Below are 71,474 nucleotides of genomic sequence, written 5' to 3' on the forward strand. Positions count from 1 at the left end.
ACTCATATGATAGGTAAGATATACAAAACCTTGCAGAAAGCCTATCCAATTGACAATCTCTTAGAACAAATAAACTATTGAAACCAAGAACTGAGATTGGCACAAGATGGAGTGTTGGAACCTAAATTACAGTTAACAAAAATGTATGCTTAATCCAGTATAAACTAATGTATAGAATGTATTATACAAGAGACAAAATTCAAACATCGTAGAGTCATGTCTTAAGTGTAAAACGAACACTTGACTCAATAATGAATGCATAGCCGCTGGAAGGAAGGGTGCTGAGGGTGCTGCAGCATCCCATGATAAATAACAATTAAAGAATACATGTTTAATGTAAAATGTAGAATAAAATAAACTCACTAAATTAGTGCATTAGGCCTTTATTACTCCTGTATGAGCAGAGGGCACTCCTTCCCGCAGCTATGCCCCATCAGATTCTCTTTGCTCTCACTTTGTCAGGCTGGGGCAAAGTGGAAAACTGTGGCCCTTCTGTCAGGGAAGAGCAACAGCGCCCTCCTCTGGCTCTCATCAGTCTTATCGTGACTTACTTTATGACTTTGAACTGTTTGTCTCTTATACTTCGCCGTAGAAAAGACGTGTAAACACAGAAGATTACAAAACTGTTCCAGAATTCCACCAGTTCAACTCTTTGAGGGTCGGGGATCTCGTTCTCGCTACATTTTCTTTTGTTGATTAGCCTAACATGGTTGTTGGAGGCGCATGACACAGAACCTTCCCTTGCTAGAAAAGCTTGAAATCTAGTTCAGACTGCTAAAAAGACAGACGTCAGGCGTTGATCACATTCACTTGACAGGAGCTTGTCGTCTAACGTTAGCGGGTAATGATTTATCAGATTAGATGGCTTTTGATTGACAAAATGTTTCACGTTTTTTTGTTTTCATGATAGCTAGCTAGCTACCGAAACCCCAGGGGTAAAGTACACACAACTAGCTAACTAATTGGCTTGCTTGCTATTCAAGCAGGGGATTTAGATGTTATTACCTGATAACTAATACGTTACTCTCGTTGCAAACCTAGCTAGCTAGTTACAGTAATGGTATTGCTTGCCTTTGACTTTATGCATAATTCATGTAAAGAGCTATGCTAGCTAAATAGTTAGCTGTTGTTGAGATTCTCAACTGTTGCTTCCTTGAATTGAGCTATTTAGCTAGCTATTGGTAATTCATTCTTAGCATTTAACCTTTGCCAGTTAGATTGCTACTTGTGGTGTGAACAGATCCTTGTAGAGATATCTCAGATGGATGTATTTTCTTGTCTTCTTTGCAGGCATGGAGAAAGCCAATCAAGATGCCTTTGACAGAGCCAGGCTGCAGGTGATTAAAGACGGCTATGAGAAGGCCTTTGAGTGCATCAACAGGGGCCTGACCGAGGATGAAGCTGGCCACAAGGCCCAGGCCCTGGCCCAGTACACACAGGGACGCCAGCACCTCCTCAGGGCCATCAGTGTGCCCTCACAGGGGCATGAGTGTGTGGGGTGCTCCTGGGAGTCAGCCCGCCAGATGCAGCACAAGATGCAGGAGACTCTGAACAACATCACCACTCGATTGGCGGTCCTAGAGACCAGCCCAGACCCTGAGTTCCCACCGCCTCTAGATGCCTCTAATGGAGTCCCAGGGACAGCCTCTAACTCAAACCTCTACCCCAAACTGGAGAAGGAGAAACCAGAGCGGCCGTCTCCACCCAAGCTGCTGATGACTAACCGCCAAGGTGGAGCTGTGGGAGGCAGTCTGTTTCCCTCCTTGCCTCTTTCTCCCACTAGGCAGTCTGTGGTGCCTGGTGAGCTGCCCCCTGCCTACTCTTCCCAGGCAGCTGACGGCCACCTGACTATCTCCTACGGGACAGAGTCTGGAGAAATGTCGCTGGTGGGAGAGGAGTTCTACAGCCACATGTCCCCCTCTCCCCCCTCTCCTCATAGCCTGGGGGAGGATGGAGAGGAACTCTTCTTCCTGCCTCATGGGGTACAGATATTCTTTGTCACACCTGACGGCCAGGTCAGCGCTCCCTCCTACCCAGGGTACCTGCGGATGGTCAAGTTCACCAGCCAGCAGTCAGAGAGAGTGCCCAACCGGCCCCCAGCCTTCCTGCAGGTAAGAGGGATGTGGGGGGATGGGGTGATGAATTCTAGCCACTGTCTACTGTGGGTGTTGCCATTTACAGTGCCCTCAATATAGTTTCAACACTTATTGTATCTCAGCATTTCAGTGTATGATGAAATCACAGGGTTCTTGGTATCTGTTTCTTTGATCTTTCTCTGTATCCTTTGTGCACTCTAACACGATTTTATCATAAGTGATTTGCTCTGCCTCTGCTCATAAACTCCCTCTCATACAGAGGTGTTTGTGTGTGTGGTTGGTGTTTAGAATAGGATTGGGCTCGTGTATATGTGGGATAGGCTAACTAATGATCTGTGTCCTACATCATGTGATTAGTGACTCAGTGGCCCTAATCCCAGGCAGGAGTTCTCTATGATGTCATGGTGGGAAACCCCAGTGGCCACTCTGTCAGGTTTACAGATACCTGTGTCACAACTAGTTACAGCAAAGAGACAGACAGGGTGTTGAATCTTCCCTGTGTTTTCCTGTATGTAGGAATGTAGGCCTAGTTGAGCCAGATTATAGGGGGACGGTTTCCCTCTTTGGTTTCCCCGTCCCTGTGGTGTCATGACAAGACAGCAGCAGCATAGAGCCAGAGGTCTGTCTGCTGCCTGCCACATGGACAGAATATTACACCAGCACCACTAGTCTTTGAACAGAGCCTGAGATAGATAACACAATCACACAGACACACACAAACACCCCACGCTGTGTGTCTGAAGTGAGTAGGACAGTGGAGAAGGTTGTCCCCTCCTCAGTAATACTGTCCCCATGCTTTCCGCACCTCAGCACTGGACCGACTCAGACTAAAGGACTAATGTGACTGAATGGCCCGTTGATGCACTGTAGAATTACATGGCAGAACGTTTATGTCAGACCGTAGTATTTAGCACACATGCACCTGAAGTGTGTAAACATGTACTGAGACTGGTGATAAGATAAGGAAATGGAAATATACAACTCTTATTAATGTTTCACCAAGGCCTGAATGTAATCAACAGCTGCATGGCTATGTGGGAGTGTCAGAGATAGTGGGAGTGTCAGAGATAGTAACAGCCCACTTGATGTGTTTGTCTTCACAGTGAGTTAACAGTACTGTATCATGGAGGTGGGGTGGTTTGGGGTCGACTTGTCATTGTGGAATATCCCAGTAAGCCTGGTCTGGGGAGGGGGGTTAGGTTAGTCGTTCCTTATAAACTCCCTGTACTGTCTTGTGTGATTGGCTGTACTGTTGATGTATTCCAGGTGTGTGATTGGCTGTACTGTTGATGTGTTCCAGGTGTGTGATTGGCTGTACTGTTGATGTGTTCCAGGTGTGTGATTGGCTGTACTGTTGATGTGTTCCAGGTGTGTGATTGGCTGTACTGTTGATGTATTCCAGGTGTGTGATTGGCTGTACTGTTGATGCGTTCCAGGTGTGTGATTGGCTGTACTGTTGCTGTGTTCCAGGTGTGTGATGGGTTATACTGTTGATGTATTCCAGGTGTGTGATTGGCTATACTGTTGATGTATTCCAGGTGTGTGATTGGCTGTACTGTTGATGTATTCCAGGTGTGTGATTGGCTGTACTGTTGATGTGTTCCAGGTGTGTGATGGGTTATACTGTTGATGTGTTCCAGGTGTGTGATAGGTTATACTGTTGATGAATTCCAGGTGTGTGATGGGTTATACTGTTGATGTGTTCCAGGTGTGTGATTGGCTGTACTGTTGATGTGTTCCAGGTGTGTGATTGGCTGTACTGTTGATGTATTCCAGGTGTGTGATGGGTTATACTGTTGATGTGTTCCAGGTGTGTGATTGGCTGTACTGTTGATGTGTTCCAGGTGTGTGATTGGCTGTACTGTTGATGTATTCCAGGTGTGTGATGGGTTATACTGTTGATGTATTCCAGGTGTGTGATTGGCTGTACTGTTGATGTGTTCCAGGTGTGTGATGGGTTAGACTGTTGATGTATTCCAGGTGTTTGATTGGCTGTACTGTTGATGTGTTCCAGGTGTGTGATGGGTTATACTGTTGATGTATTCCAGGTGTGTGATTGGCTGTACCCACTGATGGCCACTGACTCCCCCGTCCTGCTGTGTAACACAGGGGTGTTCATGTTCCCCGACATGATGGCGTCCGCCCCGGGGTCCTACGTGGGCGTTGTGCTGTCCTCTGAACTGCCTATAGAAGACAGACAGCTGTTCCAGGACCTGCTGTCCCAGATGACAGACCTCAGGGTGCAGGTGAGCTGCTGAGGCTGTGTCTCAAATGGCGCTCTATTCCCTATATAGTGCACTACATTTGACCATGGCCCGTAGGGTCCTGCTCTCTGCCTGGCTCATATTAAGGTGTCTGGTGATCCAAGGAATAGTAATATAATATTAGTAATAGAATTATAAATCTGTCTCTCTGCCTGATGCATTTTTGCTGATTTCAGGTGTATTTGAGTCATTGTCACACCACACCATGACACGTTACCTTGTGCAGAAGGTTATATGGACTTTGGATGAAAAGAATGAAAGGGTTGCCTACATCCATTCTTAATCAGCAGTTCAGATTCAGAAACAGCGACAGTTTGACGTCATTCCCAAGCGTTGTTCTGTGTTTTCTTATTTCCCAGCCAATGATCCCAGTGGAATGTAAGATTCAAATTAGGGATTTATCCCAAAACGGACCTTTTGAACAGAGCCTGGTCAAAATAGTGGACAGCATACGGAATAGTGGTCCATTTCGGACAGCCTAGATTTAATGCAGTAGTAGATTAACATGAGCTATTCTGCTCTCTCTAGCCTCAATAACGATTCAGTCTGATTGGTCAATATTTGATTGGTCCATATTTGATTGGTCCATGATGTTACTAATGATGTAAATGCTGCTCTATTCTGGTGTGAAAATTACTGCTTGCTGCTGTAAGGCACTCTACTTCGCCTGTGGGTCTTGGGCCTTCTCAATGTCTAGGGCAGATACTGAGGGTATAGGGCAGACACTGTGGGTCGAGGAAGACATTTCCATGTTTCTCAAATGGCACCCTATTCCCTACACAGCACACTACTTTTAACCAGAGCTCTATGGGACCTGGTCCCAAGTAGTGCACGATGTAGGATATTGGGTGCCATTTGGGATACATACACTAAAGGCTCTACTGCACTGCTTGCTCCCTGAATACGCCTGGCCTCAGCAGTTAGGGAATTTAGAACGTCAGGCAGATGAAGAGCATTAATGTGTGCTAATGCTCTTATCTGGCTAGAACACAACACGGCCTCAGTAGTCACTACAGTAATGGAGTCAGACGGGGGTTCTGTCTCCGAGCAACAGTATTCAGCCAGGTTTTAACTGAGGGCATGTTGTTGATAAACTACCTCTCACATGGACAGCTGCTTCTGGGATGGAATGCAATAAACAAGTAGGCGTTTCATGATCACATATTGAATATATGTACATTTAGGAGGTTGTGTCTTGTTGAGAATAGCAATGATGGTGTTAGAACAATGCCCCTCTGTCTGTTTTCCTCAAGCAAGGAGACATCTGAAATGTCTGGTGACCATTTCTTTGTTTGGAGAAGAATGAGACGTTGTGATCAGGATGGGTATAGAGGGAGAAGAGGCACCCTAGGGTAGCAGGAGGCTACTACTAAGAGGTTACTATGATGTGACTAGGAGAGTTAGGATAAGGCACTTGAAGTTACCATGAGGCAGGGTCTGCTAGGCTCCAGCTAGGCTATCCAGTCCTGTATTTGTTGTAAGAGGACCATGACAATGAAGCAGAGTTAATCAAACTTCTATGTTCTTCTGCCAATGCTGTACATGTACACCACCAGGTGTCATAAAACCGCTGTTTCAAAGCACCATATTAATACAAGTCCTGCTGCTGCTGCAGGCTCCAAATGAGGCAGCAGACAGCATCAACCTGAGCCAGAAGGTGTCCATCGCTCCCCTCGAGGAAGAGGAGGCCGCAGCAGCAGAGGAGGAGGAGAAGAACCTGCCAGAGTGGAGCGAGAAAGTGGCCAGCGGCATCCTCACAGGTCAGACCCAGGGCCCTAACCCCAACAACGCTAACCTTAACCAATGGCATCCTAACCCGAGGCTGTAGGGGTTAAGGTTAGGGAATGTATGCTGTGTTTCACTCACACCTACTGTGTTTTTTCCCATCCAGGGGCATCGTGGCTGAGCTGGGGCCTGGTGAAGGGGGCTGAGTTCACTGGCATAGCCATCCAGAAGGGGGCGTCCAAACTGCGGGAGCACATCACCCCAGAGGACAAGCCAGCCCACGTCAGCCCCTCTGTCTCCAAGGGATTGCATGTAGCCAAACAGGCCACCGGGGGCGCTGTCCGCGTCAGCCAGTTCCTTGGTAAGAAGCAGCTGAGTGTCTGATTGGTTCTGGTGTTGGAAGGAGTTGACTGTCTGATTGGTTCTGGTGTTGGAAGGAGTTGACTGTCTGATTTGTTCTGGTGTTGGAAGGAGTTGACTGTCTGATTTGTTCTGGTGTTGGAAGGAGTTGACTGTCTGATTCGTTCTGGTGTTGGAAGGAGTTGACTGTCTGATTGGTTCTGGTGTTGGAAGGAGTTGACTGTCTGATTGGTTCTGGTGTTGGAAGGAGTTGACTGTCTGATTGGTTCTGGTGTTGGAAGGAGTTGACTGCCTGATTGGTTCTGGTGTTGGAAGGAGTTGACTGTCTGATTCGTTCTGGTGTTGGAAGGAGTTGACTGTCTGATTGGTTCTGGTGTTGGAAGGAGTTGACTGTCTGATTGGTTCTGGTGTTGGAAGGAGTTGACTGTCTGATTGGTTCTGGTGTTGGAAGGAGTTGACTGTCTGATTGGTTCTGGTGTTGGAAGGAGTTGACTGCCTGATTGGTTCTGGTGTTGGAAGGAGTTGACTGTCTGATTCGTTCTGGTGTTGGAAGGAGTTGACTCTCTGATTCGTTCTGGTGTTGGAAGGAGTTGACTGTCTGATTCGTTCTGGTGTTGGAAGGAGTTGACTGTCTGATTCGTTCTGGTGTTGGAAGGAGTTGACTGTCTGATTGGTTGTGGATGGGTGTGTTGTGTTAGTAGTTGATGATTTGTATGGTGGTGTGTGTTGTGTTATGACGGATGTGTGTTGTGTTATGAGTGGTGTATGTTATGACTGGTTGTGTTATGATGGGATGTGTTTTGTGCTATGATGGTGTGTGTGTGTGTTGTGTTTGTAGTGGACTGTGTGTGGTGGTGTGTATTATGTTATGACGGGGTTCGTGTTGTGTTACGACTGGGTGTGTTTGTAGTGGACGGTGTGTGTATGGTGGCAGGGTGTGTGGGTAGAGAGCTAGCTCCCCACGTGAAGAAACATGGAGGCAAGTTGGTCCCGGAGTCCATGAAGAAAGACAAAGATGGACGATCCAACATTGATGGAGCCATGGTGGTGGCTGCTAGCGGAGTTCAAGGTACACGTGGTCACTGTTGTGGTTGTTATAGTCACTAGACTACTCATTGTATAGGACAAGACAGAACAACACAAACGTTGGCCGTGCGCAGTAGATCACCTGCTGGCTGTCAACGAACAGTGGAGATTCAGGGGAAATGAATAGATAATGGCGGCCGATGTTTTATGGCCAGAGGCTGTAGGACGGTACTCATGGCCGTCGTTCCTATTGGTCTGTCTTGTCCTGTAAGGATGGTTCACATGGATGATGTGCCCCCTATTCTACCAAGTGCCTAGTCATTGTTGTGGTTCCTGTCATCCTACCTGAAGGCTTCGCTACCATGTGGACTGGCTTGGAAGTAGCAGCAAAGAACATCACCGTCTCTGTTGCCTCCGAAACCGTCAACACTGTCAAGCATAAGTAAGTCTTTCTCTGTACACTTCAACCAACGTGTTGTCTGTGCTCTTCTCATTCAACATGTCTGCGTCTCAAATGGCACTCGATGAGCCAATGGGTCCTGGTCAAAAGTAGTGCACTAAATAGGGAATGGGGTGCCATTTGAGACGCATCCATGTCAAAATAAGTAAAGATGTTGTATTGTCACATACACCGGATAGGTGAAGTGAAATGTGTTATTTTATAAGGTCAGACATAGTAGTGCGGTGCTCATGGAGCAAATTAGGGTTAAGTGCCTTGTTCAAGGGCACATGGACAGATTTTTCACCTTGTCTGCTTGGGTAATCGGACCAGGGACCTTTCAGTTACTGACCCAACGCTCTAACCGCTAGGCTACCAGCCGAATGTGTTCTGTGCTCAGCTCATTCACCATGTCTGATTGGCAGTACTACTTGTTTGACTCTACATTTACTCCTGTCCACCTAGCTTGGATGTGTATGTCTGTTCTTTTGCTTTCTGGACCAGGTTTTGCTAGGCCAGGTTTTGCTAGGCCAGGTTTTGCTAGGCCAGGTTTTGCTAGGCCAGGTTTTGCTAGACCAGGTTTTGCTAGTAGACCAGGTTTTGCTAGGCCAGGTTTTGCTAGTAGACCAGGTTTTGCTAGACCAGGTTTTGCAAGTAGACCAGGTTTTGCTAGGCCAGGTTTTGCTAGACCAGGTTTTTGCGGTGTATCTTGCAAACACTCACTTGTGTTTTATAAGCAAAAACAAGCAAGCACTTACTGTACATTTCCCTCTTCCACTTATTTTTCAGATTTAGGGGTCTACAAAACATCTTAGACCCTCCTAATGACAAGAAGACATGTATTTAAAGCCAGCCTTTAATGAACCCTCCTTAATAACGAGCAGCATGGCCAAGGCTTAGCCTCTGTTTCTAGGTGGTCTGAATGTAAAGCTGCTAGATTCACCTGTACTCTCTCAACAGGCTACTCTTCTATCCTACTGGGCTCCCGTAATTCAACATGTGGCTGACACTGATTTCTCTGGTGTCTAACTAACCAACTCTTTTTCCTGACTTTATTGAAAACAATATAACTATTCCTAATACATAATCATAGTATGATGCACTTATTGAATTGATGTGTATTATCTGTAGAAATAAGTGCAGTCACCAGCCCAACAATATAATCAGTTGTATATTTATAGATTTATGAATAGTCAGACAACTTGAATAATTCTGTTGAATTCATGATCTGCATGGGTGGGAGCTTTAATGCTAGTTGCATGTTGCTGTCCTTGCTGTTCCCTGTAATTGCCCCCCTTCCTGCAGCCCTCCCCCTCTCAACAGTTGGTTGTGTGTGATTATAAGGTATGGGGCTGCAGCCGGCCAGGCCACAGACCATGCTGTGAACTCAGCCATTAACATGGGCGTCACCGCCTTCAACATTGACAACCTGGGCATCAAAGCTGCGGTGAAGAAGACTGGCAAACAGACGGCTGTGGCCATCCTGGAGGACTACCAGCTACGGGACCCTAATACTAACCAGAAACAAGTAGAGAAACGGGAAAAATAGGCTCCATCCGGGAACAAGTCTACGTCCCAAATGGCACCCTACTCCATATTGTCACTACTTTTGACCAGACAAAATATAGAGAATAGGGTGCAATTTGGGACAGTCAACACCTAACCCCATGACACTTACCCGCAGTCCACTGGTGTAGATATGAGAGGTCTGGATAGGTGTAAGCAAATTGGCAACTTCTACCTGCATAGTCTGTCAAAGGGAAAGGCTGAGGTACTACCATATTGATTAAGCATATCCTATTCTTTCAGATCTACCCAAGTGCCTAGAGTAGAGGCTAGGCTTGCTTCCAAAATGGCACCCTATTCCTGATTTATAGTGCACTACAAAGGGAATTGGGTGCCATTTGGGATGCACACCATGTCCTCTTCCTCTCTTTCCTTTAGAGCTTTAATTACAACACGATTTGTATTCTTCTATAAAGAAATCTATCTATACATAAATGCTTTAGTTGACTAATAGCCTCTAGAAATGTTACCAGGGTTTGATACAACTGTTAAGCACTTTAATCTTCATAATGAACAGTATAATGACATTATAATAATGTCAAATATTATAGTAACTAAGCTGGACGTTGTGTGTAGGTAGGCTGATGTATAATCGCTAAGTTATTTGTGTTCAATGTTGGTGAGAAGAGGACACCGGAATTTAAAAAGTCACGTAGGTGATATGAATATAAACTGAAAGCAGGATTCTTGCTTAAATTTCAGATGGAACTGTTTGTTTCAAGACTACTGCTGTTGACCTATTGTAGTAACAGTAGTATTACTGCAGTAGTACTGTTCACAGTTAATGTATCTAGAAGTAAAGGTGTAACTGAGGTAGAGTTGCACAATTCTGGTAACTGTCCCAAAATCCCCAGGTTTTCCAGAAATTCTGGTTTTAGGAATCTGGATGTTCTGCTTATTCCCACCTAGTCTCTTTCCCCACCCGTAATCTGAGGCCAGCATTGGGTTCTGGGTTTCAAGATGAATTCACTCCTGATTCCTGGAAGTTCCAACCAGGATTTCTGGAAAACCTGGGAATTTTGCAAAAGTTGCTAGAAATGTGCAACCCTTATCTGAAAGTCAAGGTGTATGAGGGGGAAGAAACCCAGCAGCATGCTAACTATGTGCTATAAGAATACATGTTTGGGTTCCTTTTAATCAATGAAATAATGTTCATGTGTGAAACAAGACGAAACCCAAGCATGCACAGGAATAGTTATATAGCCGTTGAGGGTACTATATCAGATGGAACAGGGTTCTCTTAAGGTATACTCTTGTCATATGACTTTGTAATGCAGACGAAAGAGTCAATCCAAACGTAGAAGCAGTGGAGGTTTGAACTGGTCTGAGAATGGTCCTTGGCTTGCTTAGTATGCCTTAATAACCAGTTACTACAGGCTGTATGCTACTGTAACCATAGGCCAAAGCAGCCACCTTACAGATAGCAAGCCCACGCTACTGTATTGTCCTGTGGTCCAGTTCATTATCTTTGAGAATCTATAACCTATCCTTTCAACTTGGTATCTGATTATTACTTTTTAAAGCTGTGATATTCATTTTCTATGAAAGGACAAACTATTTTTTTTTTCATGTGATGTAAAGAGAATCATATTCAATGTCATTAACATTTGGACAATTGTTTTTAACTATGACATCTGAAACAAATAATTATGGGAAAATGACAGATATAAATACATGAACAGTTTCGGCACAATTTGAGTGTGTTATGATTAGTGTCGTCGTATATGTGTTATGTTGTCAACATACTGTATTTAACTTGGGCTGATGTTTATTCAATGTGAATTGTCTTCAGTAATATTTCCCCTTCAGGGTTAAGTGAAGGCAAACTGTCTTTTTGTGTGAACTTGAAATCTCATGCAGGCATTAAATACACATCAGCATTCTCACAAAGTGGTTGTGATTTTCCGAATAATGGCTCTGTGCTTCTGTGGCCCTATGTGAACAAAGAGTCACATGGTCTGATGATTTAACCAAATATCTGATATGTAATAAAAAGCTATAGACGAATGTGTTGTATATCATCGGTTTGGATAGAGCATGTCATCTGTCTGTCTGGGCATTTCTACTTCATAGTAGATCCGACTTAGTCTGGGTACCAGTCTCTGTGTCAATCCTCTCCTACTCTCTATCTTGACAAATGACACGGAATGCAAGGAATGGAACAGACTGGCAACCAGGCCAGACTCGGCTATCCCATTAGATGAAATATGGGCCAAAGGTATTTGGTTTAAGCATAATATATCATATTCAGAAATGCATTTGTGTTTACCTAGCATAAAGGAGAATTTTAATGTAGATGCCACTCAAATTACCTGGAAATCAAGTTAGTGAAATAGGATCATTTTCAAGCGTTTTGCAGCACGTTTTCCAAGCGATTTATCCTGAATGCAAAGGAGCTCATTCACATTTGAATTAGTTGATTCACATTCAATCAAAATGTACTTTGAATTATTTATGCATAATGGTGATGATTAGACTATTACTATTATTATTATTAGGCTGTATTACTCCTCAATCACATAATGTCATATCACTGTATTAGAATTGTTTGAGGTTCAAGGCCTACCTCTATATTATGTTCATGATTTACATATTTGAGTTGCATGTTTTATACATTTGTAATCAAGACAGAGATGGCTAGCTACAGTGAGTTGGAGCGCTGAAAGATACCCTGTATCTTTCAGGTTCTTGATAAAGAGCAGAGTGAATTTCCTTCTGCTCAAAATGAAACCATAGGCTACACATCACACACCAGTGGTCCACCACTTATGACTGAAAAGGTTGAGAGGGTCCATAGATGCTATAATCTCATATTTGAGCTTAACAAAGTCAAGTCAAAATTCATTCTTGAAATGAGACTGTGTTGGATATTATTTTTGTTCACAGAATTTAAAGGCCCAGTGCAGTCAAAAACTGGATTCTTCCTTTGTTTTATATGTATCTCCACAGGGTTGGAATAATGTGAAATTGTGAAAATTATTACAATAATGCCCTTTTATTGTAAGAGCTGTTTGAAAAGACTACCTGAAATTTCAGCATGTTTTGGTGGGATGTAGTTTCATTCTGCCTGGCAGGCATCCTTTTTATCCATACCAAACCTGGCACAAAACTACGCCCACGAGTAACCTACAGTGGAGAGAACAAGTATTTGATACACTGACAATTTTGCAAGTTTTCCTACTTACAAAGCATGTAGAGGTCTGTCATTTTTATCATGGGTACACTTCAACTGTGAGAGACGGAATCTAAAACAAAAATACATAAAATCACATTGTATGATTTTTAAGTAATTAATTTGCATTTTATTGCATGACATAAGTATTTGATCACCTACCAACCAGAAAGAATTCTGGCTCTCACAGACCTGTTCGTTTTTCTTTAAGAAGCCTTCCTGTTCTCCACTCATTACCTGTATTAACTGCACCTGTTTGAACTCGTTACCTGTATAAACGACACCTGTCCACACACTCAATCAAACAGACTCCAACCTCTCCACAATGGCCAAGACCAGAGAGCTGTGTAAGGACATCAGGGGTCAAATTGTAGACCTGCACAAGGATGGGATGGGCTACAGGACAATAGGCAAGCAGCTTGCTGAGAAAGCAACAACTGTTGGTGCAATTATTAGAAAATGGAAGAAGTTCAAGATGACGGTCAATCACCCTCGGTCTGGGGCTCCATGCAAGATCTCACCTCGTGGGGCATCAATGATCATGAGGAAGGTGAGGGATCAGCCCAGAACTACACGGCAGGACCTGGTCAATGACCTGAAAGGAACTGGGACCACAGTCTCAAAGAAAACCATTAGTAACACACTATGCCGTCATGGATTAAAATCCTGCAGCGCACGCAATGTCCCCCTGCTCAAGCCAGCACATGTCCAGGCCCGTCTGAAGTTTGCCAATGACCATATGGATGATCCAGAGGAGGAATGGGAGAAGGTCATGTGGTCTGATGAGACAAAAATAGAGCTTTTTGGTCTAAACTCCACTCGCCGTGTTTGGAGGAAGAAGAAGGATGAGTACAACCCCAAGAACACCATCCCAACCGTGAAGCATGGAGGTGGAAACATAATTCTTTGGGGATGCTTTTCTGCAAAGGGTACAGGACGACTGCACCGTATTGAGGGGAGGATGGATGGGGCCATGTATCGCAAGATCTTGGCCAACAACCTCCTTCCCTCAGTAAGAGCATTGAAGATGGGTCATGGCTGGGTCTTCCAGCATGACAACGACCCGAAACACACAGCCAGGGCAACTAAGGAGTGGCTCCGTAAGAAGCATCTCAAGGTCCTGGAGTGGCCTAGCCAGTTTCCAGACCTGAACCCAATAGAAAATCTTTGGAGGGAGCTGAAAGTCCGTATTCCCCAGCGACAGCCCCGAAACCTGAAGAATCTGGAGAAGGTCTGTATGGAGGAGTGGGCCAAAATCCCTGCTGCAGTATGTGCAAACCTGGTCAAGAACTACAGGAAACGTATGATCTCTGTAATTGCAAACAAAGGTTTCTGTACCAAATATTAAGTTCTGCTTTTCTGATGTATCAAATACTTATGTCATGCAATAAAATGCAAATGAATTACTTAAAAATCATGCAATGTGATTTTCTGGATTTTTGTTTTAGATTCCGTCTCTCACAGTTGAAGTGTACATATGATAAAAATTACAGACCTCTACATGCTTTGTAAGTAGGAAAACCTGCAAAATCGGCAGTGTATCAAATACTTGTTCTCCCCACTGTATATACCCAGCCATTACAGAAAGGAAGACAAAGAGGGAGGCCCAACTCGGTGAAAAATCTCTGTCGGCTCTCTGTCTTGAGACATCTTAAGGCTTATAAATGAAGACATCTTGAGACGTCATAAGACGTCTTAGAAAATGAAGACTCGTTTAAGACAGTCTATGAACACCTCTTGGAAATGCAATGTCTTGAGACAGCCGTCTTAAAACATCTCGAGACATTTGATCATTTATTGTTGTTTCCATGTTTTATTAGTTATTTATCCTTAAGAGTCTATTGACCCACCCGTGCGTCAATCAAATTAACATAATACAAAAATAACATAAAAAATCTGTCAGTTTAAACTAAATATATCTGCAAATTTGAAAGGGCTGCGTCTCAATCCACCGCATCCTCCTATGTCGGCCTTCCGCATCTGCGGTGGAAGGTGGCCGAGCTACAGCGGTGTTTGTCAGACCATGAGACATCCTAAAAAAATCTGTCTTTTCACGAAACCATCTGTAGTGTCCGAACAGTTTGGCCTACAAACAGTTTGTCCTGTGACCACTCTATTGAAAGATGAGACTCTTAGAAACACGAGGATGTTCTCTGCTTTGCTCAACGTCCCCCACTAGTGTCATGGGACTCGTCTGAAGGTAACCCATACAAATGAATTGAGGTATGGAGGTGGTTTTGTGCCAACAAAAATAAGGGATTAAACCTTATTCCTCCAACGTTAGATAACATTACATCTCTCTGTCTCCCTACACCACTACCCCCTTAGACATGACATCTCTCTGTCTCCCTACACCACTACCCCCTTAGACATGACATCTCTCTGTCTCCCTACACCACTACCCCCTTAGACATGACATCTCTCTGTCTCCCTACACCACTACCCCCTTAGACATGACATCTCTCTGTCTCCCTACACCACTACCCCCTTAGACATGACATCTCTCTGTCTCCCTACACCACTACCCCCTTAGACATGACATCTCTCTGTCTCCCTACACCACTACCCCCTTAGACATGACATCTCTCTGTCTCCCTACACCACTACCCCCTTAGACATGACATCTCTCTGTCTCCCTACACCACTACCCCCTTAAACATGACATCTCTCTGTCTCCCTACACCACTACCCCCTTAGACATGACATCTCTCTGTCTCCCTACACCACTACCCCCTTAGACATGACATCTCTCTGTCTCCCTACACCACTACCCCCTTAGACATGACATCTCTCTGTCTCCCTACACCACTACCCCCTTAGACATGACATCTCTCTGTCTCCCTACACCACTACCCCCTTAGACATGACATCTCTCTGTCTCCCTACACCACTACCCCCTTAGACATGACATCTCTCTGTCTCCATACACCACTACCTCCTGAGTTAGACATTACAGCTCTCTGTCTCCATACACCACTACCCCCTTAGACATGACATCTCTCTGTCTCCCTACACCACTACCCCCTTAGACATGACATCTCTCTGTCTCCCTACACCACTTCCTCCTGAGTTAGACATTACAGCTCTCTGTCTCCCTACACCACTACCCCCTGAGTTAGACATTACAGCTCTCTGTCGCCCTACATCACTACCCCCTAAGTTAGACATTACAGCTCTCTGTCTCCCTACACCCCTACCTCCTGAGTTAGACAACATTACAGCTCTGTCTCCCTTCACCAGTACTGAGTTAGACAACATTACATCTCTCTACCTACACAACTACCTCCAGAGTTAGACATTACAGCTCTCTGTCTCCCTACACAACTACCCCCTGAGTTAGACAACATAACAGCTCTCTGTCGCCCTACACCAGTCCTGAGTTAGACAACCATTAGGTCACCACTGTATTTTCCATCTGTCTGCCCAATCATCAATAATTGTACTGTACATAACCTGAGGGTGTTGTTAATGATCTGACAATCAGCTCTATTAATTCTCGCTCTCTCTCTCTCCACTCTCCACTTTCCTCTCTCTCTCTCTCTCTCTCTCTATATATAGATATATACACTGCTCAAAAAAATAAAGGGAACACTAAAATAACACATCCTAGATCTGAATGAATGAAATATTCTTATTAAATAATTTTTTCTTTACATAGTTGCATGTGCTGACAACACAATCACACAAAAATTATCAATGGAAATCAAATTTATCAACCCATGGAGGTCTGGATTTGGAGTCACACTCAAAATTCAAGTGGTGAACCACACTACAGGCTGATCCAACTTTAATGTAATGTCCTTAAAACAAGTCAAAATGAGGCTCAGTAGTGTGTGTGGCCTCCACGTGCCTGTATGACCTCCCTACAATGCCTGGGCATGCTCCTGATGAGGTGGCGGATGGTCTCCTGAGGGATCTCCTCCCAGACCTGGACTAAAGCATCCGCCAACTCCTGGACAGTCTGTGGTGCAACGTGGCATTGGTGGATGGAGCGAGACATGATGTCCCAGATGTGCTCAATTGGATTCAGGTCTGGGGAACGGGCGGGCCAGTCCATAGCATCAATGCCTTCCTCTTGCAGGACCTGCTGACACACTCCAGCCACATGAGGTCTAGCATTGTCTTGCATTAGGAGGAACCCAGGGCCAACCACACCAGCATATGGTCTCACAAGGGGTCTGAGGATTTCATCTCGGTACCTAATGGCAGTCAGGCTACCTCTGGCGAGCACATGGAGGGCTGTGCGGCCCCCCAAAGAAATGCCACCCCACACCATGACTGACCCACTGCCAAACCGGTCATGCTGGAGGATGTTGCAGGCAACCGAACGCTCTCCACGGCGTCTCCAGACTCTGTCACGTCTGTCACGTGCTCAGTGTGAACCTGCTTTCATCTGTGAAGAGCACAGGGTGCCAGTGGCGAATTTGCCAATCTTGGTGTTCTCTGGCAAATGCCAAACGTCCTGCATGGTGTTGGGCTGTAAGCACAACCCCCACCTGTGGACGTCGGGCACTCATACCACCCTCATGGAGTCTGTTTCTGACCATTTGAGCAGACACATGCACATTTGTGGCCTGCTGGATGTCATTTTGCAGGGCTCTGGCAGTGCTCCTCCTGCTCCTCCTTGCACAAAGGCGGAGGTAGCGGTCCTGCTGCTGGGTTGTTGCCCTCCTATGGCCTCCTCCACGTCTCCTGATGTACTGGCCTGTCTCCTGGTAGCGCCTCCATGCTCTGGACACTACGCTGACAGACACAGCAAACCTTCTTGCCACATCTCGCATTGATGTTCCATCCTGGATGAGCTGCACTACCTGAGCCACTTGTGTGGGTAGTAGACTCCGTCTCATGCTACCACTAGAGTGAAAGCACCGCCATCATTCATAAGTGACCAAAACATCAGCCAGGAAGCATAGGAACTGAGAAGTGGTCTGTGGTCCCCACCTGCAGAACCACTCCTTTATTGGGGGTGTCTTGCTAAATGCCTATAATTTCCACCTGTTGTCTATTCCATTTGCACAACAGCATGTGAAATGTATTGTCAATCAGTGTTGCTTCCTAAGTGGACATTTTGATTTCACAGAAGTGTGATTGACTTGGAGTTACATTGTGTTGTTTAAGTGTTCCCTTTATTTTTTTGAGCAGTGTATATATACTGTGGAACTACTCATGGCTGCAAACTTCTTGGATTGTCAACTCAAAGAAATATAGCTACTAAAACTATTTTTTTTAAATATTTGTTTTGACTATTTAACTTGTTTGCCATGTTGCTTCAGATATAAAACAAATCCGTGAACGATGAGTACTTTGTCAGTGTAACCGTATTTGTCGTCGGAAGATGAGGAATCATCTGACCAAAGAGCAGCGTGGTAAGTGTTCATGCTTACTTTATTTAAACTGAACACTAATAACAAAGGGAATCACCGAAACAGTCCTGTAAGGTGCAAAACACTAAACAGAAATTAACTACCCACAAAAACCATGTGGGAAAAGGCTACCTAAGTATGGTTCCCAATCAGGGACAGCTGTCTATCATTGTCTCTGATTGGGAACCATATTGTCATAGAGACAATGATAGACAGCTGTCCCTGATTGAGAACCATACCCGGCCAAAAACAAAGAAATACAAAAACATAGAAAAAGGAACACCCAAATCACACCTTGACCAAACCAAAAATAGAGACATAAAAAGCTCTAAGGTCAGGGTGTGACAGTCAGTATGCTATGAAGCCTTTGTTTATTTATATATACAGTAGAAGTCAGAAGTTTACACAAAATTAGGCTGGAGTCATTAAAACTCCTTTTTCAACCACTCCACACATTTCTTCTTAACAAACGATAGTTTTGGCATGTTGGTTAGAACATCTACTTTGTGCATGACACAAGTCATTTTTCCAACAATTGTTTGATTATTTCACTTATAATTCACTGTATCACAATTTCAGTGGGTCAGAAGTTTACATACACTAAGTTGACTGTGCCTTTAAACAGCTTGGAAAATTCCAGAAAATGATGTAATGTCTTTAGAAGCTTCTGATAGGCTAATTGACATAATTTGAGTCAATTGGAGGTGTACCTGTGGATGTATTTCAAGGCCTGCCTTCAGTCTCAGTGCCTCTTTGCTTGACATCACGGGAAAATCAAAAGAAATCAGTCAAGACCTCCACATGTAAACCTCCACAAGTCTGGTTAATCCTTGAGAGCAATTTCCAAATGCTTGAAGGTACCACATTCATCTGTACAAACAATAGTACGCAAGTATAAACACCATGGGACCACGCAGCCCTCATACTGCTCAGGAAGGAGACACATGCTGTCTCCTAGAGATGAACGTACTTTGGTGCGAAAAGTTAAAATCGATCCCAGAACAACAGCAAAGGACCTTGTGAAGATGCTGGATGAAACCAGTACAAAAGTATCTATATCCACAGTAAAACGAGTCCTATATCGACATAACCTGAAAGGCCGCTCAGCAAGGAAGAAGCCACTGCTCCAAACCCGCCATAAAAAAGCCAGACTACGGTTTGCAACTGCACATGGGGACAAAGATCATACTTTTTGGAGAAATGTCCTCCGGTCTGATGAAACAAAAATATAACATTTTGGCCAAAATGACCATTGTTATGTTTGGAGGAAAAAGGGGGAGGCTTGCAAGCCGAAGAACACCATCACAACCGTGAAGCACGGGGGTGGCAGCATCATGTTGTGGGGATGCTTTGCTGCGGAGGGACTGGTGCACTTCACAAAATAGATGGCTACATGAGGTAGGACAATTATGTGGATATATGGAAGCAACATCTCAAGACATCAATCAGGAAGTTAAAGCTTTGTCGCAAATGGGTCTTCCAAATGGACAATGACCCCAAGCATACTTCCAAAGTTGTGGCAAAATGGCTTAAGGACAACAAAGTCAAGGTATTGGAGTGGCCATCACAAAGCCCTGACCTCAATCCCATAGAAAATTTGTGGGCAGAACTGAAAAAGCATGTGCGAGCAAGAAGGCCTAGAAACCTGACTCAGTTACACCAGCTCTGTCAGGAGGAATGGACCAAAATTCACCCAACTTATTGTGGGAAGCTTGTGGAAGGCTACCTGACACGTTTGACCCAAGTTAAACAATTTAAAGGCAATGCTACCAAATACTAATTGAGTGTATGTAAACTTCTGACCCACTGGGAATGTGATGAAAGAAGTGAAAGCTGAAATAAATCATTCTCTCCACTATTTTTCTGACATTTAACATTCTTAAAATAAAGTGGTGATCCTAACTGACCTAAAACAGGGAATTTTTACTAGGATTGAATGTCAGGAATTGTGAAACTGAGTTTAAATGTATTTGGCTGAGGTGTATGTACACTTCCGACTTCAACTGTATATTTGTGTGTGTGTACTGCTTAATCATTATTAGGTTGTTACAGACATGTTTGGGTTTGGTCATCCTGTGTTTGTGTATGCAGTATAGTACACTACTGCAGACAGCGCTAGACATCCTCCTCAGCACCAGCATACAGATAGATGCCCATGCTGTCTCATGACTGCTTACCAAATGGCAAACTATTCCCTATGGCACTAATTTAGTCTATCTGCCTTATTGAACAAGCATGTTGCTGAAAAGTCTCGTGTCTGTCATTGCAGTTTAGTGCACTGACAGACTAGTAGAGTAATGACCGCCTGCGCCACGCCCCTTGTCTCAGCGCATCTAGAGGGCTGGAGAGAATACGAGAGAGAAGGGAGCGTGATAGCGAGGTGAGATGCTTGGTGCTTCCCTTGGAAGACCTGCATGTCAATGAGTGACGGCCAAATGGAAATCACTGCTAGAGACAGAAACCAGCTGCAGCTCGTGCTGCTCACACTTGCTCAATCAAAGAGCAACAAAGGGGTGGATGCTTCTTCTGCCGCTCAGGCGGGCCATCATACTACACATATCAGCACTGACACAGCCTATTGGAAAGCTGATACATGCAATTGCTAAACACTGCCACGGTTGACTGCATCCGACTTCAATTAAAGGTAAGTAGTTATTTGCCCAAAACATGTTTTAAAATCCCATAATGTGTTGTTCCGTCTCATTTAACAACAGCTGGGGTTATGTTGTCAGAAATTAATATGATCAAAACAAACGTTACGTTTGATTAGAATCACGGTGCTAATTGGGTGGTGGACGAAACTAAAGAGCATGACATGTGTGAGCGTGCTATGGCCCCCAATCAGATTTCTATGTGCCTCAGAAAGAGCTAATTTTCAGTATGTGACAAACTGCCCACAAGCAGGAGAATTCTATCTGGCTAGACAGCAGCGCCGTCCGTTCAGCACCACGGAGTTCAATCTGACTACTACCACCGCTATAGACTACCTAGCTAGCTGCTAGGAGATCCGAACCTGCGGCGCTGTTCATTCAGCACCACTGAATGTCGGACCCGACCTCATAGTTCATGCCAAAATCCAATTGATTCTACTCTCTCCAGTCTCTCCAGTAGGCCTATATGACATTCAACTAAAACTAAAGGATGACTTATTTATTCTGCAAAGGAAAATAAGTTGCTTGAGGTTTAAATGTTCTCATTCATAATGTTCCCCTCCCTGATTTGTCTCTTTCTGTGTAACATCACTACAGTCATGGAGCTGGAGCACTTTGACGAGCGGGAGAAAGCCCAGAGAAACACCCGCATAGGCTCCAGGAACAACGGGCTGCAGAGCCCCACTCGCAGCGCCCACTGTAGTCTGTACAGGACCCGGACACTGCAGTCTCTAGCCTCGGAGAAGAAGGCCAAAAAGGTCCGCTTTTATCGCAATGGAGACCGCTACTTCAAAGGGATTGTCTACGCTATTTCCCAGGACAGGTTCCGGTCTATAGAAGCCCTTTTGGCTGATCTGACCCGCTCCCTGTCAGATAATGTGAATATGCCCCAGGGGGTCCGGACCATCTACTCTATCGACGGGACCAAGAGAATATCCGGCATGGAGCAGCTGGAGGAAGGTAAGCTAACCCTTAACCAGAACCCGACCCTAAAGGTTGGGATGAGACAGTATTGATCAGCTAACCCTAAGGGATGGGACAGTATTGAGCAGCTAACCCTAAGGGTTGGGGTGAGACAGTATTGAGCAGCTAACCCTAAGGGTTGGGGTGAGACAGTATTGAGCAGCTAACCCTAAGGGTTGGGGTGAGACAGTATTGAGCAGCTAACCCTAAGGGATGGGACAGTATTGAGCAGCTAACCCTAAGGGATGGGATGAGACAGTATATAGCAGCTAACCCTAAGGGTTGGGGTGAGACAGTATTTAGCAGCTAACCCTAAGGGATGGGGTGAGACAGTATTTAGCAGCTAACCCTAAGGGTTGGGGTGAGACAGTATTGAGCAGCTAACCCTAAGGGTTGGGGTGAGACAGTATTGAGCAGCTAACCCTAAGGGTTGTGGTGAGACAGTATTGAGCAGCTAACCCTAAGGGATGGGACAGTATTGAGCAGCTAACCCTAAGGGATGGGATGAGACAGTATTTAGCAGCTAACCCTAAGGGATGGGGTGAGACAGTATTTAGCAGCTAACCCTAAGGGTTGGGGTGAGACCGTATTTAGCAGCTAACCCTAAGGGTTGGGGTGAGGCAGTATTTAGCAGCTAACCCTAAGGGTTGGGGTGAGACAGTATTTAGCAGCTAACCATAAGGGATGGGATGGGGCAGTATTTAGCAGCTAACCCTAAGGGATGGGACAGTATTGAGCAGCTAAGCCTAAGGGATGGGATGGGACAGTATTGAGCAGGTAACCCTAAGGGTTGGGATGGGACAGTATTGAGCAGCTAACCCCAAGGGATGGGATGGGACAGTATTGAGCAGGTAACCCTAAGGGATGGGACAATATTGAGCAGCTAACCCTAAGGGTTGGGATGGGACAGTATTGAGCAGCTAACCCTAAGGGATGGGATGGGACAGTATTGAGCAGCTAACCCTAAGGGATAGGATGGGACAATATTGAGCAGCTAACCCTAAGGGAGGGGACAGTATTGAGCAGCTAACCCTAAGGGTTGGGATGAGACAGTATTGAGCAGCTAACCCTAAGAGATGGGATTGAGACAGTATTTAGCAGCTAACCCTAAGGGATGGGACAGTATTGAGCAGCTAACCCTAAGGGATGGGATGAGACAGTATTTAGCAGCTAACCCTAAGGGTTGGGGTGAGACAGTATTGAGCAGCTAACCCTATGGGTTGGGATGAGACTGTATTGAGCAGCTAAGCCTAAGGGATGGGATGAGACCGTATTGAGCAGCTAACCCCAAGGGATGGGATGGGACAGTATTGAGCAGATAACCCTACGGGATGGGATGGGACAATATTGAGCAGCTAACCCTAAGGGATGGGACAGTATTGAGCAGCTAACCCTAAGGGATAGGATGAGACCGTATTGAGCAGCTAACCCCAAGTGATGGGATGGGACAGTATTGAGCAGCTAACCCTAAGGGATAGGATGGGACAGTATTGGGCAGCTAACCCTAAGGGATGGCACAATATTGAGCAGATAACCCTAAGGGATGGGACAATATTGAGCAGCTAACCCTAAGGGATGGGACAGTATTGAGCAGCTAACCCTAAGGGAGGGGACAGTATTGAGCAGCTAAACCTAAGGGTTGGGATGAGACAGTATTGAGCAGCTTACCCTAAGAGATGGGATGAGAAAGTATTGAGCAGCTAACCCTGAGGGATGGGATAATATAGTATTTAGCAGCTAACCCTAAGGGTTGGGATGAGACAGTATTTAGCAGCTAACCCTAAGGGATGGGACAGTATTGAGCAGCTTAGCCTACGGGATGGGATGAGACCGTATTGAGCAGCTAACGATAAGGGATGCGATGAGACAGTATTGAGCAGCTAACCCTAAGGGATGGGACAGTATTGAGCTGCTAACCCTAACTGAGGGGACAGTATTGAGCAGCTAACCCTAAGTGTTGGGGTGAGACAGTATTGAGCAGCTAACCCTAAGGGTTGGGATGAGACAGTATTTAGCAGCTAACCTTAAGGGATGGGATGAGACAGTATTTAGCAGTTAACCCTAAGGGATGGGACAGTATTGAGCAGCTAAGCCTAAGGGATGGGATGAGACAGTATTGAGCAGCTAACCCTAAGGGTTGGGGTGAGACAGTATTGAGCAGCTAACCATAAGGGATGGGATGGGGCAGTATTTAGCAGCTAACCCTAAGGGTTGGGGTGAGACAGTATTGAGAAGCTAACCCTAAGGGTTGGGGTGAGACAGTATTGAGCAGCTAACCCTAAGGGATGGGACAGTATTGAGCAGCTAACCCTAAGGGATGGGATGAGACAGTATATAGCAGCTAACCCTAAGGGTTGGGGTGAGACAGTATTTAGCAGCTAACCCTAAGGGATGGGGTGAGACAGTATTTAGCAGCTAACCCTAAGGGTTGGGGTGAGACCATATTTAGCAGCTAACCATAAGGGATGGGATGGGGCAGTATTTAGCAGCTAACCCTAAGGGATGGGACAGTATTGAGCAGCTAAGCCTAAGGGATGGGATGGGACAGTATTGAGCAGGTAACCCTAAGGGTTGGGATGGGACAGTATTGAGCAGCTAACCCCAAGGGATGGGATGGGACAGTATTGAGCAGGTAACCCTAATGGATTGGACAGTATTGAGCTGCTAACCCTAACTGAGGGGACAGTATTGAGCAGCTAACCCTAAGTGTTGGGGTGAGACAGTATTGAGCAGCTAACCCTAAGGGTTGGGATGAGACAGTATTTAGCAGCTAACCTTAAGGGATGGGATGAGACAGTATTTAGCAGTTAACCCTAAGGGATGGGACAGTATTGAGCAGCTAAGCCTAAGGGATGGGATGAGACAGTATTGAGCAGCTAACCCTAAGGGTTGGGGTAAGACAGTATTTAGCAGCTAACCATAAGGGATGGGATGGGGCAGTATTTAGCAACTAACCCTAAGGGATGGGACAGTATTGAGCAGCTAACCCTAAGGGTTGGGGTGAGACAGTATTGAGCAGCTAACCCTAAGGGTTGGGGTGAGACAGTATTGAGCAGCTAACCCTAAGGGATGGGACAGTATTGAGCAGCTAACCCTAAGGGATGGGATGAGACAGTATATAGGAGCTAACCCTAAGGGTTGGGGTGAGACAGTATTTAGCAGCTAACCCTAAGGGATGGGGTGAGACAGTATTTAGCAGCTAACCCTAAGGGTTGGGGTGAGACCGTATTTAGCAGCTAACCATAAGGGATGGGATGGGGCAGTATTTAGCAGCTAACCCTAAGGGATGGGACAGTATTGAGCAGCTAAGCCTAAGGGATGGGATGGGACAGTATTGAGCAGGTAACCCTAAGGGTTGGGATGGGACAGTATTGAGCAGCTAACCCCAAGGGATGGGATGGGACAGTATTGAGCAGGTTACCCTAATGGATTGGACAGTATTGAGCTGCTAACCCTAACTGAGGGGACAGTATTGAGCAGCTAACCCTAAGTGTTGGGGTGAGACAGTATTGAGCAGCTAACCCTAAGGGTTGGGATGAGACAGTATTTAGCAGCTAACCTTAAGGGATGGGATGAGACAGTATTTAGCAGTTAACCCTAAGGGATGGGACAGTATTGAGCAGCTAAGCCTAAGGGATGGGATGAGACAGTATTGAGCAGCTAACCCTAAGGGTTGGGGTAAGACAGTATTTAGCAGCTAACCATAAGGGATGGGATGGGGCAGTATTTAGCAGCTAACCCTAAGGGATGGGACAGTATTGAGCAGCTAACCCTAAGGGTTGGGGTGAGACAGTATTGAGCAGCTAACCCTAAGGGATGGGACAGTATTGAGCAGCTAACCCTAAGGGATGGGATGAGACAGTATATAGCAGCTAACCCTAAGGGTTGGGGTGAGACAGTATTTAGCAGCTAACCCTAAGGGATGGGGTGAGACAGTATTTAGCAGCTAACCCTAAGGGTTGGGGTGAGACCGTATTTAGCAGCTAACCATAAGGGATGGGATGGGGCAGTATTTAGCAGCTAACCCTAAGGGATGGGACAGTATTGAGCAGGTAACCCTAAGGGTTGGGATGGGACAGTATTGAGCAGCTAACCCCAAGGGATGGGATGGGACAGTATTGAGCAGGTAACCCTAAGGGATGGGACAATATTGAGCAGCTAACCCTAAGGGAGGGGACAGTATTGAGCAGGTAACCCTAAGGGTTGGGATGGGACAGTATTGAGCAGCTAACCCTAAGGGATGGGATGGGACAGTATTGAGCAGCTAACCCTAAGGGATAGGATGGGACAATATTGAGCAGCTAACCCTAAGGGAGGGGACAGTATTGAGCAGCTAACCCTAAGGTTTGGGATGAGACAGTATTGAGCAGCTAACCCTAAGAGATGGGATGAGACAGTATTTGGCAGCTAACCCTAAGGGTTGGATTGAGACAGTATTTAGCAGCTAACCCTAAGGGATGGGACAGTATTGAGCAGCTAACCCTATGGGTTGGAATTAGACTGTATTGAGCAGCTAAGCCTAAGGGATGGGATGAGACCATATTGAGCAGCTAACCCGAAGGGATGGGATGGGACAATATTGAGCAGCTAACCCTAAGGGATGGGACAGTATTGAGCAGCTAACCCTAAGGGATAGGATGAGACCGTATTGAGCAGCTAACCCCAAGTGATGGGATGGGACAGTATTGAGCAGCTAACCCTAAGGGATAGGATGGGACAGTATTGGGCAGCTAACCCTAAGGGATGGGACAGTTTTGAGCAGCTAACCCTAAGGGATAGGATGGGACAGTATTGGGCAGCTAACCCTAAGGGATGGCACAATATTGAGCAGATAACCCTAAGGGATGGGACAATATTGAGCAGCTAACCCTAAGGGATGGGACAGTATTGAGCAGCTAACCCTAAGGGAGGGGACAGTATTGAGCAGCTAAACCTAAGGGTTGGGATGAGACAGTATTGAGCAGCTTACCCTAAGAGATGGGATGAGAAAGTATTGAGCAGCTAACCCTGAGGGATGGGATAATATAGTATTTAGCAGCTAACCCTAAGGGTTGGGATGAGACAGTATTTAGCAGCTAACCCTAAGGGATGGGACAGTATTGAGCAGCTTAGCCTAAGGGATGGGATGAGACCGTATTGAGCAGCTAACGATAAGGGATGCGATGAGACAGTATTGAGCAGCTAACCCTAAGGGATGGGACAGTATTGAGCTGCTAACCCTAACTGAGGGGACAGTATTGAGCAGCTAACCCTAAGTGTTGGGGTGAGACAGTATTGAGCAGCTAACCCTAAGGGTTGGGATGAGACAGTATTTAGCAGCTAACCTTAAGGGATGGGATGAGACAGTATTTAGCAGTTAACCCTAAGGGATGGGACAGTATTGAGCAGCTAAGCCTAAGGGATGGGATGAGACAGTATTGAGCAGCTAACCCTAAGGGATGAGACGGTATTGAGCAGCTAACCCTAACGGAGGGGACAGTATTGAGCAGCGAACCCTAAGGGTTGGGATGAGACAGTATTTAGCAGCTAACCCAAAGTGTTGGGATGAGTCAGTATTTAGCAGCTAACCCTAAGGGAGGGGACAGTATTGAGCAGCTAACCCTAAGGGTTGGGATGAGACAGCATTGAGCAGCTAACCCTGAGGGATGGGATGAGACAGTATTGAGCAGCTAAACCTAAGGGATAGGATGAGACAGTATTGAGCAGCTAACCCTAAGGGTTGGGATGAGACATTATTGAGCAGCTAACCCTGAGGGATGGGATGAGACAGTATTTAGCAGCTAACCCTAAGGGTTGGGATGAGACAGTATTTAGCAGCTAACCCTAAGGGTTGGGGTGAGACAGTATTTGGCAGCTAACCCTAAGGGTTGGATTGAGACAGTATTTAGCAGCTAACCCTAAGGGATGAGACAGTATTGAGCAGCTAACCCTAAGGGATGGGGTGAGACCGTATTTAGCAGCTAGCCCTAAGGGTTGGATTGAGACAGTATTGAGCAGCTAACCCTAAGGGTTGGGGTGAGACAGTATTGAGCAGCTAACCCTAAGGGTTGGGTTGAGACTGTATTGAGCAGCTAAGCCTAAGGGATGGGATGAGACCGTATTGAGCAGCTAACCCCAAGGGATGGGATGGGACAGTATTGAGCAGGTAACCCTAAGGGATGGGATGGGACAATATTGAGCAGCTAACCCTAAGGGATGGGACAGTATTGAGCAGCTAACCCTAAGAGATGGGATGAGACCGTATTGAGCAGCTAACCCCAAGTGATGGGATGGGACAGTATTGAGCAGCTAACCCTAAGGGATGGGATGGGATGGGACAGTATTGAGCAGCTAACCCTAAGGGATAGGATGGGACAGTATTGAGCAGCTAACCCTAAGGGATAGGATGGGACAGTATTGGGCAGCTAACCCTAAGGGATAGGATGGGACAGTATTGGGCAGCTAACCCTAAGGGATGGCACAATATTGAGCAGATAACCCTAAGGGATGGGACAATATTGAGCAGCTAACCCTAAGGGATGGGACAGTATTGAGCAGCTAACCCTAAGGGAGTAGACAGTATTGAGCAGTTAAACCTAAGGGTTGGGATGAGACAGTATTGAGCAGCTTACCCTAAGAGATGGGATGAGAAAGTATTGAGCAGCTAACCCTAAGGGTTGGGATGAGACAGCATTGAGCAGCTAACCCTGAGGGATGGGATAATATAGTATTTAGCAGCTAACCCTAAGGGTTGGGATGAGACAGTATTTAGCAGCTAACCCTAAGGGATGGGACAGTATTGAGCAGCTTAGCCTACGGGATGGGATGAGACCGTATTGAGCAGCTAACGATAAGGGATGGGATGAGACAGTATTGAGCAGCTAACCCTAAGGGATGGGACAGTATTGAGCTGCTAACCCTAACTGAGGGGACAGTATTGAGCAGCTAACCCTAAGTGTTGGGGTGAGACAGTATTGAGCAGCTAAGCCTAAGGGATGGGATGAGACAGTATTGAGCAGCTAACCCTAAGGGATGAGACAGTATTGAGCAGCTAACCCTAAGGGATGGGACAGTATTGAGCAGCTAACCCTAAGGGTTGGGATGAGACAGTATTTAGCAGCTAACCCAAAGTGTTGGGATGAGTCAGTATTTAGCAGCTAAACCTAAGGGATGGGATGAGACAGTATTGAGCAGCTAACCCTAAGGGTTGGGATGAGACAGTATTGAGCAGCTAACCCTAAGGGTTGGGATGAGACAGCATTGAGCAGCTAACCCTGAGGGATGGGATGAGACAGTATTGAGCAGCTAAACCTAAGGGATGGGATGAGACAGTATTGAGCAGCTAACCCTAAGGGTTGGGATGAGACAGTATTGAGCAGCTAACCCTAAGGGATGGGATGAGACAGTATTGAGCAGCTAAACCTAAGGGATGGGATGAGACAGTATTGAGCAGCTAACCCTAAGGGTTGGGATGAGACATTATTGAGCAGCTAACCCTGAGGGATGGGATGAGACAGTATTTAGCAGCTAACCCTAAGGGTTGGGATGAGACAGTATTGAGCAGCTAACCCTAAGGGTTGGGATGAGACAGTATTTAGCAGCTAACCCTAAGGGATGGGATGAGACAGTATTTAGCAGCTAACCCTAAGGGATGGGACAGTATTGAGCAGCTAACCCTAAGGGTTGGGATGAGACAGTATTTAGCATCTAAGCCTAAGGGATGGGATGAGACAGTATTGAGCAGCTAACCATAAGGGATGGGATGGGACACTTTTGTGCAGCTAACTCTAAGGGAATGGACAGTATTGAGCAGCTAATCCTAAGGGATGGGACAGTATTGAGTAGCTAATCCTAAGGGATGGGACAGTATTGAGCAGCTAACCCTAAGGGTTGGGACAGTAGAAGTCTGAGAACAAATTAAGTTGTGCCTTTTTCTAGGTTTCCCACTGTACAATGAGTGACCTGCTCCAGTTGGCCTATATAGTAGGCATATAGTATATTTCCAATATGTCTGTAAACTCTATAATCTAAATGTCAATAGCTTTGTCATTATGTGGTGCATTGAGTGATGTGACTCTATGGTTACTGTGACCATGTAGGCCTATCTCTGTGTGTTGCCTATCTGCAGGAGAGAGCTATGTGTGTGGCTCCATAGAGTCATACAAGAAGCTGGACTACACTAAGAATGTCAACCCCAGCTGGTCAGTTGGGGTGAAGACAGCTGTGGCTGCCTCTGCACGTGGCCCCCCATCCCTGGGCAGTGCCAAGGCTGGGGCCCCGGAGACCAGGGAGAGTAAGGACTTCATTCGGCCCAAACTGGTCACCATAATCCGCAGCGGGGTGAAGCCTCGTAAGGCCATCCGCATCCTCCTCAACAAGAAGACTGCCCACTCCTTTGAACAGGTTCTCTCTGACATTACAGACGCCATCAAGCTGGACTCTGGGGTTGTCAAGAGACTGTACACCGTGGACGGGAAGCTGGTGGGTTATGAATTACGGTTATACTAGTGAATTTACTGCCTGGTTCTCAGGCTTAGCTTCCCCCACAGACTCAGAGGGATGGGCTATAAGGCAATTAGAGTTAGAAGTAGGTTTCTGGGACTCAGTCTGCTGTCTTATCATCCTTTATTAACCCAGTCATTAGGCGTTTCAGGAGCACAGTTTCACTGAGACATTTTCACAATGAATGACCTTTCAATATTTTTGAGGTATAGCCTTTATGACCAGATGACTATATGGTTTAAATCCCATGAACACAGACCTTTAACACAGAGTCCTGAATACAGGATTACTGGAGAGAGTAAAAAGGAGAAGTGATTCAGAGAGGCAAGTAGAGTTGGGAATCATGATGTTTAGTTGCGGTATGCCTATTAATAGTCCGTCTCTCCTCTTTTATATTGGTTCTATCAAAGAAACTCTGATGTAGTTTTTCTTTTTTCTCTCCTGGACGGTTTCTATGGTGATCTGGTTGCTAAGGAACAGCCTCTGCGGCAGAGTGGTGCAGTGGGAATGTTGTCTGTGTGTGGCTCAGTGTTTAAGAACAGTGTTTATGTCAGTGCTATCGAGGAAGGCTAGAGAATGGTGTAAGGTACTCGTATGGCCCAGACATGACCGGAGATAGTAGCTGTATATTCCATCATCAATATCATGCAGATGAAATGCATTCAGGGATTCATCTGTAATGTCTGTCTCATTAATAATGATGGTAGAATTAGAAAGTATTGACAAGAGTTCTCCAGTCACACACTTCAGGTACAATATCATTGTTTCTCCAGTTGATGATTTATGAGGCTTAATATGCTCTCTGTGCTACTAAGTGAGACTAATGGATTTCAGGGTTGGGCCATACAGTAAAGTTCTATACAGTGGGTATCAGGGTTGGGCTACAAAGTACAGTTCAATATAGATGGTATCAGGGTTGGACCATACTGTACACTTCTATACAGTGGGTATCAGGGTTGGGCTAAAAAGTATAGTTCTATACAGTTGGTATCAGGGTTGGGCTATAGAGAATAGTTCTATACAGTGGGTATCAGGGTTGGGCTATACAGTCCAGTTCTGTACAGTGGGTATCAGGGTTGGGCTATACAGTACAGTTCTATCCAGTGGGTAACAGGGAAGGGCTATACAGTATAGTTGTATACAGGTGGTATCAGGGTTGGGCTATACAGTCAGATCTAGAAATTGAGTTACAGGGTTGGGCTATAGAGTACAGTTCTACACAGTTGGTATCAGGGTTGAACCATACAGTACAGTTCTATACAGTAAGTAACAGGTTTGGGCTATACAGTCCAGTTCTGTACAGTGGGTATCAGGGTTGGGCTATAGAGTACAGTTCTACACAGTTGGTATCAGGGTTGAACCATACAGTACAGTTCTATACAGTAAGTAACAGGTTTGGGATGAGCAGCTATTTTATCAGTGGGTAAAATTGTTGTGCTATTCTGTACAGTTATATACAGTTGGTAACAGGGTTGGACCATACAGTACAGTTCTATACAGTGGGTATCAGGGTTGGGCTATACAGTGCACTTCAAGACAGTGGGTGACAGAGTTGGGCTACAGAGTACAGTTCTATATAGTGGGTTTCAGGGTTGGACCATACAGTGCACTTCAAGACAGTGGGTGACAGAGTTGGGCTATAGAGTACAGTTATATACAGTGGGTATCAGGGTTGGACCGTACTGTACAGTTCTATACAGTAAGTAACAGGTTTGGGCTATAAAGTACAGTTCTTTACAGTGTGTAACTAGGTTGGGTTATAGAGTACAGTTCTTTACAGTGTGTAACTAGGTTGGGTTATAGAGTACAGTTCTATACAGTGGGTATCAGGGTTGGACCATACAGTACACTTCTATATAGTGTTTATCAGAGTTGGTCTATAATGTACAGTTCTATACTGATTTAATTAGCCATTCGCAGTTTCCCTGTACTGTCCGTGTGTACTTAGACTTGCATGGCTTAATCTTTGAGACAAGTATATGGTACTGGCAGGATCAACCAGGTAGCCACTCACAACATAGAGGTTGTACCTTCTATTCAGTGGGTATCAGTTTTGGGCTATACAGTACAGTTCTATCCAGTGGGTATCAGGGTTGGACCATACAGTACAGTTCTATCCAGTGGGTATCAGGGTTGGACCATACAGTACAGTTCTATCCAGTGGGTATCAGGGTTGGACCATACAGTACAGTTCTATACAGTGGGTTTCACAGTTGGACCATACAGTACAGTTCTATACAGTGGGTATCAGGGTTGGGCCATACAGTACAGTTCTATCCAGTGGGTATCAGGGTTGGACCATACAGTACAGTTCTATCCAGTGGGTATCAGGGTTGGACCATACAGTACAGTTCTATACAGTGGGTTTCACAGTTGGAACATACAGTACAGTTCTATACAGTGGGTATCAGGGTTGGGCCATACAGTACAGTTCTATACAGTGGGTTTCACGGTTGGACCATACAGTACAGTTCTGTACCGTGGGTATCAGGGTTGGACCATACAGTACAGTTCTGTACCGTGGGTATCGGGGTTGGGCTATACAGTACAGTTCTACACAGTGGGGGTCAGGGTTGGGCTAAAAAGTACCTGACCTGTTGACGTGATCTGTCTGAGGTGAAAATACAACAACTTACAGCTGAGAATCCTGGACTAACGTGAGTACTGTCAGCAGAGTGGTGAATGGAGCTTTGCTTCATGTAGTGTAGTGTTGCTAAGTGTCTGACTCCACAGTAACTGTGTGTTAGGGAGCTGCTACAGAACAGTAATGGAGCCACGTACAGTTGTGCTGACTTCCCGTCTGAAGCCATTCATAATTCATCTCCTCCACTGCAGCTGCAGGCTGTGTCCCAAATGACACCCTATTCCCAATATAGTGCACTACTTTCCATTTGGGATGCAGTTGTAGTAATATAGCAGCCAGCTGGAACTTCTCAGTGCTTCATAAACACCCAGTGTGATTTACATACTGGTTATAAGCTAATTTCAGACATTGATTAGAGTTACATTGACATTCTGTTACTGATTGCTACTGTAATCATATTCAACCTGATGACTACTTGTACATGTTATTGATATGAATACATTCCCTCTCCCCGCCACACGCATCTCTGATAATGGACATTCCTGCTTGACATACTGTAGCAGTCTGTCTAATGTCGCTCAATAATGAATGAACAGATCTAAGACAGATACTAGCCTCTCTCTGAAACAGTCAGTAGCCTGAAACAGCTTGCCAATAGCCAATTTCTTTAAACATTACGTTTAAGTAATTTAGCAGACACTCTTAACTGGGTTTAAGTGACTTGCTTGAGGGCACATCAACTGATTTTTCAGCTAGTCTGCTCCGGGATTCGAACCAGCAACCTTTTGGTTAATGGCCAAACGCTGTTATCCACCCGACAGCCTCTCAGTAGCTTGTTTCTTGTACAGCCTGTCAGTAGCTGGTCTCTGAAAAAGTCTGTCTCTGAAACCACCTGTCTCTGGAAGAGCCTGTCTCTGAGTAGGAGGCATTTAATTCCAGTGCTAATGTTGTAGCTATGAGTCAGTATTTTTCTTGTACATGCATTAAGGCTGTTGGCCTATATGACTGTATGGGAGGAGGAAGGAGGAGAAGGTTGGTGAGGGTGAAGACGGGGAGCAGGAAAGGAGGTGGGGAGGGGGGATCATGGAGAGAGGAGAAGGGATATGGGGGAGGGGTGAGGAGGTGGGAGAAGTGGGGAGTGGAGAGAGAGGAGAGGGTGAGGCTGGGAGGGTGATAGCAGGAATGGGGAGAGATGGTGAGGAGAGCGTGTGAAGACTAGTTGTTTGTGGTGTCCTTGTTCCAGGTGACTGACAGTGTCTGGCTGTCTGTCTGTTCCAGGTGACATGCCTTCAGGACTTCTTTGGTGACGATGACATCTTTATGGCCTGTGGTCCAGAGAAGTTTCGCTACCAAGATGACTTCCTCTTAGATGAGAGTGGTGAGATAATTATAATAACAGTACCATAACATTGAAATGAGAATTTCCTTGGAATTAGTGTGTGTGTGTACTGTAGATGTTTATGTGTGTGTGTGTGTATCTGACAGTGTCCTCTCCCTCCAGAGTGTAGGGTGGTGAAGTCGACGTCATATGGTCGGATCTCCTCTCTGCTAGGACGCTACTCACCCAGAGGAGGAGGCTCACCCAGAGGAGGAGGCTCACGCCGAAGCTCAGGCTCAGGTATGGCCCTGTGAGTGTGTGTGTTTTTGTGCATGCATAAGTAATTAATCTGCAGAATCAACAACTTTTTTAGCAATGTATTTGTCCTTCTTATCAGCAACCAACTGAGTGAGGAGTGTTTTTCTCTAACCTCTAACCTCTTGTGTCTGTACTGTAGCCAATGGGACGGTAGGCAGTCAGCTGTCGACTCCTCGATCTGGGAAGTCCCCCAGCCCCTCTCCTACCAGTCCTGCCAGCCTCCGACGACACAGGGTAGGACCAAACAATGCTTTACTAATATAATCACAACGCTTTAACATAAGCCTAGATTCAATCAGATCAAGCGTTAACCGGTGGTAGCCGGCACCCACATAGCTAATGTTTTGGGCGGTGTCGGAGGTATAACGGAGCTGTCAAATCGGTGAGCTGCTGCTCTTGATCATTGTCACAAAGCCACACCCATCCCACTCCCATTAGAAGTTCAGAACGAGAAAGTGTAGTCTATAGCCTACAATTTGAAAATCATTCAAATCATTATTAAAAAATAATTCGGATTTATATCAGCCTAATCAAGGTATAGATTACACGTCACATTCCAGTGTTTGAACTTGTAAACAAGGCTGCATTGGATTTCTCTTAATGCGACTCTGTGCAGCCAATGGCAATGTTCGCTTTAGATATAATTCCAGGAGCATGTGGATTTCACAGCTCTAAAGCAGTTCCACCTCCGACACCTTCAAAACAACGCTATGTGGATGTGGGCTAAAATGGATCTGATTGAACAGAGCCCATAGCCTCCTATAGATAGTCACCTATAGACGCTCCCTATATTTATATTTAGTCCCCTATATTTATTTCATTTTTTAAATTTAACTAGGCAAGTCAGTTAAGAACAAATTCCTATTCACAATGACGGCCTAGGAACAGTGGGTTAACTGCCTTGTTCAGGGGCAGAACGACAGATTTTTTACTTGTCAGCTCGTAGATTTGATCTCGCAACCTTTCAGTTACTGGCTCAACGCTCTAACCACTAGGCTTACTGCTGCCCGCTATATATAGTCCCCCATAGATATGCTCCTATATATAGTCCCCTATAGATAGTCCCCTATTGATAGCCCCCTTTATATAGTCCCCTATTGATAGCCCCCTTTATATAGTCCCCTATTGATAGCCCCTATATATATATATCCCCCTTTATATAGTTCCCTATTGATAGCCCCTATATATATCCCCCTATTGATAGTCCCCTTTAGATAGTCCCCTGTATATAGTCCCCTATTGATATTCCCCTATATATAGTCCCCCGTAGATGCCCCCCTATATATAGTCCCCTTTAGATAGTCCCCTATAGATGGCCCCCTATATATATTCCCCTTTAGATAGTCCCCTATATATATCCCCCTATATATATTCCCCTTTAGATAGTCCCCTATATATATCCCCCTATATATAGTCCCCTTTAGATAGTCCCCTATATATATCCCCCTATATATATTCCCCTTTAGATAGTCCCCTATATATATCCCCCTATATATATTCCCCTTTAGATAGTCCCCTATATATATCCCCCTATATATAGTCCCCTATAGATGCCCAAACTGTCCAAATTAATGTGTTCAAAAAGCATTTATGATCTCTCTGTGCCTTAGGGGTCCCAACACAGTGGCTCATCTCTGTCTCTAGCCTCCACCAAGGTGTGTAGCTCCATGGATGAGGGAGATGGAGCAGGAAGTGAAGGTAGTAGAGAGGACGTACTGTATACATGTTTAAGGGCAGCTTTTCCATTGAGCATGCTCTAGAAGGCATTGGATAGGTCTCAAATTGCAGCCTATTCCCTTTATAGTGAACTGTAAGTAAAAGTAGTGCACTGTATAGGGGATAGGGTGCCTATTGTACAGAGACTTAGGACTAGGTGCAATCCGTCTCATGGAAGTTCAGCACTATAGCGTGACTGACATTTGAAGGCAATGTTCCCACGTTCAAGGAGACTGAATTTACGGTAAACGCTGAATTTGTCGGCTCAATTGGAAATTACTTTTACGTTTATATTGGGCTATAGCGCTGATCTTCCGTAATACAGATTGAATCTAGCTCTTATTAATCTGGGGACTGTGGAGTGGAGAGTGCAGTAGCAGACATGACCGAACTCTCCTGCTTGCCTGGTTTGATAGCGGAGCTGAACCTGCTGAGTGATGAATGTCCCTCCGTCCCTCCGTCCATCGCTGAGAGGTACAAGGTGGGGAGGACTTTAGGTGACGGTACCTTTGCTGTTGTCAGAGAGTGTGTGGAGAGATGTACGGGCAGAGAATACGCCCTGAAGATCATCAACAAAGTCAAATGTAGGGGAAAGGTGAGAACTACTCCTGTTTTGGCCCAGTTATACCGAAAGGGAATTGCAGAGCTCTCTTTTTGTGGGTGTATCTTAGAAATATGTCACATTCGCTAATAGCCTATCCAGCAAGATCTCAAAGCTGGCTAGTGAGACCCTACCTCTATATTAGTATTATTATATTATTATTACCTGCACTACAGTACTATTAAGCTACTATTAACATCTGTAACCTGACCGTTCCTTGATGTTATTCCCCAGGAACACATGATCCAGAACGAGGTGTCCATCCTCCGTCGTGTCAAACATCCCAACATTGTCCTGCTGATCGAGGAAATGGACACCTACAGCGAGCTTTACCTGGTCATGGAGCTGGTCAAGGTGAGTTGACAGAACAGTTAGACGAACAGAATAGATTTGGAGACAGGTTTAGAGAGGGAAACAGAGGACAGGGCATAGACAGTCCGGAGCTTAGACCGCTACACCAGACTCGGACAAGCTGGTCAAGATGGTCATAGATTACACCCTGTTATGGATAGAGTCATGCAGGTCAACACTGTTCATTACAACGCTTCGTGTTGTGAGGTGTAATGTGTGTATGGTCCACAGGGGGGTGACCTATTTGATTCCATCACCTCCTCGAATAAATATACAGAGAGAGATGCAAGTGGGATGATTTATAACCTGGCCAGTGCCATCAAGTACCTGCACAGCCTCAACATCGTACACAGAGACATCAAACCTGAGAACCTGCTGGTGAGTGTGTGTGTACATGATGTTTTTGAGTGTTTGTTTATTTATGTTTATACACTACCGGTCAAACGTTTTAGAACACCTACTCATTCAAGGGCTTTTCTTTATTTTTACATTGTGGAATAATAGTGAAGACATCAAAACTATGAAATAACACATATGGAAACATGTAGTAACCAAAAAAAAGTGTTAAACAAATTAAAATATATTTTATATTTGAGATTCTTCAAAGTAGCCACCCTTTGCCTTGATAACAGCTTTGCACACTCTTGGCATTATCTCAACCAGCTTCACCTGGAATGCTTTTCCAACAGTCTTGAAGGAGTTCCCACATATACTGAGCACTTGGCTGCTTTTCCTTCACTCTGTGGTCTGACTCATCCCAAACCATCTCAATTTGTTTCATTTTGGGGGATTGTGGAGGCCAGGTCATCTAATGCAGCACTCCATCACTCTCCTTCTTGGTCAAGTAGCCCTTACGCAGCCTGGAGGTGTGTTGGGTCATTGTCCTGTTGAAAAACAAATGATAATCCCACTAAGCCCAAACCAGATGGGATGGCATATCGCTGCAGAATGCTGGTTAAGTGTGCCTTGAATTCAAAGTAAATCACAGACAGTGTCACCAGCAAAGCACCCCCACACCATAATATCTCCTCCTCCATGCTTCACGGTGGGAAATACACATGCGGAGATCATCCGCTCACCCACACCGCGTCTCACAAAGACATGAACCAAAAATCTCCAATTTGGACTCTAGACCAAATGACAAATTTCCACCGGTCTAATGTCCATTGCTTGTGTTTCTTGGCCCAAGCAAGTCTCTTCTTCTTAATGTTGTCAGGTTGTATAAAGTCAGGCACAGGAAGGCAGAGATGAGTGAAACAACACACTTTACTCGACAGCACAAAGTAAACCATTTACAAAGTGCTAAAAGAACGGTTGCCACAAAAACATGGGTGCTAAACAGCACCCGGTACAAACCAGCCGGAACATTCCGACCTGAACAAATAACAATCACACACTAAGAAATGGGGGAAACAGAGGGTTAAATACATGACCAGTAATTGGGAAATGAAAACCAGGTGTGTGGAAAAACAAGACAAAACAAATGGAAAATAACAAATGGTTCAGCGATGGCTAGAAGACCAGTGACGTCGACCGCCGAACACCACCCGAACAAGGAGAGGCATCAAAGTTGTGACATTAGTAGTGGTTTCTTTGCAGCAATTCGACCATGAAGGCCTGATTCATACAGTCTCCTCTGAACAGTTACTTGAACTCTGTGAAGCAGAATCATAACTCTAATGAACTTACTCTGCAGCAGAGGTAACACTGGGTCTTCCTTTCCTGGGCGGTCCTCATGAGAGCCAGTTTCATCATATCGCTTGATGGTTTTTGGGACTGCACTTGAAGAAACTTACCAAATAGGGCTATCTTCTGCCAAGAGTGTGCAAAGCTGTCATCAATGCAAAGGGTGGCTATTTGAAGAATCTCAAATATAAAATATTTGTTTAACACTTTTTTGGTTACTACATGATTCCATATGTGTTATTTCGTGGTTTTGATGTCTTCACTATTATTCTACAGAGTAGAACATGGTAAAAATAAAGAAAAACCCTTGAATGAGTAAAACTATATATAGCCGGGATTCAATGCAAGGTGTGGTATAATGCGGCACACCACTCAATGCACCTTTTAAATGCCTGAAGTTCAGGAAAATCGCATTTATGGTAAACGCTACACATGTCGACTCAACCATGAATTAAATGAATCTGTAACGATTCACTGTGTGTCCCAGGTGTATGAGCATCAGGATGGTAGCAAGTCTCTGAAGTTGGGAGACTTTGGCTTGGCTAGCCTGGTGGATGGACTCCTCTACCTGGTCTGTGGCACCCCCACCTATGTAGCACCTGAGATCATCGCTGAGACAGGGTACGTCTATGTGTGACAGGTGTGTGACAAGGGTTTGTGTGTTGTCCTCTGACAGGAGTGTGTATTCTCTGACAGGTGTGTGTGTGTGTTGTCCTCTGACAGGAGTGTGTATTCTCTGACAGGTGTGTGTGTGTGTTGTCCCCTGACAGGAGTGTGTATTCTCTGACAGGTGTGTGTGTGTTATCCTCTGACAGGAGTGTGTATTCTCTGACAGGTGTGTGTGTTGTCCTCTGACAGGAGTGTGTATTCTCTGACAGGTGTGTGTGTGTGTGTTGTCCTCTGACAGGAGTGTGTATTCTCTGACAGGTGTGTGTGTGTGTTGTCCTCTGACAGGAGTGTGTATTCTCTGACAGGTGTGTGTGTGTGTTGTCCTCTGACAGGAGTGTGTATTCTCTGACAGGTGTGTGTGTGTGTTGTCCTCTGACAGGAGTGTGTATTCTCTGACAGGTGTGTGTGTGTGTTGTCCTCTGACAGGAGTGTGTATTCTCTGACAGGTGTGTGTGTGTGTTGTCCTCTGACAGGTACGGGCTGAAGGTTGATATCTGGGCAGCTGGAGTAATCACATACATTCTGCTGTGTGGCTTCCCTCCCTTCAGTGGGTCTGTAGTGCTCTATGATACCTTGTCATAGGCCGTGATTAAATCCCAGGCACTCTCTAGCTCAATGCACTAGACTACCGACAATATGCTGTTTAAAGGCATTTTCCCAGACATTTGTGGAGATCACATTCATAGGACAAGCTTCTCATGTTGGCTGAAGCGTAAATGACCTTTTAAAGTCAGTTTTAGTCTGCTGCGCTATAACGCGCCTTGCATTGAATCCCGGCCATAGTATTTCAGCATACCCAGATAGACGATAACATTATAATGCTGATGATGATAATGACATGAGACTTGCTGTTATTTTTGTCAAGGAGCAGTGAGGACCAGGAGATTCTGTTGGACCAGATTCTAACGGGACAACTAGACTTCCCTTCACCGTCCTGGGACAACATGTCTGTCACTGCTAAGGTTGGTCTATGGTTTAATCCCTTCACTTAGTAACAAAACATTTTAATAAAAATTAAATAATGAACAAGCTGTTTGATTGGGTTACTGTAGGAGCTGATCACAGGGATGCTGCAGGTGAAGGTGGAACAGAGATACACAGCTCTGCAGGTTCTGGATCACCCCTGGATCAATGTGAGTAACTAGAACTTAGTACTTAGAACATACATATGGTAGGTGTGTGTGTGTGTTGGTTGACCAGGTTCTGTTTGCGTTCCAGGATGATGGGCGATTAGTGAACGACCAGCAGCTCTCTGTGGCTGGGAAGATTAAGAAACACTTCAACACTGGTCCTAAAGCCTGCAGCACCACTGCTGGAGTGTCTGTTATCACAGTAAGGATCCCTCTTAGTCATTCTTACTCAAGGCTGTGTAGGTGTTTAGGACTGTTCCGAATGTGTACAGCCCCAAACATTAGGTTCTTCACATGTAACTCTGACATCTAATGCATGTCCTCTTCTACCTCATCCCCCTCTCTCCCTCTTCTCTCTCTCTTTGCCCCTCTCTCCCCCTATCTCTCTCTCTTTGTTTTCTTTCTCCCTCTCTCACCCCCTTCTCTCCCCCCCTCTCTTCTCTCCTCCCTCTCTCTCAGACCACCCCTCTTGATAAGGAGCGGCAGGTTTTCAGACTAAGACACCAGCAGGGTGTGAGGTTGAAGCCCCGCCCCTGCCTCCAGCCCCATCCCCAACCAACTGGCTTCCCCACTAGCGCCAGTCAAAGCTCCACCCACAGATCCAACAACCCTGCTCTTTCTCCCGCTGATTTCACTTCAGAGTCAGAAGATTACTCCCCCAGCCCCTCCCCCACCTCCCATAGCTCTGCTGACACCGTCCGCTCCCCCACCTCGCCCTTCTAGACGTCTAGACCCCGAGGGAAGAGAGAGGGGAGAAAGGAGAGAAAGGAAAGAGAACGAGGAAGGACAGGGTGCATGTATCCCTGTACTAACACTAGCCCATGTCCCTGTATTCACGACGACAGTCTGTCAAGATGCCTGCCAATTACTTAAACATTGATTTGCCATTCCGGCTACATTGTCAGTTAACCCTAAGATTCACTGGGGTCAGAGCCATTCACAGAAATCAGTTAGGGTGGGGTTAGGGTTAAAGGTTAGAGGTTAGGGTCAAGGTTAAAAGGTGTATTCTGGATGGGTTCTGCTCTGGCCCTGAGAGATTACTAAGGCAGAGAATCTGTATCTGCTTATCTTTTCTGAGACACCACACAGACATACAGTAGTTAAGCCATTTTTCAGGAAACACTGACTCGTCCGCTGAAGTCTCCTGGTGGAGATGAGTACTGCAGGGCAACCAACCTGCTAACACAACAACTATGTAAACCTACAGATCAAAATCTTCCATTTAACTTGACGGGACCTCATATGCCCTGAATAGGGCATCTTAAGTATTTCTGTGATTAAACATACATTTTGAAAAATAATAATGATAATAATAATGACTTTGGGTCCTTGAAAAGCACTATATAAATTCAAAAACATTTATTATTAATTTAGAAAATGTTTGCATCCAGTCAGTTATCTATTTCAGTGAAGTGATATAGCATCCAATTCATTACAACTTGTTCAGAAAAACACTTCCAAGTGAAAAGATGTAATCTAAGAGTCAGAACATTCAATAAGACATGCTGTATAACACCTGTCATGTAAAGATATAATGTATGTATACTGAAACGCCACATGTAAAGTGTTGGTCCCATGTTACATGAGCTGAAATAAAAGATCACAGAAATGTTCTATATGCATAAAAAGCGTATTTCTCTAAAATGTTGTTGCCAAATTTGTTTACCACCCTGTTAGTGAGCATTTCTCCTTTGGCAATATAATCCATCCACCTGACAGTTGTGGCATATCAAGAAGCTGATTAAACAGCGTGATCATTACACAGGCACACCTTGTGCTGGGGACAATAAAAGGCCACTCCTAAATGTGCAGTTTTGCCACACAACACAATGCCACAGATGGCTCAAGTTGATGGAGCGTGCAATTGGCATGCTGACTGCAGAAATGTCCACCAGAGCTGTTGCCAGATAATTGAATGTTCATTTCTCTACAATAAGATGCCTCCAATGTAAATTTAGAGAATTTGGCAGTACGTCTAACTGGCCAGCCCAGGACCTCCACATACAGCTTCTTCACCTGCAGGATTGTCTGAGACCATCTGATGAAACCGAGGAGTATTTCTGTCTCTAATAAAGCCCTTTTATGGGGAAAAACTCATTCTGATTGGCTGGGCCTTGCTCCCCAGTGGGTGGGCCTATGCCCTCCCAGGCCCAACCATGGCTGCGTCCCTGCCCAGTCATCTATCTATCTATCTAGCGTTAAGGTATTCTCCAGTTCTTGGTGCTGCTGGAGATATATTACACACTTTACAGAGGACCAGAGAGGGGAGCTGGAAGCTATCCGGGCATTCTGCTATACCATACGGATTGGTAGATGGAATATACACTGCTCAAAAAATAAAGGGAACACTTAAACAACACAATGTAACTCCAAGTCAATCACACTTCTGTGAAATCAAACTGTCCACTTAGGAAGCAACACTGATTGACAATACATTTCACATGCTGTTGTGCAAATGGAATAGACAACAGGTGGAAATTATAGGCAACTAGCAAGACACCCCCAATAAAGGAGTGGTTCTGCAGGTGATAACCACAGACAACTTCTCAGTTCCTATGCTTCCTGGCTGATGTTTTGGTCACTTTTGAATGCTGCTTTCACTCTAGTGGTATCATGAGACCGAGTCTACAACCCACACAAGTGGCTCAGGTAGTGCAGCTCATCCAGGATGGCACATCAATGCGAGCTGTGGCAAGAAGGTTTGCTGAGTCTGTCAGCGTAGTGTCCAGAGCATGGAGGCGCTACCAGGAGACAGGCCAGTACATCAGGAGATGTGGAGGAGGCCGTAGGAGGGCAACAACCCAGCAGCAGGACCGCTACCTCCGCCTTTGTGCAAGGAGGAGCAGGAGGAGCACTGCCAGAGCCCTGCAAAATGACCTCCAGCAGGCCACAAATGTGCATGTGTCTGCTCAAACGGTCAGAAACAGACTCCATGAGGGTGGTATGAGGGCCCGACGTCCACAGGTGGGGGTTGTGCTTACAACCCAACACCGTGCAGGACGTTTGGCATTTGCCAGAGAACACCAAGATTGGCATATTCGCCACTGGCGCCCTGTGCTCTTCACAGATGAAAGCAGGTTCACACTGAGCACATGTGACAGACGTGTCAGTCTGGAGACGCCGTGGAGAACGTTCTGCTGCCTGTAACATCCTCCAGCATGACCGGTTTGGCGGTGGGTCAGTCATGGTGTAGGGTGGCATTTCTTTGGGGGGCCGCACACATCCCATGAGGTAGCCTGACTGCCATTAGGTACCGAGATGAGATCCTCAGACCCCTTGTGAGACCATATGCTGGTGCGGTTGGCCCTGGGTTCCTCCTAATGCAAGACAATGCTAGACCTCATGTGGCTGGAGTGTGTCAGCAGTTCCTGCAAGAGGAAGGCATTGATGCTATGGACTGGCCCGCCCGTTCCCCAGACCTTAATCCAATTGAGCACATCTGGGACATCATGTCTCTCTCCATCCACCAACGCCACATTTCACCACAGACTGTCCAGGAGTTGGTGGATGCTTTAGTCCAGGTCTGGGAGGAGATCCCTCAGGAGACCATCCGCCACCTCATCAGGAGCATGCCCAGGCATTGTAGGGAGGTCATACAGGCACGTGGAGGCCACACACGCTACTGAGCCTCATTTTGACTTGTTTTAAGGACATTACATCAAAGTTGGATTAGCCTATAGTGTGGTTTTCCACTTTAATTTTGAGTGTGACTCCAAATCCAGACCTCCATGGGTTGATAAATTTGATTTCCATTGATAATTTTTGTGTGATTTTGTTGTCAGCACATTCAACTATGTAAAGAAAAAAAGTATTTAATAAGAATATTTAATTCATTCAGAACTAGGATGTGTTGTTTTAGTGTTCCCTTTATTTTTTTGAGCAGTGTATATATAAAAAAGGACTTCAGAGGTTTAGAAAGGAACAAAAAGGATCGATATAAACTTACTTTTTTGGGGGTTCAAACCGGTTCAGAACTTTATTTTGCTGGTCAAAACAGTGGAATGGAACGGAAATAATAATGATTCTGTTTAGAACAAAGCTATTGGAAAATAATTTTGGTAGGCAGGTCTAGAGAAAGAGAGAGAAGCACAGCCCCAAGACCAGCTTGGTTAGGGCACTCTTCTTCAGGTTCATTTCTCTATTAGGTGATGGCTTTGTTATGGAAGGTTTGGGAATCGCTTCCTTTTAGGTAGTTGTAGAGTTTAACGGCTCTTTTCTGGATTTTGATAATTAGTGGGTATTGGCTTAATTCTGCTCTGCATGCATTATTTTGAGTTTTATGTTGTACACTGAGGATATTTTTTGCAGAATTTGGTCCAATTTTCTGAATTATTTGTTGGTGAGCGGACCCCAGACCTCACAACCATAAAAGGCAATGGGTTCTATAACTGATTAAAGTATTTTTAGCAAGATCCTAATTGGTATGTCACATTTTATGTTCCTTTCGATGGCATAGAAGGTCCTTCTTGCCTTGTCTCTCAGCTCATTCACAGCTTTGTGGAAGTTACCTGTGGCGCTGATGTTTAGACTGAGGTGTCTGTTAAACACAAACAGACCCCACAGAGCTCCAGGACAGCAACACAATTAGACCCAACCAAATCATGAGAAAGCAAAAAGATAATTACTGAACATATTGGAAAGAATTTACGAACAATCGGAGCAAACTAGAATCCCATTTGGCCCTAAACAGAGAGTACACAGTAGCATAATACCTGACTTAAAGAAAGCTTTGACTATGTACATTCTCAGTGAGCATTGATATTGAGAAAGGCTGCCATAAGCAGACCTGGCTCTCAAGAGAAGACAGGCTATGTGCACACTGCCCACAAAATGAGGTGGAAACTGAGCTGTATGACCATATTAGAGACACATATTACCCTCAGATTACACAGATCCACAAATATTTCAAAAACAAACCCAATTTTGATCAACTCCTGTATCTACTGGGTGAAATACCACAGTGTGCCATCACAGCAGTAAGATTTGTGACCTGTTGCCACGAGAAAAGGGCAACCAGTGAAGAACAAACACCATTGTAAATACAACCCGTATTTATATTTCTTTATTTTCCATATTTGCACATCGTTACAACACTGTATATAGACATAATATGACATTTGAAATGTCTTTATTCTTTTGGAACTTCTGTGAGTGTAATGTTTACTGTTTCATTGGTTATTTCACTTTTGTTTATTATCTACTTCAATTGCTTTGACAATGTTAATGTATGTTTCCCATGCCAAAAAAGCCTTTAAATTGAATTGAATTGAAATTGAGAAGCACAGTAAGTTGGCAGGTCTAGACAGAGACACAGTGAGTTGACAGGTCTAGACAGAGACACAGTGAGTTGACAGGTCTAGACAGAGACACAGTGAGTTGACAGGTCTAGACAGAGACACAATGAGTTGAGAGGTCTAGAGAGAGAAGGACAGTGAGTTGAGAGGTCTAGAGAGAGAAGGACAGTGAGTTGACAGGTCTAGACAGAGACACAGTGAGTTGACAGGTCTAGACAGAGACACAGTGAGTTGACAGGTCTAGACAGAGACACAGTGAGTTGACAGGTCTAGAGAGATAAGGACAGTGACTTGACAGGTCTAGACAGAGACACAGTGAGTTGACAGGTCTAGACAGAGACACAATGAGATGACAGGTCTAGAGAGAGAGACACAGTGAGTTGACAGGTCTAGACAGAGACACAGTGAGTTGACAGGTCTAGAGAGATAAGGACAGTGAGTTGACAGGTCTAGAGAGAGAAGGACAGTGAGTTGACAGGTCTAGAGAGATAACGACAGTGAGTTGACAGGTCTAGACAGAGACACAGTGAGTTGACAGGTCTAGACAGAGACACAGTGAGTTGACAGGTCTAGACAGAGACACAATGAGTTGAGAGGTCTAGAGAGAGAAGGACAGTGAGTTGAGAGGTCTAGAGAGAGAAGGACAGTGAGTTGACAGGTCTAGACAGAGACACAGTGAGTTGACAGGTCTAGACAGAGACACAGTGAGTTGACAGGTCTAGACAGAGACACAGTGAGTTGACAGGTCTAGAGAGATAAGGACAGTGACTTGACAGGTCTAGACAGAGACACAGTGAGTTGACAGGTCTAGACAGAGACACAATGAGATGACAGGTCTAGAGAGAGAGACACAGTGAGTTGACAGGTCTAGACAGAGACACAGTGAGTTGACAGGTCTAGAGAGATAAGGACAGTGAGTTGACAGGTCTAGAGAGAGAAGGACAGTGACTTGACAGGTCTATACAGAGACACAGTGAGTTGACATGTCTAGAGAGATAAGGACAGTGAGTTGACAGGTCTAGAGAGAGAAGAACAGTAAGTTGACAGGTCTAGAGAGATAAGGACAGTGAGTTGACAGGTCTAGAGAGAGAAGCACAGTGAGTTGACAGGTCTAGACAGAGACACAGTGAGTTGACAGGTCTAGACAGAGACACAGTGAGTTGACAGGTCTAGAGAGATAAGCACAGTGAGCTGACAGGTCTAGACAGAGACATAGTGAGTTGACAGGTCTAGACAGAGACATAGTGAGTTGACAGGTCTAGAGAGATAAGCACAGTGAGTTAACAGGTCTAGAGAGATAAGGACAGGGAGTTGACAGGTCTAGAGAGATAAGCACAGTGAGTTGACAGGTCTAGAGAGATACGGACAGTGAGTTGACAGGTCTAGAGAGATAAGGACAGTGAGTTGACAGGTCTAGACAGAGACACAATGAGTTGACAGGTCTAGAGAGATAAGCACAGTGAGTTGACAGGTCTAGACAGAGACACAGTGAGTTGACAGGTCTAGACAGAGACACAGTGAGTTGACAGGTCTAGAGAGATAAGGACAGTGACTTGACAGGTCTAGACAGAGACACAGTGAGTTGACAGGTCTAGACAGAGACACAATGAGATGACAGGTCTAGAGAGAGAGACACAGTGAGTTGACAGGTCTAGACAGAGACACAGTGAGTTGACAGGTCTAGAGAGATAAGGACAGTGAGTTGACAGGTCTAGAGAGAGAAGGACAGTGACTTGACAGGTCTATACAGAGACACAGTGAGTTGACATGTCTAGAGAGATAAGGACAGTGAGTTGACAGGTCTAGAGAGAGAAGAACAGTAAGTTGACAGGTCTAGAGAGATAAGGACAGTGAGTTGACAGGTCTAGAGAGAGAAGCACAGTGAGTTGACAGGTCTAGACAGAGACACAGTGAGTTGACAGGTCTAGACAGAGACACAGTGAGTTGACAGGTCTAGAGAGATAAGCACAGTGAGCTGACAGGTCTAGACAGAGACATAGTGAGTTGACAGGTCTAGACAGAGACATAGTGAGTTGACAGGTCTAGAGAGATAAGCACAGTGAGTTAACAGGTCTAGAGAGATAAGGACAGGGAGTTGACAGGTCTAGAGAGATAAGCACAGTGAGTTGACAGGTCTAGAGAGATACGGACAGTGAGTTGACAGGTCTAGAGAGATAAGGACAGTGAGTTGACAGGTCTAGACAGAGACACAATGAGTTGACAGGTCTAGAGAGATAAGCACAGTGAGTTGACAGGTCTAGACAGAGACACAGTGAGTTGACAGGTCTAGACAGAGACACAGTGAGTTGACAGGTCTAGAGAGATAAGGACAGTGAGTGGACAGGTCTAGAGAGAGAAGCACAGTGAGTTGACAGGTCTAGGGGGCGAAGCACAGTGAGTTGACAGGTCCTGACAGAGACACAGTGAGTTGACAGGTCTAGACAGAGACAAAATGAGTTGACAGGTCTAGAGAGATAAGGACAGTGAGTGGACAGGTCTAGAGAGAGAAGGACAGTGAGTGGACAGGTCTAGAGAGAGAAGAACAGTGAGTTGACAGGTCTAGGGGGTGAAGCACAGTGAGTTGACAGGTCTAGACAGAGACACAGTGAGTTGACAGGTCTAGAGAGATAAGGACAGTGAGTTGACAGGTCTAGACAGAGACACAGTGAGTTGATAGGTGTAGACAGAGACACAATGAGTTGACAGGTCTAGAGAGATAAGGACAGTGAGTTGACAGGTCTAGACAGAGACACAGTGAGATGACAGGTGTAGACAGAGAAACAATGAGTTGACAGGTCTAGAGAGAGAAGCACAGTGAGTTGACAGGTCTAGGGGGAGAAGCACAGTGAGTTGACAGGTCTAGAGAGATAAGCACAGTGAGTTGAAAGGTCTAGAGAGATACGGACAGTGAGTTGACAGGTCTAGAGAGAGAAGGACAGTGAGTTGACAGGTCTATACAGAGACACAGTGAGTTGACATGTCTAGAGAGATAAGGACAGTGAGTTGACAGGTCTAGAGAGAGAAGAACAGTAAGTTGACAGGTCTAGAGAGATAAGGACAGTGAGTTGACAGGTCTAGAGAGAGAAGCACAGTGAGTTGACAGGTCTAGACAGAGACACAGTGAGTTGACAGGTCTAGACAGAGACACAGTGAGTTGACAGGTCTAGAGAGATAAGCACAGAACTGAGCTGACAAAAGGTCTAGACAGAAGACATAGTGAGTTGACAGGTCTAGAGAGATAAGCACAGTGAGTTTACAGGTCTAGAGAGAGAAAGCACAGTGAGTTGACAGGTCTAGAGAGATAAGTACAAGACCCAATGAGGTGACAGGTCTAGAGAGATACGGACAGTGAGTGACATGTCTAGACAGAGACACAATGAGTTGACAGGTCTCAGGAGAGATAAGCACAGTGAGTTGCAGTCTGACAGGCTCAGTGAGTTGACAGGTCTAGAGACACAGTGAGTTGACAGGTCTCGACAGATAGGCACAGTGAGTTGACAGGTCTAGAGAGAGAAGCACAGTGAGTTGACAGGTCTAGAGAGAGAAGCACAGTGAGTTGACAGGTCTAGAGAGATAAGCACAGTGAGTTGACAGGTCTAGAGAGAGACACAGTGAGTTGACAGGTCTAGAGAGAGAAGGACAGTGAGTTGACAGGTCTAGACAGAGACACAGTGAGTTGACAGGTCTAGAGAGATAAGGACAGTGAGTTGACAGGTCTAGAGAGAGAAGGACAGTGAGTTGACAGGTCTAGAGAGATAAGAACAGTGAGTTGACAGGTCTAGAGAGAGAAGCACAGTGAGTTGACAGGTCTAGACAGAGACACAGTGAGTTGACAGGTTAGACAGAGACACAGTGAGTTGACAGGTCTAGAGAGATAAGGACACAGTGAGTTGACAGGTCTAGACAGAGACACAGTGAGTTGACAGGTCTAGAGAGATAAGGACAGTGAGTTGACAGGTCTAGAGAGAGAAGCACAGTGAGTTGACAGGTCTAGAGAGATAAGGACAGTGAGTTGACAGGTCTAGAGAGATACACAGTGAGTTGACAGGTCTAGACAGAGACACAATGAGTTGACAGGTCTAGAGAGAGAGCACAGTGAGTTGACAGGTCTAGACAGAGACACATTGAGTTGACAGGTCTAGAGAGATAAGGACAGTGAGTTGACAGGTCTAGAGAGAGAAGGACAGTGAGTTGACAGGTCTAGAGAGAGAAGCACAGTGAGCTGACAGGTCTAGGGGGAGAAGCACAGTGAGTTGACAGGTCTAGAGAGAGACACAGTGAGTTGACAGGTCTAGAGAGAGACACAGTGAGTTGACAGGTCTAGAGAGATAAGGACAGTGAGTTGACAGGTCTAGAGAGATAAGAACAGTGAGTTGACAGGTCTAGAGAGAGAAGGACAGTGAGTTGACAGGTCTAGAGAGATACACAGTGAGTTGACAGGTCTAGAGAGATAAGGACAGTGAGTTGACAGGTCTAGACAGAGACACAGTGAGTTGACAGGTGTAGACAGAGACACAATTAGTTGACAGGTCTAGAGAGATAAGGGACAGTGAGTTGACAGGTCTAGACAGAAAGAACAGTGCGTTGACAGGTGTAGACAGAGACACAGGAGTTGACAGGTCTAGACAGAGACACAATGAGTTGACAGGGTTAGAGAGAGAGAACAGTAGTTGACAGGTCTAGAGAGATAAGGACAGTGAGTTGACAGGTCTAGACACAAGACACAGTGAGTTGACAGGTCTAGAGAGATAAGGACAGTGAATTGACAGGTCTAGAGAATAAGAACAGGTGCGTTGACAGGTGTAGACAGAGGACACAGTGACGTTGACAGGTCTAGACAGAGACACAGTGAGTTGACAGGTCTAGACAGAGACCACAATGAGTTGACAGGTCTAAGAGAGAGAGACCAGTGAGTGACAGGTCTAGACAGAGACCACATTGACGTTGAACAGGTCTAGAGAGATAAGGACAGTGAGTTGACCGGTCAGAGAGAGAAGGACAGTGAGGTTGACAGTCTAGAGAGAGAGCACACGTGAGCTGACAGGTCTAGGGGGAGAAGCACAGTGAGTTGAAGTTCTAGAGAGATACGACAGTGAGTTGACATGTCTAGAGAGATAAGCACAGTGAGTTGACAGGTCTAGAGAGATAAGGACAGTGAGTTGACAGGTCTAGAGAGATACGGACAGTGAGTTGACAGGTCTAGAGAGAGAAGGACAGTGAGTTGACAGGTCTCGGAGAGATAAGGACAGTGAGTTGACAGGTTGTAGAGAGATAAGGACACAGTGAGTTGACAGGTTGTAGACAGAGACACAGTGAGTTGACAGGTGTAGACAGAGACACAGTGAGTTGACAGGGCTAGAGAAATAACGACAGTGAGTTGACAGGTCTAGAGAGAGAAGCACAGTGAGTTGACAGGTCTTAGACAGAGACACAGTGAGTTGACAGGTCTAGACAGAGACACAGTGAGTTGACAGGTCTAGACAGAGACACAATGAGTTGACAGGTCTAGAGAGATAAGGACAGTGAGTTGACAGGTCTAGAGAGAGAAGGACAGTGAGTGGACAGGTCTAGAGAGAGAGACACAGTGAGTTGACAGGTCTAGGGGCGAAGCACAGTGAGTTGACAGGTCTAGAGAGATACGGACAGTGAGTTGACAGGTCTAGAGAGATAAGGACAGTGAGTTGACAGGTCTAGACAGAGGACACAATGAGTTGGACAGGTCTAGAGAGAAGAAGCACAGTGAGTTGACAGGTCTAGACAGGACACACAGTGAGTTGACAGGTCTAGAAGAGACACAGTGAGTTGACAGGTCTAGAGAGATAAGGACAGTGAGTGGACAGGTCTAGAGAGAGGAAGCACAGTGAGTTGACAGGTCTAGGGGGCGAAGCCACAGTGAGTGACAGGTCCTGACAGAGACACAGTGAGTGACAGGTCTAGACAGAGACAAAATGAGTTGACAGGTCTAGAGAGATAAGGACAGTGAGTTGACAAGGTCTAGAGAGAGAAGGACAGTGAGTGGACAGGTCTAGAGAGAGAAGAACAGTGAGTTGACAGGTCTAGGGGCCGAAGCACAGTGAGTTGACAGGTCTAGACAGACGACACAGTGAGTTGACAGGTCTAGAGAGATAAGGACAGTGAGTTGACAGGTCTAGACAGAGACACAGTGAGTTGACAGGTGTAGACAGAGACACAATGAGTTGACAGGTCTAGAGAGAGACCACAGTGAGTTTGCAGGTCTAGAGAGATAAGGACAGTAAGTTGACAGGTCTAGAGAGATAAGGACAGTGAGTTGACAGGTCTAGACAAAGACACAGTGAGTTGACAGGTCTAGAGAGATAAGGACAGTGAATTGACAGGTCTAGAGAGATAAGAACAGTGCGTTGACAGGTGTAGACAGAGACACAGTGAGTTGACAGGTCTAGACAGAGACACAGTGAGTTGACAGGTCTAGACAGAGACACAATGAGTTGACAGGTCTAGAGAGAGAGACACAGTGAGTTGACAGGTCTAGACAGAGACACATTGAGTTGACAGGGTCTAGAGAGATAAGGACAGTGAGTTGACAGGTCTAGAGAGAGAAGGACAGTGAGTTGACAGGTCTAGAGAGAGAAGCACAGTGAGCTGACAGGTCTAGGAAGAGATAAGGACAGTGAGTTGACAGGTCTAGAGAGATAAGCACAGTGAGTGACAGGTCTAGAGAGATAAGGACAGTGAGTTGACAGGTCTAGAGAGATACGGACAGTGAGTTGACAGGTCTAGAGAGAGAAGGACAGTGAGTTGACAGGTGTAGACAGAGACACAGTGAGTTGACAGGTCTAGAGAGATAAGGACAGTGAGTTGACAGGTCTAGAGAGATAAGGACAGTGAGTTGACAGGTCTAGAGAGAGAAGGACAGTGAGTTGACAGGTCTCGGGGAGATAAGGACAGTGAGTTGACAGGTGTAGAGAGATAAGGACACAGTGAGTTGACAGGTGTAGACAGAGACACAGTGATTGACAGGTGTAGACAGAGACACAGTGAGTTGACAGGTCTAGACAGAGACACAGTGAGTTGACAGGTCTAGAGAGATAAGGACAGTGAGTTGACAGGTCTAGAGAGATAAGGACAGTGAGTGACAGGTCTAGAGAGAGAAGGACAGTCAGTTGACAGGTCTAGAGAGATAAGGACAGTGAGTTGACAGGTCTAGAGAGATAAGCACAGTGAGTTTACAGGTCTAGAGAGATAAGGACAGTGAGTTGACAGGTCTAGAGAGATAAGGACAGTGCGTTGACAGGTCTAGAGAGATAAGGACAGTGAGTTGACAGGTCTAGAGAGAGAAGGACAGTGAGTTGACAGGTCTAGAGAGATAAGGACAGTGAGTTGACAGGTCTAGAGAGATAAGGACAGTGCGTTGACAGGTCTAGAGAGATAAGGACAGTGAGTTGACAGGTCTAGAGAGATAGGACAGTGAGTGGACAGGTCTAGAGAGAGAAGCACAGTGAGTTGACAGGTCTAGGGGGAGAAGCACAGTGAGTTGACAGGTCTAGACAGAGACACAGTGAGTTGACAGGTCTAGAGAGATAAGGACAGTGAGTTGACAGGTCTAGAGAGATAAGGACAGTGAGTTGACAGGTCTAGAGAGAGAAGGACAGTGAGTTGACAGGTCTAGGGAGATAAGGACAGTGAGTTGACAGGTGTTAGAGAGATAAGGACACAGCGAGTTGACAGGTGTAGAGAGATAAGGACACAGTGAGTTGACAGGTGTAGACAGAGACACAGTGAGTTGACAGGTGTAGAAAGAGACACAGTGAGTTGACAGGTGTAGACAGAGACACAGTGAGTTTGACAGGGATAGAGAGAGAAGAACAGTAAGTTGACAGGTCTAGAGAGAGAAGCACAGTGAGTTGACAGGTCTAGGGGGAGAAGCACAGTGAGTTGACAGGTCTAGGGGGAGAAGCACAGTGAGTTGACAGGTCTAGAGAGATAAGCACAGTGAGTTTACAGGTCTAGAGAGATAAGGACAGTGAGTTGACAGGTCTAGAGAGATAAGCACAGTGAGTTGACAGGTCTAGAGAGATAAGCACAGTGAGTTTACAGGTCTAGAGAGATAAGGACAGTGAGTTGACAGGTCTAGAGAGATATGGACAGTGAGTTGACAGGTCTAGAGAGATAAGGACAGTGAGGTGACAGTTCTAGAGAGATAACGGCAGTGAGTTGACAGGTGTAGAGAAATAAGGACACAGTGAGTTGACAGGTGTAGACAGAGACAGAGTGAGTTGACAGGTCTAGACAGAGACACAATGAGTTGACAGGTCTAGAGAGATAAGGACACAGTGAGTTGACAGGTGTAGACAGAGACACAGTGAGTTGACAGGTCTAGACAGAGACACAATGAGTTGACAGGTCTAGAGAGAGAAGGACAGTGAGTTGACAGGTCTAGAGAGAGAAGGACAGTGAGTGGACAGGTCTAGAGAGAGAAGCACAGTGAGTTGACAGGTCTAGGGGGCGAAGCACAGGGAGTTGACAGGTCTAGACAGAGACACAGTGAGTTGACAGGTCTAGAGAGATAAGGACAGTGAGTTGACAGGTCTAGAGAGATAAGGACAGTGAGTTGACAGGTCTAGACAGAGACACAGTGAGTTGACAGGTCTAGAGAAATAAGGACAGTGAGTTGACAGGTCTAGAGAGATAAGGATAGTGTGTTGACAGGTCTAGAGAGAGAAGGACAGTGAGTTGACAGGTCTAGAGAGATAAGGACAGTGAGTTGACAGGTCTAGACAGAGACACAGTGAGTTGACAGGTGTAGACAGAGACACAATGAGTTGACAGGTATAGAGAGATAAGGACAGTGAGTTGACAGGTCTAGAAAGAGAAGCACAGTGAGTTGACAGGTCTAGGGGGAGAAGCACAGTGAGTTGACAGTTCTAGAGAGATAACGACAGTGAGTTGACATGTCTAGAGAGATAAGCACAGTGAGTTGACAGGTCTAGAGAGATAAGGACAGTGAGTTGACAGGTCTAGAGAGATACGGACAGTGAGTTGACATGTCTAGAGAGATAAGCACAGTGAGTTGACAGGTCTAGAGAGATAAGGACAGTGAGTTGACAGGTCTAGAGAGATACGGACAGTGAGTTGACAGGTCTAGAGAGAGAAGGACAGTGAGTTGACAGGTGTAGACAGAGACACAGTGAGTTGACAGGTCTAGAGAGATAAGGACAGTGAGTTGACAGGTCTAGAGAGATAAGGACAGTGAGTTGACAGGTCTAGAGAGAGAAGGACAGTGAGTTGACAGGTCTCGGGGAGATAAGGACAGTGAGTTGACAGGTGTAGAGAGATAAGGACACAGTGAGTTGACAGGTGTAGACAGAGACACAGTGAGTTGACAGGTGTAGACAGAGACACAGTGAGTTGACAGGTCTAGACAGAGACACAGTGAGTTGACAGGTCTAGAGAGATAAGGACAGTGAGTTGACAGGTCTAGAGAGATAAGGACAGTGAGTTGACAGGTCTAGAGAGAGAAGGACAGTCAGTTGACAGGTCTAGAGATAAGGACAGTGAGTTGACAGGTCTAGAGAGATAAGCACAGTGAGTTTACAGGTCTAGAGAGATAAGGACAGTGAGTTGACAGGTCTAGAGAGATAAGGACAGTGCGTTGACAGGTCTAGAGAGATAAGGACAGTGAGTTGACAGGTCTAGAGAGAGAAGGACAGTGAGTTGACAGGTCTAGAGAGATAAGGACAGTGAGTGACAGGTCTAGAGAGATAAGGACAGTGCGTTGACAGGTCTAGAGAGATAAGGACAGTGAGTTGACAGGTCTAGAGAGATAAGGACAGTGAGTGGACAGGTCTAGAGAGAGAAGCACAGTGAGTTGACAGGTCTAGGGGGAGAAGCACAGTGAGTTGACAGGTCTAGACAGAGACACAGTGAGTTGACAGGTCTAGAGAGATAAGGACAGTGAGTTGACAGGTCTAGAGAGATAAGGACAGTGAGTTGACAGGTCTAGAGAGAGAAGGACAGTGAGTTGACAGGTCTAGGGAGATAAGGACAGTGAGTTGACAGGTGTAGAGAGATAAGGACACAGCGAGTTGACAGGTGTAGAGAGATAAGGACACAGTGAGTTGACAGGTGTAGACAGAGACACAGTGAGTTGACAGGTGTAGAAAGAGACACAGTGAGTTGACAGGTGTAGACAGAGACACAGTGAGTTGACAGGATAGAGAGAGAAGAACAGTAAGTTGACAGGTCTAGAGAGAGAAGCACAGTGAGTTGACAGGTCTAGGGGGGAGAAGCACAGTGAGTTGACAGGTCTAGGGGGAGAAGCACAGTGAGTTGACAGGTCTAGAGAGATAAGCACAGTGAGTTTACAGGTCTAGAGAGATAAGGACAGTGAGTTGACAGGTCTAGAGAGATAAGCACAGTGAGTTGACAGGTCTAGAGAGATAAGCACAGTGAGTTTACAGGTCTAGAGAGATAAGGACAGTGAGTTGACAGGTCTAGAGAGATATGGACAGTGAGTTGACAGGTCTAGAGAGATAAGGACAGTGAGGTGACAGTTCTAGAGAGATAACGGCAGTGAGTTGACAGGTGTAGAGAAATAAGGACACAGTGAGTTGACAGGTGTAGACAGAGACAGAGTGAGTTGACAGGTCTAGACAGAGACACAATGAGTTGACAGGTCTAGAGAGATAAGGACACAGTGAGTTGACAGGTGTAGACAGAGACACAGTGAGTTGACAGGTCTAGACAGAGACACAATGAGTTGACAGGTCTAGAGAGAGAAGGACAGTGAGTTGACAGGTCTAGAGAGAGAAGGACAGTGAGTGGACAGGTCTAGAGAGAGAAGCACAGTGAGTTGACAGGTCTAGGGGGCGAAGCACAGGGAGTTGACAGGTCTAGACAGAGACACAGTGAGTTGGACAGGTCTAGAGAGATAAGGACAGTGAGTTGACAGGTCTAGAGAGATAAGGACAGTGAGTTGACAGGTCTAGACAGAGACACAGTGAGTTGACAGGTCTAGAGAAATAAGGACAGTGAGTTGACAGGTCTAGAGAGATAAGGATAGTGTGTTGACAGGTCTAGAGAGAGAAGGACAGTGAGTTGACAGGTCTAGAGAGATAAGGACAGTGAGTTGACAGGTCTAGACAGAGACACAGTGAGTTGACAGGTGTAGACAGAGACACAATGAGTTGACAGGTATAGAGAGATAAGGACAGTGAGTTGACAGGTCTAGAAAGAGAAGCACAGTGAGTTGACAGGTCTAGGGGGAGAAGCACAGTGAGTTGACAGTTCTAGAGAGATAACGACAGTGAGTTGACATGTCTAGAGAGATAAGCACAGTGAGTGACAGGTCTAGAGAGATAAGGACAGTGAGTTGACAGGTCTAGAGAGATACGGACAGTGAGTTGACATGTCTAGAGAGATAAGCACAGTGAGTTGACAGGTCTAGAGAGATAAGGACAGTGAGTTGACAGGTCTAGAGAGAGAAGGACATGAGTTGACAGGTCTAGACAGAGACACAGTGAGTTGACAGGTCTAGAGAGATAAGGACAGTGAGTTGACAGGTCTAGAGAGAGAAGGACAGTGAGTTGAAAGGTCTCGGAGAGATAAGGACAGTGAGTTGACAGGTGTAGAGAGATAAGGACACAGTGAGTTGACAGGTGTAGACAGAGACACAGTGAGTTGACAGGTGTTAGACAGAGACAACAGTGAGTTGACAGGGATAGAGAGATAACGACAGTGAGTTGACAGGTCTAGAGAGAGAAGAACAGTAAGTTGACAGGTCTAGAGAGATAAGGGACAGGTGAGTTGACAGGTCTAGAGAGAGAAGCACAGTGAGTTGACAGGTCTAGGGGGAGAAGCCACAGTGAGTTGACAGGTCTAGACAGAGACACAGTGAGTTGACAGGTCTAGAGAGATAAGCACAGTGAGTTGACAGGGTCTAGAGAGATACGCACAGTGAGTTTACAGGTCTAGAGAGATTAAGGACAGTGAGTGACAGGTCTAGAGAGAGAAGCACCAGTGAATGTTGACAGGTCTAGGGGGAGAAGCACAGTGAGTTGACAGGTCTAGAGAGATAAGCACAGTGAAGTTGAAAGGTCTAGAGAGATACGGACAGTGAGTGACAGGTCTAGAGAGAGAAGGACAGTGAGTTGACAGGTCTATACAGAGACACAGTGAGTTGACATGTCTAGAGAGATAAGGACAGTGAGTTGACAGGTCTAGAGAGAGAAGAACAGTAAGTTGACAGGTCTAGAGAGATAAGGACAGTGAGTTGACAGGTCTAGAGAGAGAAGCACAGTGAGTTGACAGGTCTAGACAGAGACACAGTGAGTTGACAGGTCTAGACAGAGACACAGTGAGTTGACAGGTCTAGAGAGATAAGCACAGTGAGCTGACAGGTCTAGACAGAGACATAGTGAGTTGACAGGTCTAGAGAGATAAGCACAGTGAGTTTACAGGTCTAGAGAGAGAAGCACAGTGAGTTGACAGGTCTAGAGAGATAAGGACAGTGAGTTGACAGGTCTAGAGAGATACGGACAGTGAGTTGACAGGTCTAGACAGAGACACAATGAGTTGACAGGTCTAGAGAGATAAGCACAGTGAGTTGACAGGTCTAGACAGAGACACAGTGAGTTGACAGGTCTAGACAGAGACACAGTGAGTTGACAGGTCTAGAGAGATAAGGACAGTGAGTGGACAGGTCTAGAGAGAGAAGCACAGTGAGTTGACAGGTCTAGGGGGCGAAGCACAGTGAGTTGACAGGTCCTGACAGAGACACAGTGAGTTGACAGGTCTAGACAGAGACAAAATGAGTTGACAGATCTAGAGAGATAAGGACAGTGAGTGGACAGGTCTAGAGAGAGAAGAACAGTGAGTTGACAGGTCTAGGGGGCGAAGCACAGTGAGTTGACAGGACTAGACAGAGACACAGTGAGTTGACAGGTCTAGAGAGATAAGGACAGTGAGTTGACAGGTCTAGACAGAGACACAGTGAGTTGATAGGTGTAGACAGAGACACAATGAGTTGACAGGTCTAGAGAGATAAGGACAGTGAGTTGACAGGTCTAGAGAGATAAGAACAGTGCGTTGACAGGTGTAGACAGAGACACAGTGAGTTGACAGGTCTAGACAGAGACACAATGAGTTGACAGGTTTAGAGAGAGAGACACAGTGAGTTGACAGGTCTAGAGAGATAAGGACAGTGAGTTGACAGGTCTAGACAAAGACACAGTGAGTTGACAGGTCTAGAGAGATAAGGACAGTGAATTGACAGGTCTAGAGAGATAAGAACAGTGCGTTGACAGGTGTAGACAGAGACACAGTGAGTTGACAGGTCTAGACAGAGACACAGTGAGTTGACAGGTCTAGGACAGAGACACAATGAGTTGACAGGTCTAGAGAGAGAGACACAGTGAGTTGACAGGTCTAGACAGAGACACATTGAGTTGACAGGTCTAGAGAGATAAGGACAGTGAGTTGACAGGTCTAGAGAGAGAAGGACAGTGAGTTGACAGGTCTAGAGAGAGAAAGCACAGTGAGCTGACAGGTCTAGGGGGAGAAGCACAGTGAGTTGACAGTTCTAGAGAGATAACGACAGTGAGTTGACATGTCTAGAGAGATAAGGCACAGTGAGTTGACAGGTCTAGAGAGATAAGGACAGTGAGTTGACAGGTCTAGAGAGATACGGACAGTGAGTTGACAGGTCTAGAGAGAGAAGGACAGTGAGTTGACAGGTCTCGGAGAGATAAGGACAGTGAGTTGACAGGTGTAGAGAGATAAGGACACAGTGAGTTGACAGGTGTAGACAGAGACACAGTGAGTTGACAGGTGTAGACAGAGACACAGTGAGTTGACAGGTCTAGAGAGATAACGACAGTGAGTTGACAGGTCTAGAGAGAGAAGCACAGTGAGTTGACAGGTCTAGACAGAGACACAGTGAGTTGACAGGTCTAGAGAGAGACACAGTGAGTTGACAGGTCTAGAGAGAGACACAGTGAGTTGACAGGTCTAGAGAGAGACACAGTGAGTTGACAGGTCTAGAGAGATAAGGACAGTGAGTTGACAGGTCTAGAGAGAGAAGGACAGTGAGTTGACAGGTCTAGAGAGAGAGACACAGTGAGTTGACAGGTCTAGAGAGCGAAGGACAGTGAGTTGACAGGTCTAGAGAGATAAGGACAGTGAGTTGACAGGTCTAGAGAGATAAGGACAGTGAGTTGACAGGTCTAGAGAGAGAAGGACAGTGAGTTGACAGGTCTAGAGAGAGAAGCACAGTGAGTTGACAGGTCTAGAGAGAGACACAGTGAGTTGACAGGTCTAGACAGAGACACAGTGAGTTGACAGGTCTAGAGAGAGAAGGACAGTGAGTTGACAGGTCTAGAGAGATAAGGACAGTGAGTTGACAGGTCTAGAGAGAGAAGCACAGTGAGTTGACAGGTCTAGAGAGAGACACAGTGAGTTGACAGGTCTAGACAGAGACAGGACAGTGAGTTGACAGGTCTAGAGAGATAAGGACAGTGAGTTGACAGGTCTAGAGAGAGAAGGACAGTGAGTTGACAGGTCTAGAGAGAGACACAGTGAGTTGACAGGTCTAGAAAGAGAAGCACAGTGAGTTGACAGGTCTAGACAGAGACACAGTGAGTTGACAGGTCTAGAGAGATAAGGACAGTGAGTTGACAGGTCTAGAGAGAGACACAGTGAGTGACAGGGTTAGAAGAGACAACAGTGAGTTGACAGGTGTAGAGCAGAGAAGCACAGTGAGTTGACAGGGATAGAGAGAGAAGAACAGTAAGATTGACAGGTCTAGAGAGAGAAGACACAGTGAGTTGACAGGTCTAGGGGAGAAGCACAGTGAGTTACAGGTCTAGGGGAGAAGCACAGTGAGTTGACAGGTCTAGAGAGATAAGCACAGTGAAGTTTACAGGTCTAGAGAGATAAGGACAGTGAGTTGACAGGTCTAGAGAGATAAGCACAGTGAGTTGACAGGTCTAGAGAGATAAGCACAGTGAGTTTACAGGTCTAGAGAGATAAGGACAGTGAGTTGACAGGTCTAGAGAGATATGGACAGTGAGTTGACAGGTCTAGAGAGATAAGGACAGTGAGGTGACAGTTTCTAGAGAGATAACGGCAGTGAGTGACAGGTGTAGAGAAATAAGGACACAGTGAGTTGACAGGTGTAGACAGAGACAGAGTGGAGTTGACAGGTCTAGACAGAGACACCATGAGTTGACAGGTCTAGAGAGATAAGGACACAGTGAGTTGACAGGTGTAGACAGAGACACAGTGAGTTGACAGGTCTAGACAGAGACACAATGAGTTGACAGGTCTAGAGAGAGAAGGACAGTGAGTTGACAGGTCTAGAGAGAGAAGGACAGTGAGTGGACAGGTCTAGAGAGAGAAGCACAGTGAGTTGACAGGTCTAGGGGGCGAAGCACAGGGAGTTGACAGGTCTAGACAGAGACACAGTGAGTTGACAGGTCTAGAGAGATAAGGACAGTGAGTTGACAGGTCTAGAGAGATAAGGACAGTGAGTTGACAGGTCTAGACAGAGACACAGTGAGTTGACAGGTCTAGAGAAATAAGGACAGTGAGTTGACAGGTCTAGAGAGATAAGGATAGTGTGTTGACAGGTCTAGAGAGAGAAGGACAGTGAGTTGACAGGTCTAGAGAGATAAGGACAGTGAGTTGACAGGTCTAGACAGAGACACAGTGAGTTGACAGGTGTAGACAGAGACACAATGAGTTGACAGGTATAGAGAGATAAGGACAGTGAGTTGACAGGTCTAGAAAGAGAAGCACAGTGAGTTGACAGGTCTAGGGGGAGAAGCACAGTGAGTTGACAGTTCTAGAGAGATAACGACAGTGAGTTGACATGTCTAGAGAGATAAGCACAGTGAGTTGACAGGTCTAGAGAGATAAGGACAGTGAGTTGACAGGTCTAGAGAGATACGGACAGTGAGTTGACATGTCTAGAGAGATAAGCACAGTGAGTTGACAGGTCTAGAGAGATAAGGACAGTGAGTTGACAGGTCTAGAGAGAGAAGGACATTGAGTTGACAGGTCTAGACAGAGACACAGTGAGTTGACAGGTCTAGAGAGATAAGGACAGTGAGTTGACAGGTCTAGAGAGAGAAGGACAGTGAGTTGACAGGTCTCGGAGAGATAAGGACAGTGAGTTGACAGGTGTAGAGAGATAAGGACACAGTGAGTTGACAGGTGTAGACAGAGACACAGTGAGTTGACAGGTGTAGACAGAGACACAGTGAGTTGACAGGGATAGAGAGATAACGACAGTGAGTTGACAGGTCTAGAGAGAGAAGAACAGTAAGTTGACAGGTCTAGAGAGATAAGGACAGTGAGTTGACAGGTCTAGAGAGAGAAGCACAGTGAGTTGACAGGTCTAGGGGGAGAAGCACAGTGAGTTGACAGGTCTAGACAGAGACACAGTGAGTTGACAGGTCTAGAGAGATAAGCACAGTGAGTTGACAGGTCTAGAGAGATAAGCACAGTGAGTTTACAGGTCTAGAGAGATAAGGACAGTGAGTTGACAGGTCTAGAGAGATATGGACAGTGAGTTGACAGGTCTAGAGAGATAAGGACAGTGAGTTGACAGGTCTAGAGAGATAAGGGCAGTGAGTTGACAGGTCTAGAGAGAGAAGGACAGTGAGTTGACAGGTGTAGAGAAATAAGGACACAGTGAGTTGACAGGTGTAGACAGAGACACAGTGAGTTGACAGGTCTAGACAGAGACACAATGAGTTGACAGGTCAAGAGAGATAAGGACAGTGAGTTGACAGGTCTAGAGAGAGAAGCACAGTGAGTTGACAGGTCTAGGGGGAGAAGCACAGTGAGTTGACAGGTCTAGACAGAGACACAGTGAGTTGACAGGTCTAGAGAGATAAGGACAGTGAGTTGACAGGTCTAGAGAGATACGGACAGTGAGTTTACAGGTCTAGAGAGATAAGGACAGTGAGTTGACAGGTCTAGAGAGATAAGGACAGCGAGTTGACAGGTCTAGAGAGATAAGGACAGTGCGTTGACAGGTCTAGAGAGATAAGGACAGTGAGTTGACAGGTCTAGAGAGAGAAGGACAGTGAGTTGACAGGTCTAGAGAGATAAGGACAGTGAGTTGACAGGTCTAGAGAGAGAAGCACAGTGAGTTGACAGGTTTAGGGGGAGAAGCACAGTGAGTTGACAGGTCTAGACAGAGACACAGTAAGTTGACAGGTCTAGAGAGATAAGGACAGTGAGTTGACAGGTCTAGAGAGATAAGGACACAGTGAGTTGACAGGTGTAGAGAGATACGGACAGTGAGTTGACAGGTCTAGAGAGAGAAGGACATTGAGTTGACAGGTCTTTACAGAGACACAGTGAGTTGACAGGTCTAGAGAGATAAGGACAGTGAGTTGACAGGTCTAGAGAGATAAGGACAGTGAGTTGACAGGTCTAGAGAGAGAAGGACAGTGAGTTGACAGGTCTCGGAGAGATAAGGACAGTGAGTTGACAGGTGTAGAGAGATAAGGACACAGTGAGTTGACAGGTGTAGACAGAGACACAGTGAGTTGACAGGTGTAGACAGAGACACAGTGAGTTGACAGGGATAGAGAGATAACGACAGTGAGTTGACAGGTCTAGAGAGAGAAGAACAGTAAGTTGACAGGTCTAGAGAGATAAGGACAGTGAGTTGACAGGTCTAGAGAGAGAAGCACAGTGAGTTGACAGGTCTAGGGGGAGAAGCACAGTGAGTTGACAGGTCTAGACAGAGACACAGTGAGTTGACAGGTCTAGAGAGATAAGCACAGTGAGTTGACAGGTCTAGAGAGATAAGCACAGTGAGTTTACAGGTCTAGAGAGATAAGGACAGTGAGTTGACAGGTCTAGAGAGAGAAGCACAGTGAGTTGACAGGTCTAGGGGGAGAAGCACAGTGAGTTGACAGGTCTAGACAGAGACACAGTGAGTTGACAGGTCTAGAGAGATAAGGACAGTGAGTTGACAGGTCTAGACAGAGACACAGTGAGATGACAGGTGTAGACAGAGAAACAATGAGTTGACAGGTCTAGAGAGAGAAGCACAGTGAGTTGACAGGTCTAGGGGGAGAAGCACAGTGAGTTGACAGGTCTAGAGAGATAAGCACAGTGAGTTGAAAGGTCTAGAGAGATACGGACAGTGAGTTGACAGGTCTAGAGAGAGAAGGACAGTGAGTTGACAGGTCTATACAGAGACACAGTGAGTTGACATGTCTAGAGAGATAAGGACAGTGAGTTGACAGGTCTAGAGAGAGAAGAACAGTAAGTTGACAGGTCTAGAGAGATAAGGACAGTGAGTTGACAGGTCTAGAGAGAGAAGGACAGTGAGTTGACAGGTCTAGAGAGAGAAGCACAGTGAGTTGACAGGTCTAGGGGGAGAAGCACAGTGAGTTGACAGGTCTAGACAGAGACACAGTGAGTTGACAGGTCTAGAGAGATAAGGACAGTGAGTTGACAGGTCTAGAGAGATACGGACAGTGAGTTTACAGGTCTAGAGAGATAAGGACAGTGAGTTGACAGGTCTAGAGAGATAAGGACAGCGAGTTGACAGGTCTAGAGAGATAAGGACAGTGCGTTGACAGGTCTAGAGAGATAAGGACAGTGAGTTGACAGGTCTAGAGAGAGAAGGACAGTGAGTTGACAGGTCTAGAGAGATAAGGACAGTGAGTTGACAGGTCTAGAGAGAGAAGCACAGTGAGTTGACAGGTTTAGGGGGAGAAGCACAGTGAGTTGACAGGTCTAGACAGAGACACAGTAAGTTGACAGGTCTAGAGAGATAAGGACAGTGAGTTGACAGGTCTAGAGAGATAAGGACACAGTGAGTTGACAGGTGTAGAGAGATACGGACAGTGAGTTGACAGGTCTAGAGAGAGAAGGACATTGAGTTGACAGGTCTTTACAGAGACACAGTGAGTTGACAGGTCTAGAGAGATAAGGACAGTGAGTTGACAGGTCTAGAGAGATAAGGACAGTGAGTTGACAGGTCTAGAGAGAGAAGGACAGTGAGTTGACAGGTCTCGGAGAGATAAGGACAGTGAGTTGACAGGTGTAGAGAGATAAGGACACAGTGAGTTGACAGGTGTAGACAGAGACACAGTGAGTTGACAGGTGTAGACAGAGACACAGTGAGTTGACAGGGATAGAGAGATAACGACAGTGAGTTGACAGGTCTAGAGAGAGAAGAACAGTAAGTTGACAGGTCTAGAGAGATAAGGACAGTGAGTTGACAGGTCTAGAGAGAGAAGCACAGTGAGTTGACAGGTCTAGGGGGAGAAGCACAGTGAGTTGACAGGTCTAGACAGAGACACAGTGAGTTGACAGGTCTAGAGAGATAAGCACAGTGAGTTGACAGGTCTAGAGAGATAAGCACAGTGAGTTTACAGGTCTAGAGAGATAAGGACAGTGAGTTGACAGGTCTAGAGAGAGAAGCACAGTGAGTTGACAGGTCTAGGGGGAGAAGCACAGTGAGTTGACAGGTCTAGACAGAGACACAGTGAGTTGACAGGTCTAGAGAGATAAGGACAGTGAGTTGACAGGTCTAGACAGAGACACAGTGAGTTGACAGGTCTAGAGAGATAAGGACAGTGAGTTGACAGGTCTAGACAGAGACACAGTGAGATGACAGGTGTAGACAGAGAAACAATGAGTTGACAGGTCTAGAGAGAGAAGCACAGTGAGTTGACAGGTCTAGGGGGAGAAGCACAGTGAGTTGACAGGTCTAGAGAGATAAGCACAGTGAGTTGAAAGGTCTAGAGAGATACGGACAGTGAGTTGACAGGTCTAGAGAGAGAAGGACAGTGAGTTGACAGGTCTATACAGAGACACAGTGAGTTGACATGTCTAGAGAGATAAGGACAGTGAGTTGACAGGTCTAGAGAGAGAAGAACAGTAAGTTGACAGGTCTAGAGAGATAAGGACAGTGAGTTGACAGGTCTAGAGAGAGAAGCACAGTGAGTTGACAGGTCTAGACAGAGACACAGTGAGTTGACAGGTCTAGACAGAGACACAGTGAGTTGACAGGTCTAGAGAGATAAGCACAGTGAGCTGACAGGTCTAGACAGAGACATAGTGAGTTGACAGGTCTAGAGAGATAAGCACAGTGAGTTTACAGGTCTAGAGAGAGAAGCACAGTGAGTTGACAGGTCTAGAGAGATAAGGACAGTGAGTTGACAGGTCTAGAGAGATACGGACAGTGAGTTGACAGGTCTAGACAGAGACACAATGAGTTGACAGGTCTAGAGAGATAAGCACAGTGAGTTGACAGGTCTAGACAGAGACACAGTGAGTTGACAGGTCTAGACAGAGACACAGTGAGTTGACAGGTCTAGAGAGATAAGGACAGTGAGTGGACAGGTCTAGAGAGAGAAGCACAGTGAGTTGACAGGTCTAGGGGGCGAAGCACAGTGAGTTGACAGGTCCTGACAGAGACACAGTGAGTTGACAGGTCTAGACAGAGACAAAATGAGTTGACAGATCTAGAGAGATAAGGACAGTGAGTGGACAGGTCTAGAGAGAGAAGAACAGTGAGTTGACAGGTCTAGGGGGCGAAGCACAGTGAGTTGACAGGTCTAGACAGAGACACAGTGAGTTGACAGGTCTAGAGAGATAAGGACAGTGAGTTGACAGGTCTAGACAGAGACACAGTGAGTTGATAGGTGTAGACAGAGACACAATGAGTTGACAGGTCTAGAGAGATAAGGACAGTGAGTTGACAGGTCTAGAGAGATAAGAACAGTGCGTTGACAGGTGTAGACAGAGACACAGTGAGTTGACAGGTCTAGACAGAGACACAATGAGTTGACAGGTTTAGAGAGAGAGACACAGTGAGTTGACAGGTCTAGAGAGATAAGGACAGTGAGTTGACAGGTCTAGACAAAGACACAGTGAGTTGACAGGTCTAGAGAGATAAGGACAGTGAATTGACAGGTCTAGAGAGATAAGAACAGTGCGTTGACAGGTGTAGACAGAGACACAGTGAGTTGACAGGTCTAGACAGAGACACAGTGAGTTGACAGGTCTAGACAGAGACACAATGAGTTGACAGGTCTAGAGAGAGAGACACAGTGAGTTGACAGGTCTAGACAGAGACACATTGAGTTGACAGGTCTAGAGAGATAAGGACAGTGAGTTGACAGGTCTAGAGAGAGAAGGACAGTGAGTTGACAGGTCTAGAGAGAGAAGCACAGTGAGCTGACAGGTCTAGGGGGAGAAGCACAGTGAGTTGACAGTTCTAGAGAGATAACGACAGTGAGTTGACATGTCTAGAGAGATAAGCACAGTGAGTTGACAGGTCTAGAGAGATAAGGACAGTGAGTTGACAGGTCTAGAGAGATACGGACAGTGAGTTGACAGGTCTAGAGAGAGAAGGACAGTGAGTTGACAGGTCTCGGAGAGATAAGGACAGTGAGTTGACAGGTGTAGAGAGATAAGGACACAGTGAGTTGACAGGTGTAGACAGAGACACAGTGAGTTGACAGGTGTAGACAGAGACACAGTGAGTTGACAGGGCTAGAGAAATAACGACAGTGAGTTGACAGGTCTAGAGAGAGAAGCACAGTGAGTTGACAGGTCTAGACAGAGACACAGTGAGTTGACAGGTCTAGACAGAGACACAGTGAGTTGACAGGTCTAGACAGAGACACAGTGAGTTGACAGGTCTAGACAGAGACACAATGAGTTGACAGGTCTAGAGAGATAAGGACAGTGAGTTGACAGGTCTAGAGAGAGAAGGACAGTGAGTGGACAGGTCTAGAGAGAGAGACACAGTGAGTTGACAGGTCTAGGGGCGAAGCACAGTGAGTTGACAGGTCTAGAGAGATACGGACAGTGAGTTGACAGGTCTAGAGAGATAAGGACAGTGAGTTGACAGGTCTAGACAGAGACACAATGAGTTGACAGGTCTAGAGAGAGAAGCACAGTGAGTTGACAGGTCTAGACAGACACACAGTGAGTTGACAGGTCTAGACAGAGACACAGTGAGTTGACAGGTCTAGAGAGATAAGGACAGTGAGTGGACAGGTCTAGAGAGAGAAGCACAGTGAGTTGACAGGTCTAGGGGGCGAAGCACAGTGAGTTGACAGGTCCTGACAGAGACACAGTGAGTTGACAGGTCTAGACAGAGACAAAATGAGTTGACAGGTCTAGAGAGATAAGGACAGTGAGTTGACAGGTCTAGAGAGAGAAGGACAGTGAGTGGACAGGTCTAGAGAGAGAAGAACAGTGAGTTGACAGGTCTAGGGGGCGAAGCACAGTGAGTTGACAGGTCTAGACAGAGACACAGTGAGTTGACAGGTCTAGAGAGATAAGGACAGTGAGTTGACAGGTCTAGACAGAGACACAGTGAGTTGACAGGTGTAGACAGAGACACAATGAGTTGACAGGTCTAGAGAGAGACACAGTGAGTTTGCAGGTCTAGAGAGATAAGGACAGTAAGTTGACAGGTCTAGAGAGATAAGGACAGTGAGTTGACAGGTCTAGACAAAGACACAGTGAGTTGACAGGTCTAGAGAGATAAGGACAGTGAATTGACAGGTCTAGAGAGATAAGAACAGTGCGTTGACAGGTGTAGACAGAGACACAGTGAGTTGACAGGTCTAGACAGAGACACAGTGAGTTGACAGGTCTAGACAGAGACACAATGAGTTGACAGGTCTAGAGAGAGAGACACAGTGAGTTGACAGGTCTAGACAGAGACACATTGAGTTGACAGGTCTAGAGAGATAAGGACAGTGAGTTGACAGGTCTAGAGAGAGAAGGACAGTGAGTTGACAGGTCTAGAGAGAGAAGCACAGTGAGCTGACAGGTCTAGAGAGATAAGGACAGTGAGTTGACAGGTCTAGAGAGATAAGCACAGTGAGTTGACAGGTCTAGAGAGATAAGGACAGTGAGTTGACAGGTCTAGAGAGATACGGACAGTGAGTTGACAGGTCTAGAGAGAGAAGGACAGTGAGTTGACAGGTGTAGACAGAGACACAGTGAGTTGACAGGTCTAGAGAGATAAGGACAGTGAGTTGACAGGTCTAGAGAGATAAGGACAGTGAGTTGACAGGTCTAGAGAGAGAAGGACAGTGAGTTGACAGGTCTAGGGAGATAAGGACAGTGAGTTGACAGGTGTAGAGAGATAAGGACACAGCGAGTTGACAGGTGTAGAGAGATAAGGACACAGTGAGTTGACAGGTGTAGACAGAGACACAGTGAGTTGACAGGTGTAGAAAGAGACACAGTGAGTTGACAGGTGTAGACAGAGACACAGTGAGTTGACAGGGATAGAGAGAGAAGAACAGTAAGTTGACAGGTCTAGAGAGAGAAGCACAGTGAGTTGACAGGTCTAGGGGGAGAAGCACAGTGAGTTGACAGGTCTAGGGGGAGAAGCACAGTGAGTTGACAGGTCTAGAGAGATAAGCACAGTGAGTTTACAGGTCTAGAGAGATAAGGACAGTGAGTTGACAGGTCTAGAGAGATAAGCACAGTGAGTTGACAGGTCTAGAGAGATAAGCACAGTGAGTTTACAGGTCTAGAGAGATAAGGACAGTGAGTTGACAGGTCTAGAGAGATATGGACAGTGAGTTGACAGGTCTAGAGAGATAAGGACAGTGAGGTGACAGTTCTAGAGAGATAACGGCAGTGAGTTGACAGGTGTAGAGAAATAAGGACACAGTGAGTTGACAGGTGTAGACAGAGACAGAGTGAGTTGACAGGTCTAGACAGAGACACAATGAGTTGACAGGTCTAGAGAGATAAGGACACAGTGAGTTGACAGGTGTAGACAGAGACACAGTGAGTTGACAGGTCTAGACAGAGACACAATGAGTTGACAGGTCTAGAGAGAGAAGGACAGTGAGTTGACAGGTCTAGAGAGAGAAGGACAGTGAGTGGACAGGTCTAGAGAGAGAAGCACAGTGAGTTGACAGGTCTAGGGGGCGAAGCACAGGGAGTTGACAGGTCTAGACAGAGACACAGTGAGTTGACAGGTCTAGAGAGATAAGGACAGTGAGTTGACAGGTCTAGAGAGATAAGGACAGTGAGTTGACAGGTCTAGACAGAGACACAGTGAGTTGACAGGTCTAGAGAAATAAGGACAGTGAGTTGACAGGTCTAGAGAGATAAGGATAGTGTGTTGACAGGTCTAGAGAGAGAAGGACAGTGAGTTGACAGGTCTAGAGAGATAAGGACAGTGAGTTGACAGGTCTAGACAGAGACACAGTGAGTTGACAGGTGTAGACAGAGACACAATGAGTTGACAGGTATAGAGAGATAAGGACAGTGAGTTGACAGGTCTAGAAAGAGAAGCACAGTGAGTTGACAGGTCTAGGGGGAGAAGCACAGTGAGTTGACAGTTCTAGAGAGATAACGACAGTGAGTTGACATGTCTAGAGAGATAAGCACAGTGAGTTGACAGGTCTAGAGAGATAAGGACAGTGAGTTGACAGGTCTAGAGAGATACGGACAGTGAGTTGACATGTCTAGAGAGATAAGCACAGTGAGTTGACAGGTCTAGAGAGATAAGGACAGTGAGTTGACAGGTCTAGAGAGAGAAGGACATTGAGTTGACAGGTCTAGACAGAGACACAGTGAGTTGACAGGTCTAGAGAGATAAGGACAGTGAGTTGACAGGTCTAGAGAGAGAAGGACAGTGAGTTGACAGGTCTCGGAGAGATAAGGACAGTGAGTTGACAGGTGTAGAGAGATAAGGACACAGTGAGTTGACAGGTGTAGACAGAGACACAGTGAGTTGACAGGTGTAGACAGAGACACAGTGAGTTGACAGGGATAGAGAGATAACGACAGTGAGTTGACAGGTCTAGAGAGAGAAGAACAGTAAGTTGACAGGTCTAGAGAGATAAGGACAGTGAGTTGACAGGTCTAGAGAGAGAAGCACAGTGAGTTGACAGGTCTAGGGGGAGAAGCACAGTGAGTTGACAGGTCTAGACAGAGACACAGTGAGTTGACAGGTCTAGAGAGATAAGGACACAGTGAGTTGACAGGTGTAGACAGAGACACAGTGAGTTGACAGGTGTAGACAGAGACACAGTGAGTTGACAGGGATAGAGAGATAACGACAGTGAGTTGACAGGTATAGAGAGAGAAGAACAGTAAGTTGACAGGTCTAGAGAGATAAGGACAGTGAGTTGACAGGTCTCGGAGAGATAAGGACAGTGAGTTGACAGGTGTAGAGAGATAAGGACACAGTGAGTTGACAGGTGTAGACAGAGACACAGTGAGTTGACAGGTGTAGACAGAGACACAGTGAGTTGACAGGGATAGAGAGATAACGACAGTGAGTTGACAGGTCTAGAGAGAGAAGAACAGTAAGTTGACAGGTCTAGAGAGATAAGGACAGTGAGTTGACAGGTCTAGAGAGAGAAGCACAGTGAGTTGACAGGTCTAGGGGGAGAAGCACAGTGAGTTGACAGGTCTAGACAGAGACACAGTGAGTTGACAGGTCTAGAGAGATAAGCACAGTGAGTTGACAGGTCTAGAGAGATAAGCACAGTGAGTTTACAGGTCTAGAGAGATAAGGACAGTGAGTTGACAGGTCTAGAGAGATATGGACAGTGAGTTGACAGGTCTAGAGAGATAAGGACAGTGAGTTGACAGGTCTAGAGAGATAAGGGCAGTGAGTTGACAGGTCTAGAGAGAGAAGGACAGTGAGTTGACAGGTGTAGAGAAATAAGGACACAGTGAGTTGACAGGTGTAGA

The 71,474-nt window shown here is 45.8% G+C and overlaps 2 protein-coding genes across 4 annotated transcripts; both read left to right on the forward strand.

Annotated features, from left to right (window-relative positions):
• Nucleotides 1-555: 555 nt before the first annotated feature.
• On the forward strand, nt 556-11,483 carry LOC109905625 (spartin). Of its 2 annotated transcripts, none has more exons than XM_031790693.1 (8): nt 556-841; nt 1,291-2,111; nt 4,145-4,342; nt 5,976-6,120; nt 6,252-6,446; nt 7,356-7,514; nt 7,823-7,913; nt 8,700-11,483. In XM_031790693.1, exons 2-8 carry the CDS (start codon nt 1,293-1,295, stop codon nt 8,755-8,757), a joined length of 1,665 nt encoding a protein of 554 aa, XP_031646553.1. In that variant the 5' UTR covers nt 556-841; nt 1,291-1,292; the 3' UTR covers nt 8,758-11,483. The 2 variants fall into 2 exon arrangements, with proteins under 2 accessions (XP_031646553.1, XP_020358701.2); XM_020503112.2 differs by having other exon boundaries at nt 558-841; nt 9,255-11,483.
• An 8,703-nt stretch (nt 11,484-20,186) lies between these two features.
• Nucleotides 20,187-42,093, forward strand: LOC109904819 (serine/threonine-protein kinase DCLK1). 2 transcript variants are annotated; one of them, XM_031790695.1, is made up of 16 exons: nt 20,187-20,655; nt 21,260-21,622; nt 29,733-30,085; nt 33,969-34,068; nt 34,192-34,308; nt 34,466-34,560; nt 35,937-36,024; nt 36,459-36,637; nt 36,878-36,997; nt 37,226-37,372; nt 39,168-39,301; nt 39,823-39,900; nt 40,221-40,311; nt 40,402-40,482; nt 40,568-40,681; nt 40,939-42,093. In XM_031790695.1, the coding sequence occupies exons 2-16, from the start codon at nt 21,262-21,264 to the stop codon at nt 41,200-41,202; spliced, it is 2,322 nt and encodes a 773-aa protein (XP_031646555.1). In that variant the 5' UTR covers nt 20,187-20,655; nt 21,260-21,261; the 3' UTR covers nt 41,203-42,093. The 2 variants fall into 2 exon arrangements, with proteins under 2 accessions (XP_031646555.1, XP_031646554.1); XM_031790694.1 differs by having other exon boundaries at nt 20,188-20,655; nt 40,215-40,311.
• The last annotated feature ends 29,381 nt before the right edge of the window (nt 42,094-71,474 follow it).

This window comes from Oncorhynchus kisutch, linkage group LG15, assembly GCF_002021735.2.
Source record: "Oncorhynchus kisutch isolate 150728-3 linkage group LG15, Okis_V2, whole genome shotgun sequence".
Taxonomy (NCBI): Eukaryota; Metazoa; Chordata; class Actinopteri; order Salmoniformes; family Salmonidae; genus Oncorhynchus; species Oncorhynchus kisutch.

What these genes read in the sequence shown, in the direction of transcription:
- LOC109905625 (XM_020503112.2), top strand. Translation starts at nt 1,293, where the DNA reads ATGGAGAAAGCCAATCAAGATGCCTTTGACAGAGCCAGGCTGCAGGTG. An exon ending in TGACAGACCTCAGGGTGCAG is followed by an intron (nt 4,343 to 5,975) that starts GTGAGCTGCTGA and finishes CTGCTGCTGCAG; the next exon opens with GCTCCAAATGAGGCAGCAGA. An exon ending in CCGCGTCAGCCAGTTCCTTG is followed by an intron (nt 6,447 to 7,355) that starts GTAAGAAGCAGC and finishes GTGTGTTTGTAG; the next exon opens with TGGACGGTGTGTGTATGGTG.
- LOC109904819 (XM_031790694.1), top strand. Translation starts at nt 21,262, where the DNA reads ATGGAGCTGGAGCACTTTGACGAGCGGGAGAAAGCCCAGAGAAACACC. An exon ending in AAGTCAAATGTAGGGGAAAG is followed by an intron (nt 36,638 to 36,877) that starts GTGAGAACTACT and finishes GTTATTCCCCAG; the next exon opens with GAACACATGATCCAGAACGA. An exon ending in GAGATCATCGCTGAGACAGG is followed by an intron (nt 39,302 to 39,822) that starts GTACGTCTATGT and finishes GTCCTCTGACAG; the next exon opens with GTACGGGCTGAAGGTTGATA.